General features: G+C 37.1%; 1 protein-coding gene across 2 annotated transcripts; it reads left to right on the top strand.

Annotated features, from left to right (window-relative positions):
• Nucleotides 1-15,241: 15,241 nt before the first annotated feature.
• Nucleotides 15,242-50,788, top strand: DCN (decorin). Of its 2 annotated transcripts, none has more exons than XM_069580672.1 (8): nt 15,242-15,743; nt 19,553-19,799; nt 31,659-31,771; nt 38,146-38,359; nt 39,150-39,263; nt 43,569-43,662; nt 47,496-47,634; nt 50,070-50,788. In XM_069580672.1, exons 2-8 carry the CDS (start codon nt 19,586-19,588, stop codon nt 50,262-50,264), a joined length of 1,083 nt encoding a protein of 360 aa, XP_069436773.1. In that variant the 5' UTR covers nt 15,242-15,743; nt 19,553-19,585; the 3' UTR covers nt 50,265-50,788. The 2 variants fall into 2 exon arrangements, with proteins under 2 accessions (XP_069436773.1, XP_069436774.1); XM_069580673.1 differs by lacking the exon at nt 15,242-15,743 and adding an exon at nt 17,746-18,799.
• Nucleotides 50,789-72,089: the final 21,301 nt, after the last annotated feature.

The following is a 72,089-nucleotide window of genomic DNA, read 5'->3' as shown; positions in this document are numbered from 1 at the left end:
AGGAAAGCCTCAAATATCTATATGCCCATTATCTGTTATGGATTAACTATTACTAATATCAAATTAAGTATAAAGTATTGAAATTTGGTTTCAAAAGCACTGGATAAGGTTACTAAATATTTTCCAAAAGAGTAAAGCCTTTCTCATTGATAGTAAGCAATGCGAATTTAAGGAGTTAACTATACTAGTGATTTACTTAAACATATTGTTAAGTTGTGTCTGACTCTTTGTGACCCCATGGACTGCAGCACACTAGGTTTCCCTGACCTTCACAATCTCCTGGAGTTTGCTCAAATTCATGACCATTGAGTCAGTGGTACCATCCAAACATCTCATCCTTTGTCACACCCTTCTCTTCCTGCCCTAAATCTTTCCCAGCATCAGAATATTTTCCAGTGAGTCACTCTTCCAATCAGGTGGCCAAAGTATTAGAGCTTCAGCTTTAGCATCAGTCCTTCCAGTGAATATTCAAGGTTGATTTCCTTTAGGATTGACTAGCTTGATCTCCGTGCTGTTTAAGTGTCCCTCAAGAGTCTTCTTCAGCATCACAGTTTGAAAGCATCAATTCTTTGGCCCTCAGCCTTCTTTACAGTCCAACTCTCACATCCATACATGGCTACTGGAAAAACCATAGTTTTGACTATATGAACCTTTGTTGGCAAAATGATGTCTCCGTTTTTTAATATGCTGTTTCTTTAAATATATTAAAAAAATAACTACCATGTGTTTTTTCAGACTTTATTATTATTTGGAATAATAGTCATTAAGTGAATAATTAATAATCAAGTAAAATTAATAATCATTGATTAAAACAGCAAAGATAGAAAGCTATGATGTCCGTAATCAACTTCCTAAATTTTGAAAATCACTGAGTTATAGGGGAAATGACAGTCTTGAAAGAAAGAGGCAGGGTGAAAAAAACTTTGGATAGAGAAATGGAAGTAAAGAAGAACATAAGAAAGTTTAAACAGAAGGGGTTTTGCAATTCTCTGTGTGGGTACCCGGATCATTTGTGGGGCTTTGGAGAGCAACTAGGGATGGTGAAGTCTGAATCCTGGAACATGGCAGGGAAAGCTGAGAGGACTGAAATCTCCAAAATTATCAATCTGAAAGGAACAACTTGAGCTTGATCCTGTGCCAACTATGGGTCTTTACCAGTGAAGACAGATTCTTCTAGATATTTAAGGATGTAGCATGGAAGAACTGAATGTTGTATGCCCTGAAGCTGGGGAACATCAGACCCTACAGGGCCAATACTCAACAACTATTTACTTAGGTCTGCCATGGGCCATGCCTGTGTAAACATGAGAAATATTGCAGTGAGACAAAGGGCAAATATCCCCTCTTTGGTGGAATTTTCATTCTGGCACCCACAGCTAGGATGCCTTGGTATAAATTAAATTCGGAAGGAACTGAGCTATGAGTTTTAAACTGTGAATGAGAGTAACTTCACATTTCCCAAGGTAGATTTTGTCTGGTACTGAGAATTTTTCCTAAAAATCTTTACACATGATTTCTGTTGTTTGGAATTAAATATTTAAGAGGTTTGTGTTTAATTGTAACATATAAAATGTTTTAAAAGCACTTTGCATAAATAGATGCTACTCTTTCAGGAAGATATTATCTTTAGTATTTTCATAAAAATAGCTAGTTTGTGCAGAAAGTATTTCTAGTAAGACCAAGATTAAAGGTTTTATTTGGCTATGCCATGTTAGTTTAAATGTATTTTATACTCACAAAACATACCCTTTTGTTCCTCATTTCACAGAACTGATGTGACAAGACACAGATATCTTCTAAAGCTCAGTTACCAGCACTGAGCAAAGAACTGAAAATAAATGCTTGCTAAGGAGTGTCAGTACCATCATTCCAAATGCATTAACTGGCCTGCAAATTACATTCTCAATGTTTATAAACAAAATTTGGTGATAAGAAAGCTTCCTTGGTGAACTTTTTCTACAGATAATTAATATACCTTAATTGTTATGTTCTTGTTCGGTGCTGATTTTAACTAAAGAAGGCATGTTAGATGCCTTCAAACTACATCAGCTCAGTTCAGTCGCTTGGTCGTGTCCGACTCTTTGCGACCCCATGAATCGCAGCACGCCAGGCCTCCCTGTCCATCAGCAACTCCTGGAGTTTACACAAACTCACGTCCATTGAGTCGGTGATGCCATCCAGCCATCTCATCTCCGTTGTCCACTTCTCCTCCTGCCCCCAATCCCTGCCAGCATCAGGGTCTTTTCCAGTCAATCAGTTCTTCACACAAGGTGGCCAAAGTATTGGAGTTTCAGGTTCAACATCAGTCCTTCCAGTGAATACCCAGGACTGATCTCCTTTAGGAATGACTGGTTGGATCTCCTTGCAGTCCAAGGGATTCTCAAGAGTCTTCTCCAACACCACAGTTCAAAAGCATCAATTCTTGGGCACTCAGCTTTCTTCACAGTCCAACTCTTACATCCATACATGACCACTGGAAAAACCATAGCCTTGACTAGATGGACCTTTGTTGGCAAAGGTCTCTGCTTTTGAATATGCTGTCTAGATTGGTCATAACTTTTCTTCTAAGGAGTAAGCATCTTTTAATTTCATGGCTGCAGTCACCATTTGCAGTGATTTTGGAGCCCAAGAAAATAAAGTCTGAAAATGTTTCAATTGTTTCCCTATCTATTTGCCATGAAGTGATGGGACCAGATGCCATGATCTTCGTTTTCTGAATGTTGAGCTTGAAGCCAACTTTTTCACTCTCTACTTTCACTTTCATCAAGAGGCTTTTTAGTTCCTCTTCACTTTCTGCCATAAGGGTGGTGTCATCTGCATATCTGAGGTTCTTGATATTTCTCCCAGCAATCTTGATTCCAGCTTGTGTTTCTTCCAGTCCAGCGTTTCTTATGATGTACTCTGCATATAAGTTAAATAAGCAGGGTGACAATATACAGCCTTAACCTACTCCTGTTCCTATTTGGAACCAGTCTGTTGTTCCATGTCCAGTTCTAACTGTTGCCTCCTGACCTGCATACAGGTTTCTCAAGAGGCAGGTCAGGTGGTCTGGTATTCCTATCTCTTTCAGAATTTTCCACAGTTTATTGTGATCCACACAGTCAAAGGCTTTAGCATAGTCAATAAAGCAGAAATCAATGTTTTTCTGGAACTCTCTTGCTTTTTCCATGATCCAGGGGATGTTGGCAATTTGACCTCTGGTTCCTCTGCCTTTTCTAAAACCAGCTTGAACATCTGGAAATTCACGGTTCATGTACTGCTGAAGCCTGGCTTGGAGAATTTTGAGCATTACTTTACTAGTGTGTGAGATGCGTACAATTGTGCAGTAGTGTGAACATTCTTAGGCATTGCCTTTCTCTGGGATTGGAATGCAAACTGACCTTTTCCAGTCCTGTGGCCACTGCTGAGTTTTCCAAATTTGTTGGCATATTGAGTGCAGCACTTTGACAGCATCATCTTTCAGGATTTGAAATAGTTCAACTGGAATTCCATCACCTCCACTAATTTTGTTTGTAGTGATGTTTTCTAAGGCCCACTTGACTTCACATTCCAGGGTGTCTGACTCTAGGTGAGTGATCACACCATCGTGATTATCTTGGTCATGAAGATCTTTTTTGTACAGTTCTTCTGTGTATTCTTGCCACTTCTTCTTAATATCTTCTGCTTCTGTTAGGTCCATACCATTTCTGTCCCTGATTGAGCCCATCTTTGCATGAAATTTTCCCTTGGTATCTCTAATTTTCTTGAAGAGATCTCTAGTCTTTCCCATTCTGTTGTTTTCCTCTATTTCTTTGCATTGATTGCTGAGGAAGGCTTTTTTTTATCTCTCCTTGATAGTCTTTGGAATTCTGCATTCAGATGCTTATATCTTTCCTTTTTTCCTTTGTTTTTCACTTCTCTTATTTTCACAGCTATTTGTAAGGCCTCCTCAGACAGCCATTTTGCTTTTTTGCATTTCTATTCCATGGGGATGGTCTTGCTCCCTATCTCCTGTACAATGTCAGAAACCTCCGTCCATAGTTCATCAGGCACTTTGCCTATATCAGGTCTAGTCCCTTAAATCTAATCTCACTTCCACTGTATAATCATAAGGGATTTGATTTAGGTCATACCTGAATGGTCTACTGGTTTTCCCTACTTTCTTCAATTTAAGTCTGAATTTGGCAATAAGGAGTTCATGATCTGAGCCACAGCTCAGCTTCCTGTCTTGTTTTTGCTGACTGTATAGAGCCTCTCCATCTATGGCTGCAAAGAATATAATCAATCTGATTTCAGTGTTGACCATCTGGTGATGTCCACATGTAGAGTCTTCTCTTGTGTTGTTGGAAGAAGGTGTTTGCTATGACCAGTGCATTCTCTTGGCAAAATTCTATTAACCTTTGCCCTGCTTCATTCCATACTCCAAGGCCAAATTTGCCTGTTACTCCAGGTGTTTCTTGACTTCCTACTTTTGTATTCCAGTCCCCTATAATGAAAAGGACATCTTTTTTGGGTGTTAGTTCTAAAAGGTCTTGTAGGTCTTCATAAAACCGTTCAGCTCTTCAGTATTACTGATTGGGGCATAGGCTTGGATTACCGTGATATTGAATGGTTTTCCTTGGAAACGAACAGAGGTCATTCTGTCATTTTTGAGATTGCATCCAAGTAATGCATTTTGGACTCTTGTTGACCATTTCTTCTAAGGGATTTCTGCCCACAGTAGTAGATATAATGGTCATCTGAGTTAAATTCACCCATTCCAGTTCATTTTAGTTCACTGATTCCTAGAATGTTGACATTCACTCTTGCCATCCCCTGTTTGACCACTTTCAATTTGCCTTGATTCATGGACCTGACATTCCAGGTTCCTATGCAATATTACTGTTTGAAGCATTGGATCTTGCTTCTATCACCAGTCACATCCACAACTGGGTATTGTTTTTGCTTTGGCTCCATCCCTTCATTCTTTCTGGAGTTATTTCTCCACTGATCTCCAGTAGCATATTGGGCACCTACTGACCTGGGGAGTTCCTCTTTCAGTATCCTATCATTTTGCCTTTTCATACTGTTCATGAGGTTCTCAAGGCAAGAATACTGAAGTGGTTTGCCATTCCCTTCTCCAGTGGACCACATTCTGTCAGACCTCTCCATCATGACCCTCTCATCTTGGGTGGCCCCACAAGGCATGGCTTAATTTCATTGAGTTAGACAAGGCTGTGGTCTGTGTGATCAGATGGCTAGTTTTCTGTGATTATGGTTTCAGTGTGTCTGCCCTCTGATGCCCTCTCACAACACCTACCATCTTGGGTTTCTCTTACTTTGGACGTGGGGTATCTCTTCACAGCCGCTCCACCAAAGCACAGCCGCTGCTCCTTACCCTGGACGAGTTGCCCCTCCTGACCTTGAGTGTGGGATAGCTCCTCTCAGCCACCATCCCTGACCTCTGACATGGTGTAGTTCCTCTCAGCCACTGCCCCTGACCTCGGATGTTGGGTAGCTCCTATTTGACATAAACATAGCAAGACCCCAGGCCCATTTATCAGGCTTAATGACTGAGGCCAGGGATTTCTTCCTGGAAGAAACCCATCCCTTGAAGCAACATAGTTCCGGCTGTTTCAGTGCCCCTGCTCGTTTCTTCCCATTCTACTCTCCCTCCATTTAAATACACTTTAAAAAAAAAGAAATAAAAAAGAAATAAAAAAGCTTAGTTTTTCCCCTAACTTACAAATTTGTTGTGATTTCACTTTATGTGAGGTATCTAGAACAGGCAGATTCATGGAGACGGTAAAACAGAGATTACTGGGGACAGAAGGGTGAAGGGAATGTGGAGTTATTATTAAATGGACACAGAGTTTCTATTTGAGAAGATGCAAAAGTTCTGGAAATGGAAAGAAGTGACGGTTGCACAACATTGTAGGTGTACTTAATGACATTAAATTGAACACTTAAAATGTAAACATGATAAAATTTATGTTAGGTATATTTTTACGACAGTAAAAACACACCGAAAAAAAAAAAAAAGTTCTTGACACCCCAGATCTGCCATGGCATTGTTAAGTACTTGTTAGTATAATGTTGATGCCATTAGGTTTCAATTGCCAGCTGGCAACCATCAACGTTTGCAACTACATAGAATAAAAACAAACACACAAAAAATCTTCCCAGTATTTACTGTTCTCTCTCAGCAGCTTTCACTATGGTTTTACTCTTCTCAGACAGGCACATAATGTTCTTATCATTTAGTAGGTAGGAAACCGTATAGAAACCAATTTGTATGAATTTTGGCCTATGGGAAGAATTAAGTACTCTGTTTCTATTTAAATTTTGTATTGTCTCAGACCCCTGACTAGTGCCAGAGAAGTTATTGAAACTGGCCTCCAGGAATGAAGCTGTTTCATAAGAAGCCAACCTTTTCATACAGACAGCTCCAAAGAGATTTAAACCTGAAGCACCAAATGTGATTATGCCTCCAATTTTCTGTTTTTTTCCCCATAGACTCATAATCATTTTAAAGTAAGCTCACACATTGGTGATTTATTGCTTTTATCAATAATATGCTCAGACACCATTCTCTAAACAATGGGCACATAAATTACTCTAAACAATAATATTTCTTCAAGAAGTTAAAGTGGGCTTATCCAAAATAAAAAAGAATTGGTTCAAAAAAAAAAAAAAAACCACTCACGAGACTTAAATTGGAGAGCATAGTTCACTTTGTTTTCATGTTAATATCTATCTGCATCAAAGAATTCATCTCATGAATTACTTAAAAATAACCTAAATAAGACAAATTACAAGGGATGAATTATTGCTATTGAAAGGATAACTTGAATCAAGTCAAATAATTCTTAAGAGGCTATAATTATCCCAGAAAAAGTTCCTAAGCAAAGCCATTATTTTACAGTACAGACATTAGAATCGAACTTTTCATTCATTTGCCTACTTAAATTCTAGAGGACTGTATCCTGTGGTGGAGCATTTATTTTTCCTAGGATACAAGGTAAACTCAAAGCAGAATATTTACAGACCAAATAGGTCTGTACACTGCACAGACCTGACCAGCATTTGAATGCTCCAAACTAAACAGGACAGAACTTTCAGGCAAGAGCATGAATAAAAGGCAAGACTAAGGAGAACATTTCTTAAATTCTCACTTTGTTCTGACATTTGCATTGCTCAACAAAAAGTCACAAAGCTTATCCTACAGGACAGGTCCTGTTCTAAACCCTTTGCAAATACAGACTCATTTTATCCTTCTGTGTAATAACGTGCGACCATTACCCTTGTGTGATAACCTGTGGTCCTTAGTGGGGAAATTGCATGAGGTCACACAGATAATCAATGAGATCACAGAGCCAAGGATCAAAACCTGAGCATTCTGGCCCCAGGGCCTGTGTGCTCAACTTGCGATTCAGGCATTACACATTATTGTTGTCTGTCTCATCTTCTACTTGGTTTACTTTTGTCTAGGCAGAATGTTTTTCTTTGCTTGAAAAGAAAGTACAGCATTGCCAAACATTGGTGTGTTTGCAGTAGCAGGTCTTATTTCCAGCAGCACTAGTTAACTAGTAAGTACACAGGCAGGAGCATGGCTAGCGGGTGGTCTTTCTTTTATCTCTTTCTTTGGGGGTGGTCTTTCTTTTATCTCTTTCTTTGGTAGTTCCCGCTCACTTTTGATAGGTACATCTCCAAAGGTGCTCTCAACTGTAAAATGTCACCTTTTTGCCATTACTCTGTGGGACTTTGTGCAACCCAAGGCCGTTTCCCATGTGAGAATTCACAGAGAAAGGTTAGATGTAAATGCTTTCTTTTTTTTTTTTTTCCATACTTCAGATCGCATGATTTCTCCGTAATTACACTAACGTCTCTATCAAGACTACTGATTATCTTAATGTCTTAAAAGTTGTACTCACATAAAATGCTTAATTTCTCATGACTTTTGCAGACATCAAGAGCTTTAGTTAATCATCTCTGCTGGTCTTTTCCATTTAAATAATGTTCTTCCTACAGATAAAGATGCAAGCAAGGAAGTTAACTATTTTCCTGGATTGCTTACATGACAAAGGCCACATACAGAGCTTCTACAAGCCCTTTTCCAGGCTTTTAAAACTGATTATGAAAATTAAAGGAGATCAGCTCTGGGTGTTCTTTGGAAAGAATGATGCTAAAGCTGAAACTCCAGTACTTTGGCCACCTCATGCGAAGAGTTGACTCATTGGAAAAGACTCTGATGCTGGGAGGGATTGAGGGCAGGAGGAAAAGGGGACGACAGAGGATGAGACAGCTGGATGGCATCACCGACTCGATGGACATGAGTTTGAGTGAACTCCGGGAGACGGTGATGGACAGGGAGGCCTGGCTACTGCAATTCATGGGATCGCAAAGAGTTGGACACGACTGAGCGACTGAACTGAACTGAACTGATGAAAATAAACTGTGATAGTTCTTAACTGATAAGGTTATTAAGAATCTCAATTGAGTTAATGAATTTTGAGAACATACCCAGTGCTTGGCACAAAACAGATGGTCTAAACATTTATCTTTAATGTATCATATCAGCTTTGTGACCAGTGGCCTAAGTTTTTGCCAGCTCATTTTCTTGTTGCTTTAGTGTTGAAAACTAAAGCAATAATCATCTAACTAGTTTCTTGATTCCAGTTTCATTGCACTGCATCCACTTGCTAGATTTGATTTGTTACAATAAAATTTTATCATCTTATATCTCATTCAAGTACCTTTGATGACATCCGGCAGCTAGCACAGGAAACTGGCACACAGTAATCATCAAATGAATATTTGCTGAACAAATGAATGAATAAATAAGTGCCCCAAGGGAGACTTTCAAGTCCTATCACAGTCAGACTCTGCACTCATTTCTTTCCTTATCTGCCTTTAGTTATTACCATAAACACGGAACATTCATTTACTGTGTGACATCCACATGTCAGATACCAGACTGGTTGTTGAATATTCAAGGATGAGAAAAGAGCTTAGAGCTTCTTTGAAAAGAGTCCTTTTAAGCCAAATTGACTGATTTATTGTCTCTTGCTTCCCCTTTGCCAAGGTTTTGATAGTGCTGTTCTGCCAGCCTAAAAAGCTGCCTCTCAACTTTCACACTCTTTTTATCCTTCAAGATTCAGCTCGAACTGTTCCTCATTCTGCATAAACACTTACCTAACCACCCATGTGTAAACTGATCTCTCCCCCATTCTTCTGACTTGCTAAGACAATTATTTTTAATTACATCATACTTTACTTTCGCCAGGAGTTATAATTATATAGTACATTATACTTTTTCTGATACTGCAATGCTAAAATGTTATTTTATATATATATATACACATACACATACACATAAATAACTCTAAAATGTTATTATATATATATGTGTTTATGTTTAGTCTCTCAGTCGTGTCTAACTCTGTGACCCTATGGAATGTAGCTCGCCAGGCTCCTCTGTCTACAGGATTCTCCAGGCAAAAATATTGGAGCGGGTTGCCATGCCCTCTCCCAGGGGATCTTCCCAACCCAGGGATTGAAAACATGTCTCTTGCATTGCAGGCAAGTTCTTTACCAGCTGAGATACAAGGGAAGCCCATATATGTGTATATATCACTCTAAAATGATATCATATATACACAAATTGGAATCAAGATTACCGGGAGAAATATCAATAACCTCAGATGTGCAGATGACACCACCCTTATAGCAGAAAGTGAAGAGGAGCTAAAAAGCCTCTTGATGAAAGTGAAAGAGGAGAGTGAAATAGTTGGCTTAAAGCCCAACATTCAGGAAACGAAGATCATGGCATCTGGTCCCATCACTTCATGGGAAATAGATGGGGAAACAGTGGAAACAGTGTCAGACTTTATTTTTTTGGGCTCCAAAATCACTGTGGATGGTGACTGCAGCCATGAAATTAAAAGATGCTTACTCCTTGGAAGAAAAGTTATGACCAACCTAGATAGTATATTCAAAAGCAGAGAAATTACTTTGCTGACTAAGGTCTGTCTAGTCAAGGCTATGGTTTTTCCTGTGGTCATGTATGGATGTGAGAGTTGGACTGTGAAGAAGGCAGAGTGCCGAAGAATTGATGCTTTTGAACTGTGGAGTTGGAGAAGACTCTTGAGAGTCCCTTTGACTGCAAGGAGATCCAACCAGTCCATTCTGAAGGAGATCAACCCTGGGATTTCTTTGGAAGGAATGATGCTAAAGCTGAAACTCCAGTACTTTGGCCACCTCATGTGAAGAGTTGACTCATTGGAAAAGACTCTGATGCTGGGAGAGATTGGGGGCAGGAGGAGAAGGGGACGACCAAGGATGAGATGGCTGGATGGCATCACGGACTCAATGGTCGTGAGTCTGAGTGAACTCCGGGAGATGGTGATGGACAGGGAGGCCTGGCGTGCTGTGATTCATGGGGTCGCGAAGAGTCAGACACTCTGAGTGACTGAACTGAACTGAACTGAACTGAACTGATATATAGGTATATATACATAATATAGTGTATACCCTACCTCCTTACTGCAGTGAAAGTCCTCTGAGGTCATGCCTTTCACTTTTTATTTTCTGTTTATTAATATCCTCTACAGGTCTTAGGATCAACATTTTCTCCTACAGCTGTTCCTCAGTCAATATTTGCTGATTCATTGATTATTTAGTAGGTTACTAGATATTCAGATATTTAATATGTTGGCTTGGTGTCCCAGTACAACTCATTGATCAATACTATGAAAAAAATAATAAATCTCTTGACTGCAATTGATGAAAGAGATGCTCCTGAACATTCAGGCATCAGAAAATAAAGCAACTGAATGCTTCCTTGTCATGAAAGAGAGGCACGTACCTCCATAGCTTTATTTTAATTCATCTCTTGCCCAGTCCTTGTCTCTATTGCCATTTTGCCTTCATTGTTCAGAGTAGAGATTCTTTACCTGGAATCTCTGGATCCTTATACAGTCCTACAAATGGATTTTGTCAAGTTTTGGAAGCTAGCAAAATCTCATGCATCCTAGGATAGAAGAAGAAAACTAGACAGTTTTTTTTCACAAGTAGAGGTTTAAACCCAAGTTTATCTAGCTGAAAAGTCCCTGTTTTTCCAGCTATATCATTTATTATATCATATTGTTTATAGGCTTTCTTGAGTTGCTAGGCAGATAACATCTGTGGGCTAGGACAGGGATGCGATCCAATCACAAAACTGGTATGTCCAAGGAAAGGTTTGTAACAACCATGCCCCCAGGAGTGGCCACAGCAGAAGCAATGATGAACACTTATATATTATTTGAGATATGTCAGATGCAGCTCTAAATGCTTGATGTATTAGCGCGTTTTTTGTTGTTAAACCTCACAACAAACCTATAAGGTAGGTAGTAATGAAGTGAAGTCGCTCAGTTGTATCCAACTCTTTGCGACCCCATGGACTGTAGCCTATCAGGCTCCTCTGTCCAGGGGATTTTCCAGGTAAGAGTGCTGGAGTGGATTGCCATTTCCTTCTCCAGGGGATCTTCCCAAACCAGGAATCAAACCCGGGTCTCCTGCATTGCAGGCAGACGCTTTACTGTCTGAGCCACCAGGCAAGGAAGGAAGGAGGCCCTTAAGTAGTACTAAGGTTAGGTATATTTTATAGATTAAAACTCTAAAACACAGAGAGGTAAAGTTACTCATATGCACAGCCCAGGGACACTAAACACAGTGTTGATAGGGTGGGGGAGTGGAGTAATATGGAGAAGAAAGAAGAAATGTTCCAGTCCATCCTGCATGCTAGGCTAGCCTGAATTCCACCTTAGCTTTCTTTCTTGGCTAAAGAAGAAAAACTGTCTAGGGTAGCTAACAAAGAGCCAGACACCCATTCCAGCTGCTGACCTTACTTTGAAGAGTCAGTCTAAGAATAAACCAGTCACAGTTTTGTGAAGATAATCACTTGCTTCCAGACCTCTTCGAAAATAAAGGGTGTCAGAAGAAGACCTTTCGAAGCTCTGGCATTCTTCACATCTTAGTATGCAGGTACAGTTTAGACCAATTGTGTTTGATGTCGGTGGGAAAGAGTGACTAGCTTGAAATGAACATTGACAACATGCAGAATATAGTTACCCAGTTAACTAGTGAGTTGTCAGTAGAAATCACTGTTTAAGTGGTTTTTACAGCAGATGTGGTATCTGCTCTGAATCTGAATATTTCAAATATCTATAACAGTAGCCAAGGTTTCAGTGAACCCTACCCCCAAACATTCCAAGCCAGGATAAGTTTCAGCCTTTTCCGCTCATGCATGGCTTCTTGCCTCAAAATTGTTTCATTTCCCATTTGATTGCAAGAGACCTAGATTTTGACAGTGGTCCCTATGGCATCTTTATGACTTGCTATGTGTGACTTTTTGTAACTTCATTTCTTCTATCTAAAAATAGGTATGACAACAGATGCAATTTAACATCTGATTAAAGGCACATATTTGAAATAAACTAACATTCAGTAAAGTCCTTAGGATTTTGGAGGTGAGGTTCTTACTAAAACTTAAAAGATAGAAATATTTGTTCCTCCGCAAAGATAAAGTTTCAAAAAAATTGTAAAACTGGTCACAGTTTTTAAACAAGTCTACAAAGACATGTTATTCAAAATTTTTTATTATTAATTTTCTATACCTTAAGAGTTTGAGCTTTCTTAAAATGAAGTATAGTTAACAGTAAAGCAGATTAGGTACTAGAATACTTGGATATTCACTCCTGTTGTGCTTCTTACTGGCTCTGTGAGCTTGGGCAGGTCATTGGACTTCAGTAAAATGATTTCCCTTGCCCAACTTAAAACGATTGCTATGATATATATCAGAAAACAATAAAAGCTAACATTTACAGGAAGCTTAATTTCCTGGGATAACAGCCATGCTCTGAATTACATGCCCTAAACCTTTACCTCATTCCATCTTTATTTCAACATTATGAATTAGGTAATACTTTTAACCTGTTTTACAGATATGGGAACTCAGAGAGGTTGAGTGTGCTGAGTTCATATAGCTTACTATAAGAGGGAAGAAACTGGATATGAAACTTAGCTAACAGAGTTCTGCTTTATAAAATTAAGATGGTCCGCATATCAAGATAACGTGTTTTCTCCTCCTGTTCTAATTGTTCTTCTTTTTCTTTAATACCCTGTTCCCCTTCTCTTTCTCCTTTCACCTCTCTCTCTGGTAACAACTGCTGCTGTTATTCATCATCTACCAGGTAGTACTATAGTAGATTGTTTTTTTGTTCTTTGCTTTAGTTTTCATTTATTTATTTATTTGGGGGCTGTGCTGGGTCTTCCTTGCTGTGCATGGGCATTCTCCAGTTGCGGCGAGTGGCCGGGGGCTACTCTTTGTCCTGGTGTGTGGGCTTCTCACTGTGATAGCTTCTCTTGTTGCCCAGAACAGGCTCCAGGGTACACAGGCTTCAGCAGTTACCGCGCAGGGGCTCAGAAGTTAAGGTTCAGGGATCCAGAGCACAGGCTCAGTAGTTTTAACGTGGACTTAGATGCTTCCGAGCATGTGGGATCACGCAATCCGTGTCTTCTACAGCGGCAAGAGGATTCTTTACCACTGAGCCACCAGGGAAGCCCAGATTGGGTTTTGATAAAGAGTGAACCAGACCTGGGCAAAACAATAATCATCCTCAGTCAATGATCTATCTTCATGTTATAGTCATTCATGAAGTGTTTCTTGAGAATTTACTTTGTGCTGGTAGTGGGGACACAAGCATGAAGAGGATGTGCTTTATTCCTTGAGATGAAAGATGTGCATAAATAACTCTACTATGAACAAATGATTGCATGTTATAAGAATGAGATAAATGTAAGAGAAGGTCAAGAGGAAAAAATTAATTGATTCCAGACTTCCCTGGTGGCTCAGATGGTTGAGCGTCTGTCTACAATGTGGGAGACCCAGGTTCGATCCCTGGATAGGGAAGATCCCCTGGAGAAGGAAATGGCAATCCACTCCAGTACTCTTGCCTGGAAAATCCCATGGGCAGAGGAGCCTGGTAGGCTACAGTCCATGGGGTCGCAAAGGGTCAGACATGACTGAGTGACTTCACTTTCAAGACGATCATAGGGCTTCCCTTGACATTAGGTTGGTAAAGAATCTACCTGCAGTGCAGCAGACCTGGGTTCGATTCCTGGGTCAGGAAGATCCCTTGGAGAAGAAAATGGCAACCCACTCCAGTCTTCTTGCCTGGAGAATCCCATGGACAGAGGAGCCTGGTGGGATATAGTCTATGGGGTTGCAAGAGTAGGATACCACCTTAGTGACTAAACCACCACCAAGGGGATCAGGGATTTTGCACCAACGTCCAGGGAAAATAATTGCCTTCTTTTAAATCATCAGACTAACCAGGCATGGGGTTATTAAATGCCAAGGAGAAGAGTGGGGTAAGGTGTTAACATTATGGAGACTGGGCTTGGAAAATAAGGCAAAATATCATGTGATAACAGCCTTACCCCCTCTTCTTTAGGTAACACACATAAAAATTTAATCCCTTCAAGTTTCATCAAGGCAAAGTATATTTACTGTAGAATTGTGTACTTAGATGGCTAGAGAAGGGAAGAAGGGAGGGTGGATAAAGGAAGGGTTATCCTCTCATGTTTCACAGATGTTGATTTCAAGTTTCCACCTGGTTAACAGCCTACGGGCCAGGGCATAAAGATACAAGTCAAAACATAGAGACACACAGAGAACTGACAGCATCCAGCAAGGGAATTACAAAAGCTCAAAAAAAGCTTTCACTGGCTGAATAAATATCTTTCCTTGTATTTGCACTTTCTTTTTTCTATTTTTCTTTTTTCTATTTACTGAATTTGGAAAGAGCCATAGACTTTATTGCCTTTTCAGAGTTCTGGATTACATAAAAATATAGCCTACGAAAATAACATTTTTCATATACAGGCTAAATTAAATTGTGATCATCTTTTAGTATCTATGTGCTTTATTTTAAAAAACACACATAACTGGTAGACAACAAGGAAGGTTTTAAACTATAAGTAAGGGAAGTAATAAATGGTGTGCTTTTCATATAAAATCATGGCTTTCCTCCAGGGAACTTTAGAAATATGTTCAAGATATATAGAAAACCTCCATATCATAGTACTTGAATTTTTGAATTTGCACAAATAGCCCAAGGCAAGTAAGAATCCGAATGAGTACTCATTTATTTTCATAGCCCACACTTAAAATAATTTCATTCCATTTGCCAGACTTACACATCCTGAAAGCAAAAAAAAAAACAACAACAAACAAACTGTCATTTTCAGAAGTATGATAAATGTGACTCATAAAGAAGACTAGAAAGAGTGGATAAAGGAGTAGGATTGGGGGTGGGGAAATAAACCCTTTAGTTACAATTTCAGGGAAATGAGTCGACACAATGAAACAAATTCCAAGTCAAGTTGCTCCACTACTATATTACAGAAGCAGTTTAGAATTTTAAGCAGATGCAAAAGGAATAAAGCATTTAAATAGGGAGAAAAAAAGGCCGATAAAGTTTCTGGCTACAATACAAGAGACATATCATTACCATATGATCTAATGTGGGTGTCAGCCGGATTGTGTTCATTGAGGGAAACCTTATTTTTTAACTGTGCTATGGAGTAGAAGCAGGAGGTTTTCAACCTAGTGACAGTCACAGAACAGCACCTTCCCCCTCCTCCTTTCCACACCTGCAAACTCTTTTGCTTGGGCTGAATATTTAGTGTAATTACATCTCAGCTTTGAGGGCTCCTGTGGCAAATCCCCGGATTAAAAGGTATGGTTTTCAATAATTGTCCTGAACTCTGCTACAGACTAATAAAACTTTGATCAAGTTAAGAAAAAAGGAATTATTTGGTAAGAGAAAACGAGAAAAAAAAATGTGTACTGAACTTTTAGTAATGTTTCTGCAGTGTTTTAAACAAATATTGCTTGAAAACAGAAACGAAGTATTTGGTAAAATGGTTGTGATGCATTGTTTTAGTTCTTTCTCTCTGTTTTTGCAAAGATGTTTCTTAGAGAAACTATAATCTAACACGGTGACTCTCTTTATTGATGTATTTTGTGTTTTTACTAATTGAATGTTTAGGAAATGTTTATAGAAAAGTATTCTAGACTGGCATGCTATTCATAGTTGGATTGTATATTTAAGAATTTATTCTCCTCCTGGATTCTTGTACATTTTAAGAACTTTTAAACTTCAGAGACGTGAACTTTGGTGATTAGTTATAGAAGTCTAGTGTATATTTCTACAACTTAGAAAATAATAGAAACTGTCACCAGGGAGGTGAAAACAAACACTGGCTCTATTTATGCTGATTATTAAGGACCTAACTAAGATGATCTCACAGTTAGCTACATATTTACTAAAATGTAAAGAAGAGACTGCAGAATTTTTGCTGCCAATGAAATTTTATCACAAGATACATTCACTATAGAATGAAAGTGTGGGTTATTTTTCTTTCTAATTTCAAAACAGGGTAATATGATGACCACTGATTAAGTGGGCTCCCAGTGATATAAATACCTGCGGCTTTTTCTTCAAATTCCTATTTTGACCAGAGAAAGAATCAGATGCCCCCTATAGTACCCCTTATTGATAGATGGATACTGTTTTATGGTTTACTTTTAACTTATTTCTATTATTATTGAGGTTTTTAATTCACCCAGTGCTGGGGGGTTTAATTTGCTCTGCATTTATAGCTTCACTTATCTCCTGAGGTTTAAATTTTGACTTTGAAATTCACACCAAAGGCAGAAATGACATCATACAAATGTTGATCTGAATGGTATAATTTAATGGGATGTCGTTTAAGAAACCTAAAATTATTATTTTTGATAGAACACATTAAATTATGGCAATGAACTTTACTAAAGTAGTGGCATTCTTAGCAATTAGTATTTAGGAAATAGGCATACATTTTGAGAATACTTAAAATGGTTGAAATGAAATTTTAACAGTATATCATCTCAATAACAGTCTCCTTGATGTCCACATGGGCTACTGCTATAGGTTTGTTTGTTTTCCTGATTTATTAAGAGAGGAAGGAAATGATAGAGACTATCACTATCAGTAGCCTAGATTAATTAAGATGCTGTGTTTTAAGTATTATGATACTAATCTAGAAGAAGTTATTTCATTGAGGAATTTGTGCAAAATACCTGGCCATATTATTTTTACCCAGGACATTCAGGGTTAAAATGGACACCCCACCCCCACCCCCCCACTCCCCCCCACACACAAGAAAATGATAAGTAATGGAAGCTAAAAACTGTCTGTCTGAGTTCAGATTCAACCAAAAAGAATATTGTGTAGAGAATTTGTACAATTTTAACAAGAGTAAACAAATGTAAATGATAATATTCCCCTGAGCAAATGTTTAATATTCTTTTTTTTGGATTAGTGAATCAGGCCTTTTTTTTTTTTTTCTGGAGAAAAGATCAGAAACAGACATCTGCATTAATTTCTCATTGCTCTTTATTAAATCTGCAATTAGTTTGCTTCATTTTTTCTCAAAAATTGCAAGACATGAAATATGCAAGGCTAGCAAACTTGTGGTAAACCGTAAACATTGCATTTTAATGTGAAACAGACAGAAAACCACTCCCTGAGATCCAGTCCAAGGGAACCCTGCCAAAACAATAGGGTCTCCTTTAAAAGGCAATGCAGTAACTGAGTGGGAATGGGTTTCCAGAGAGAATCTGATACTGAATTTAAAGGGGCAGTGTGAATAATAATCTTCGTGGTATTATTTTAAAGTCACTAGCCTGTATTGCATATGTGCTGCCTTTGATGTGCTTCAGTAATAAATATAAACTAAGAATAAAAGTGTAAGAAATTTTAAAACATTTGTTTCCCCTTTAGTGGATCTAGGCAAACATTTCCAGAATATATATTAAAATTAGCACATATGAAGACTTTATCTTTTCTGTATTGCTATCATTTGGATAGTGACTGGAAGTAACATAATTAAAGATGATGAGACTAAAGATAATATCTACAATGTGTTTAGGGAATATTTTGAGCAGTTTTAATGGAGTTTGAAAATATAACAACTCAAAATAGACTGTTATCTCCATGATCAACTACTTTTCATTATTCAGATTTATTAAGATTTTGTTATTCAGTTTCATTTAGTTCACTTCAGCCATCTAAACAACCAACTCAATAACAGAGATGTATATATATCTAGCAGGGCTTGTTAAATGAATGGAAAAAATGGTCTAGATGAGTTGAAATCATATTTTTGTTTATCAATTTGTTTACAAAATAATCCTATAAAATTAGATAACATATATCATATAAAATAAAATAAAATCAGATAGGATTTTCCATATGTGTTTCCTGGTTTACACAGTCCTTACAAAGGATACATTTGAGAAACCATCCAAAAGATTTATGTTAAAAACTGAATCATGCTTATATCAAGCTCAGGTTTTCGATTTGATATCTTTCTTATGCTAGAAATTTAATATTTAAACAAAGATAACCATATTTTTAAAAAATCAAATTTGGTTGCTAAGAACAAATTGAATAACTTGTATTATTAATAAATTGACGGTCAACTGAGTCATTTATGGGCAAAATATTGTGCAAGGCCCCGGTACAGAACAAAGGATAATAAGACACGCCCTGAAGGAGTACATCTTCGTGTGGGGGGGCAGACCAAGCACGCAAAACAAATTACAATATAATGTGATAAGTTCTTTAAAAGAGGTAAGCAACGTGCCTTGGGAGCACAGAAGAAGGAGGACGCAGCATCCTGCCTGGATGCGCGAGAATACACAAGGGAAGCCCATTATCTCATTTAGCCTTTACAACACTCTCACAAGGTAGGTATTTTAAATGGTGATTAGCTTTGAGCCTCAGGGTTGAAGTGGGGACTGGGAGTAGAGAGAAAATGGAGAGAAATATGGCTTATTATCAGTTGGTGTCAAATCGTGCATGGTCTTATTTGCAACAAAGGGGATGGAGACTTTATTGGCAAGCTGTGAGAAGTCAGCAAAGGATTTGCAGTAGAAAATTAATACAAAGAAATTGAATTTTTAGAAGATGACTTGGGCAGCAGAGTGGAAGATGGCCTGGAGTGGAAGAAATATTCAAGGCTGAGACTAATTGAAAGCTCTTGTTCAGGGAGTGATGAGAAGGGTCTGGACTGGGATAAATAAAGTGGGATGGAGAAGTCAGATTGGCTTCCAGAGATATTTCTGAGCAGGAATTGGAGAACTCTCATGTGTACAGACAAAACTTGTTTAACTGTGGCATGGCTTGTGTTGAGTGAGCATTGAAAATTCCAATGTGATTTATCATCGCAACAGTTTCGCAGGTTGACTATATAATCTGTGGTCTTAATTCAGACCCCAAATTCAACGAAGCGATTCAAATACTATTTAAATTTTTCTTCATAAGTAAACAGTGCAAGTTCATCTCTACTGAACCTTATTACCTTCCAATATATTTCTAATGTTCTGCTCCTAACAGTATATAAAATATTACTTTTTAGTGCTTTTTTTCTATGTGCACTCCACTGACATAACACATACATTAGGCAAGGCTATTCTTCTAAACCTTCCGCTATTTCCCAGGTTCCTCGGTTGTGAAAATAGACGAGAGAAATCATGAAGGCAACTATCATCTTCCTCTTGGTTGCACAAGTTTCCTGGGCTGGACCGTTTCAACAGAAAGGCTTATTTGACTTTATGCTGGAAGATGAGGCTTCTGGGATAGGCCCGGAAGAGCGCTTTCATGAGGTTCCTGAATTAGAGCCTATGGGCCCAGTCTGCCCCTTCCGTTGCCAGTGCCATCTGCGAGTTGTCCAGTGTTCTGATCTGGGTGAGTGGCATGCCGGCTCTCTACCTACCTTGTCTGCTTTATTCATGGGAATGGCTTCCCTGGGAGTGCAGCATTTTCAGTTTTAATTTCTGCAATTCCAAATGTGAGAGACAGTGCCACCTAATGAGGAGTTAGGGAAGCAGAGTAGGAGGGAAAGAAGTAACTTTGAAGTTAGGGGACTTGATTCTTTTTTTTAAGTCAGTGAAGCATCACTCTGCAGTCTTGGACAAATCACTAAAAAATTTTTTTTCTAAGCTTCATGGCTCCCCTTATGTAAAATAAAATTTTGAACAAATAATATATTGTGTTCTATGATTCCAAGGTGATAGATTATTTGAAGTCTGTGATTTGCTCCCATGAAATCTTAGATATTAAGAAAACCTGGGTGATCGCTCTACTCTTGGCTTAGCCCAGATAGCAGGGTTTGAACAAAACTGTAAGTATGCAGTGTTATCAAAAGTAAAACCAGTAAACTTTTAGAACAAAAATTTATCTTTCAAATACCAAAATACTCTCATAATCCCTGGGTCTTAGTTTTGTCTCTGCCTTTGGAATTTTGTAATCTAGCTGTTTATATTCTTTAGAAAGTTTCAAAGAAAATCTTTATAACTAAGTCATGGTATAAATATTCGATATGATCATGAAGCCTATATCTTTAGCCTAACACTGCAAATGCATTTTGATTTATTATCTTTCAAGAAAAATTTGGCCTGGGAATTCCAAGAACCATATACTCAGAAGATAAATCTCCAGAAAGCTTGGAGCCCCAGCAGATGAGCCAAAGGGGAATGAATTTAGCTTACATGGCAGCTGATTCACATTTCTCTTTTCTTTTCGTTCATTTTCTTACTGGAAAGAAAAAAAGAAGGAAAAAACCTCACAGAATGATTCTGCCATGGAGCATTTTCTTATAGAATAAACCCCGTAGCTTTGTAGAGTACTTATTTTAGAAATCCTATACTTATTCAGAATATGCTTTCTAGCGGTATTTTGCAGGAAAATTTGCCACTAACTCCTAGAGCTGGAATAAACACATACAGGAACCCAGGAAAAATGAAGCATGTTAAATAGTAACAGCTGCTGAAATGCAAACACTTTGAGCTAGATTCTTCGATGCTAACATGAACTGTATAGCCATTTAAACCCAAATAAAAAATGTAAAGGGAGATTGTTAAAAGGCTACAGGATAATACCATTAGATTAATTAATTATTCTTTCATTCAGCAGATATTTTGAGATCTTATAATGGGTCAGATCTGTTCTGGGCCCTGCGGAAAAAGCAATGAGGAAGACAGATATGGTCCCAGGACTTGTGGGTCTGTTATTCTACTGGTGATGATTTTCCTGTTTTTGAATTGTATATTCGAGACAAAGGGGATTAGATAGATTACTACCAAATTCTACAGAAACTTTTATAGCATCTAGAGATTATCTCCATAACTGGTTTAGAGAAGATATCTAAAGAAGAGAATAAGCATGTGATGGATATACTAGTAGTAAAATTTTTCAAATGTTGCAAAAATGGCTGGGTTCCTAAGAAGTGTGACAAAAATGGAATCTCACTTTGCCTGAGCACAAGTTTAAAAGGATCCATAATCCCCATGGACTGTAGCCTACTAGGCTCCTCTGTCCATGGGATTTTCCAAGCAATAGTACTGGAGTGGATTGCCATTTCCTTCTCCAGGGGATCTTCCCTACCCAGGGATCGAACCCAGGTCTCCCTCATTGTAGACAGATGCTTTACCATCTGAGCCACCAGGGAATTCCTACATATATTATCAACAATAGAGTTGATATTTTTAAGGAAGATGAGTCCAGTCACTTCACTCAAGTTATATTTTTTTCCATATAGTTTTACTTTGCTTTCTTGATAAATAACTCATAAAGCTTGACTCTGATGAAAGCATTGGGACAGTTTATTAATTGTCTATCATGAATATTTCCTAAGCCTATGGTTCAAAATTAAACAGAAAAATGTAACCTTGGGAAACATCAAGTCATTGATGTGGCTGTTTCGTGATACAGTTTCTTGGTTGTCCTTGAGATTGTTTTGTTTATTTTGTGTTGTTTTCAAATGAGAAAGTTTTCCAAGTTATCTTTTTCTCTAAGATCTCAGAGAGTACAGTATTCCTTTGGGCTTAATGATCTTTTTACAGAAGAAGTAGCTGAGATTGAAATAATGATTCATTTTGGGGAGCCGTGTTTGAAGAGGAGCCCTGAGTTCGAGTGAGCAATGAATGGTCTCATACAAGTTACTTTTATTATTTTTTTTTATTTCACAGATGAGTAGTTAAATACATATTCAAAAAATTGGTATTTCTAAAACAGAAAATACATTTTTTAAAAAAGAAAAGCAATCCACTTGCCTTTAAAGAAAACACTGTATTCACATTTTCAACAAAAACATAGCCTCTGCTCCCTTTATGATCATGGTAAGCTGTTCAGAGTCTTAACATTTTCATCTGCAAAGAAATCACAGTCCTAAAGATCCTATTATCTGTGTGAAGTACCTGGCCCATAGTAGAGGTTCAATAGGTTTTTGCTGTGTGATGATTATATGGAGTAAAAATGAAAGAAGCATAGGAAAAAGCAGAGAAGTGGACAATCTCATTAATAGTAAAAGCAAGCATGCTAAGTCACTTCAGTAGTGTTCAACTCTTTGCAACCCTATGGACTATAGACTGCCAGGCTCGTCTGTCCATGGGATTCTCCAGGCAAGAATACTTGGAGTGGGTCACCATGCCCTCCTCCAGGGGATCTTCCTGACCCAGGGATCTTGCATTGTCTGGTGGGTTCTTTACCACTAGCACCACCTGAGTGAGTGAGTGAAGTCGCTCAGTTGTGTCCGACTCTTTGTGACCCCGTGGACTATAGCCCACCAGGCTTCTCCATCCATGGGATTCTCTAGGCAAGATTACTGGAGTGGATTGCCATTTCCTTCTCCAGGGGATCTTCCCAACCCAGGGATTGAACCCAGGTCTCTTGCATTGCAGGCAGACGCTTTAACCTCTGAGCCACCAGGGAAGACAGCGGGAAGCCTAAAATAAAGGCATTGCAGTTTATTTTTTAAATTCTCTAGTGAGCTGAACATGAAGCTTGAATTATTATCATTTGTTGTTCTTCAGTTGGTAAGCAAAGAAAAAATGCAGTGCACTTTGGGATAAGAAATGTGAATGCTTATCATATAAACAATTAATGTTTTCTTAAGGATCATTTTTACCAGAGCTTTTAATGAACAGGGAGGAGCTTCAGTGTTGAAGGATAATAGTGCTTTGTCATCCTATTGTCCAAACAGTGTTTAATGTAAGCAAACATTTCTTATTAAAATGTCTGATTATTTTGCCGTAAGAAGTATTTCTGACAAAGTTAAACAACATGTCTTTAAACAGTTCTTTCAAAGCTGAGATGTAAAAACTGTGAAGTTAAAAATGAATTATCAGCCCATGGGAAGCTTGAAGTGTTCAAGAAGACTTGTTGACTATTTTAGTTCCTAGTTGCAACTTATCTGAATAGTATCATATGTTTTTCTAGGGCATGGGGACTTGAAAAAGTAAACATATATTTTAGCCTAAGAAAGTTATGAATTCTCCATTGATAAGTAACCAAATTATTTGGCTGAGCTTGTATTTAACTTGTAATTTGAACCATAATTTTATGAGACACATATATTCTTTTCATTATCTATCCTCTTAAGGCATAAAAATACACTCATAATTATAGCATTTATAAAAATATCAATATGAAAATAAATGTAGGGTTAGCAAATTCAGAAACCTATGGATTTCCTTAAAATAATAAACCCACAATGTAACTCATTCTTGTCAGATCTTTTGAAAAGATGCTTTATTTTACATACCTAGTACCTTAAGGGAAGACGGTTCCCTTATTTATGTACTCTTTGGCCCAGCCATTCATCTTTGGATCAAGTGTCACCAAGAAGTATTATTTGGTACTTTCATCTTATTTATTAAAGACAGATCAGCCCTAACTGGTGAAATAAGCATAAGTATTGCTTTTTGACTATTCTTCCAAATTAAAGCAATGTTTATTAAAATTTGTATTATAAACAACTTTCAAAAGATTTGAAATATCCTTGAAAACACTTGATCACAGAAAGATCTTGGGTTATGAAGTTCAACATCTCTGGACTCAAGTCCAGCTTTACCATTTATGGTGGTTCAGACAGAAATGAATCTGCCTGCAATATAGGAGACGTGTGTTTGATCCCTGGGTTGGGAAGATCCCCTGGAGAAGGAAATGGTAACCCACTCCAATATTCTTGCCTGGAGAATCCCATGGACAGAGGAGCCTGGTGAGCTACAGTCCATGGGGGTCGCAAAGAGTTGGACACGATTGAGTGACTAACATGGAGACTGAGACCTATAACTTTGAAACTTTCAAAGCCTGTCTCCTCACTGGATAAATGGAAATATCTCTTACTTCATTAGGTAAGAATAGAAAATATTTGTACAAACTGTTTTTCATAGTAAATGTTGTGTCCAGTTTACTACTTAAGTAAGCTAATAACATGAGGCTATTTCTCATCAGTTCAGTTCAGTCGCTCAGTTGTGTCCGACTCTTTGCTACCCATGAATCGCGGCATGCCAGGCCTCCATGTCCATCACCAACTCCCAGAGTTCACTCAAACTCTCATCCTTCGAGTTGGTGATACCATCCAGCCATCTCATCCTCTGTCGTCCCTTTCTCCTCCTGCCCCAGTCCCTCCCAGCATCAGAGTCTTTTCCAATAAGTCAGCTCTTCACATGAGGTGGCCAAAGTATTGGAGTTTCAGCTTTAGCATCATTCCTTCCAAAGAACACCCAGGACTGATCTCCTTTAGGATGGACTGGTTGTATCTCCTTGAGTCTTCTCCAACACCACAGTTCAAAAGCATCAATTCTTTGGTATTCAGCTTTCTTCACAGTCCAAGTCTCACATCCATACATGACCACTGGAAAAACCATAGCCTTGACTAGATGGACCTTTGTTGGCAAAGTAATGTCTCTGCTTTTGAGTATGCCCTCTATGTTGGTCATAAGTTTCCTTCCAAGGAATAAGCATCTTTTAATTTCATGGCTGCATTGTTTTTATTTTTACATGAAATTAAGAAACACTAAGTATATGGCTTGCCAAGCTGGATACACAGTAGCACCTTTTCTTCCCTCCTCTCCCAAAGAAAGCCATATCACATCCAAATATAAATAGGCAAAAATTAGAAAATTGTATAATTATCAAATTAATATAACTATAAAAATAGTAGTCTCCAAAGACTCTTCCTTTGAACTGAATTGGTTTTGTTTAGTAGAGAAAAATAAAGTGTTTGGTTATTTTATAATCATAAATGATTCACAACATATATAGTTAGCCCTCTAAAGAAGAGGCCAGAAGGTGGAACATTTTATTTTTCCAGGCAAAAGCATTATGAATAACTAATGTTCTTAAAATGTACCTCTTGATGCAAATAATATTTTACTTGTCTAAAATCTCAGGAAAATGTACAGCCCTTTAAATTGCATAGTATTCTTCTTTTTAAAATCATTTTGCTTCAGTTAGGAAAATTTTGTCAGAGGTCACCACTTGGGACTTAGATACCACAACATCTGAGGGGAAGCTGTTTTTTGAGAAGCAAATCTTATGTATGAGGTAAATGAACCATTAGACTTCTTCCATGAAATCATCTTGGAAGAATAAATTAGTCCTCTTTGTCAAGGGTCAGAGAGAATGCTGGAGGCTTAGCTGCTTTCATAGTTTATATCTAGCTTCACATCAGCAGGGATGTGGGATGACCCTCATTCAGAGTTTTAGATGCATCGAAAGGATATCTCTACACAGGAGGCTGTGCGTGGAGCATGCCCATTGGCTGCCTAAAGTAGTTTGGATAGGAGTAGAGTATGACAGATCTCAGATGCAGCAAGAGGAATGCTCAGGTATGATCCAGATAACCAAAGCCTCTGACTCAAGGGGTTAAAGAGAAGGAGGAGGAAGAGAGGAGTCAGAGAAGGCCAAACGAAGCATCTGTCTCCTTGATCTGACTGACAACTAACATATCCCTGGTTTCCTTCTTAGTCCCAGAGGGGAGAAGGAGGCAGCTGTGTGGGATCAAGGCATTTGGTTAGACTGCAGCTGTGATGCATTCTCCTCTGGAAGATCATTCCTGGCTCCAGAGGACAGGATGGGAATAGGTTAGCCAGAATATCAATTTCCTGGATGAAAGAGGAAATGCAGAAGACCATCTAATCTTAATTTTCTCCTTCAAAAGAGTAGTGAGAAAGTTATGTATTTCTTTGAAAATAGGCACAAAGGAGAATTAACTCAGTTTGCAATCCAGTCTTAATAAAAGGAAGAAGCCCTGTAGCAGCTATACTGTAACACTCAAGATTCAATTAACCCTTGACTTAGTCTGGAGATGGTTTTCAGGCAATTTCTTCAGCTTGTCTGCTTCCATGATTTCACTGTAATCTATGTTTGCCTTGATGATGACAATAATTCAATTAATTACATTTAATAGATGATAATTATTCATTACCTTTAATCATCTATTTAAATATCTACTTTCTGGGACTTCCCTGGTGGTCCAGTGGTTAAGACTGTACTTTCAAAGCAGGGGGCAAGAATCCAATCCCTGGTCTGGGAACTAAGATCTCACATGCTACACAGCATGGCACAAAAAATAAAAGAAAAATAAAACCAACCAAACAAAATGTAATTAGATTGTTATATAAAAATAAATCTCGGTTTTCCCAACCAGAAGTAAAGCATGGTGATAATTTATCTTTTGGCCCTCCACTCCAAAAAGTGTCTTATACTTGGTAGGTTCTCAAACATCAGTAAATGCTTGATATGATTAAAATAACATATACATGACTTAGTGCCTGAATGAGTGCTTAATTTTATTTTCTTGACTCTATCAAGCTGGAAACAGGATAGAATATGACTGACTAGAAATTAGGAGTCATGAAACTGTAGTGTATCCTTTCTTATTCTTGTTGAGGATGACTATTGAACCAGGAGTGGGCTTCCCAGGTGGCTCAGGGGGAAAGAATCTGCCCACAATGTGGGAGACCTGAGTTCAATCCCCGGGTCAGGAAGATCCCCTGGGAAAGGGACTGGCAACCCACTCCAGTGTTCTTGCCTGGAGAATTCCCTGGACAGAGGAGCCTGGCAAGCTACAGTGCAAGTAGTTGCAAAGAGTAGAACAGGACTGAGCGACTGACACACACACATAGAACCAGGAGAAGGTTTCCCAGGTGGCCCAGGGGCGGAGCCTGCCTGCCAGTGCAGGAGATGTGAGTTTCATCCCTGGGTCAGGAATATCCCCTAGAGAAGGAAATGGCGACCTATTCCAGTATTCTTACCTTGAAAAACCTCATGGACAGACGAGCCTGGCAGGATACAGTCCACGGGATCCCAAACAGTTGAACACAACTGAGCATACACACACACACACACACACACACACACAGAATCGGGAAGCTCAAACTTTCCTTAAGTTATTTGGAAAGAGAATTAAATTAAAGGGAAGTTTTCGTATTTCTGAATCCGCTGCCATCAGTGTTAAATTGCCATTTTTAAGAGAAGAAGGAAACATGCATGCCTTTAGCAGAAATGTTTTTTGATGGACCTGGGACTCCATTATATTATACTGGTCATGTGTCAAAACCAAGTGTATCACTATTGTCTTGATTATTACATGGGAGACAGAAATATTAAAAAAGTGTTGGAAGTCAATGAGAATAAATCTTGCAGTTTGGACCCCTGCCACAGGGCAGAAAACAACAAAAAAGGCATGGTATTTTAGGACATCCTGGCCTTTGTCCAACATGATGTTTACCAGATTGCTGAAATTTACTAGCACAACAATACCATTCATCACCGAGACAACTAGAAAAAAAAATACACTTCTTGAAAATATACTTCTTATTTGCATTTATTTCAGAAATGATTTCCTGGTAATGTCTTAAATAGAGTTTTATTTATTTTAATTAATAACCCAATTTTAAAGAAGATAAAGTTTCCTTTATTGAATTTGGAAGAGCAGCTAAATAATTCAGTCTAGCCTTGAAAACAATTGCATTTTAACAGAAGATTTAGAATTCTATTAAAGAATGCTCACTGAAAAATAATTGGATTTAGGAAACCACTTTGTTCCTGTTACTATTCTGAATAAATATTACCTCAAAACTTAGTGACTTAAAAATAATTTTATTTGCTCATAATTTAAGCTACAGAAAATGTGAGCAGGTCTTAGAAGGGTTGCTCTCCCTTGCGGTCTCAGGCATTTGCAGTCAGGTGGCCATGTTTTCCCAGATGGCGCTAGTGGTAAAGAACCCACCTGCCAGTGCACGAGATATAAGAGATGAGGTTCCATCCCTGGGGTGGGAAGATGCCCTGGAGGCGGCATGGCAACCCACTCCAGTATTCTTGCCTGGAGAACCCCATGGACAGAGGAGCCTGGCGGGCTACGGTCCATAGCGTCACACAGTCAGATGTGACTTAGCATGCATGCATGTCGGCTGAGGCCATAACCATGGTGAGGCTGACCCAGACTGGGTCAGCTCAAGACAGCTCACTCTAGTGACGGACAGTTGGTGCTGCTGTTGCCTGGGAGCTCAGCTCTTCTGTCATCCGGAGCGTCTTCCGGTGGCCTCACCAGCACAGTGGTCTCAATGTAGACAGACTCAACTTACATGACCCCACACTGTCCCCAGAGCAAGCATGCCGGAAGAATTGGGTAGAAACAGCCTTTTCTGACCTAGTTCCAAAAGCCACACCATGTCACCTTCACCTTTAGTTCTGAGAGACATCATAAGGCCATGCCAAATTTGAAGGGAGAAGAATTTGACTCCATCTTTCAATGGGGTTGGACAAGTGTGTATTGAATAAGAATATGTAGGATCCCGAGTTTTAGAACTAAGACCTGGAGCAGCCAAATAATTACCTTTTTTAAAAAGAAGGTCTATTTTAAATGGAGGCAGGAGCTAGCCTCACAAAGGTGTGTGTGCACATATATATGTGTATCTGATAATTTACATTAAAACTAACCAAATTTCCCTATAGGTTTCTGATTTTGACACAGACTAATAAGATCATCATAGAGTCTACCTGATCAGCATTTAGGAATCAAAGACTAGCTGATATTTAATGGTCCTTCCCTTTGTGACATTGTAAGAATACGTAGCTAGGATTATTCCCCCTTGATATTCTTCCTGTAATTTCTGAGTGAGCTTAGTTAGCACTCTGATGCCATGTCTAGCCCTTTTCAGGATGTTATTGAGTCTGATGTCAGAACAGTTCTTGTTAGGGATACGAATAGGGATGACAGGAAAAAAATAATATACTGTTGGAAACCAAGAAATAGTCTTTTCATCTGCATTTTGTCACTCCAGTTACATGAGCTTGTTCATGTCACCTAACTTTTTCTAAAATCATCTGAAAAAATGAAATTTTCATACTGCCTTACCTATTTCATTTGATTGCTGTGAGATTAATGAGGTAACATATTTTCATTTTTTATAAATTGTAAAGCTATGTAAATATAAAGTTTTAATAATAGAATATAAATTTGTTAAGTCTCTCAAGTGAATATGAATTTTCTAGCAATTCAGAGATTGTAGGGTTATGATTTTAATCATTAAGATGACTCTCTAACAACTAAGCTGCAAAAGCCACAAACCTGATTTTTTTTAATGGTAAATCATCAGGGGAACAATGTATATAATTCACCCCACGTAGTTCTTGTTATTATAAAATTCTAGAATGACAACATAATCAAAATGATCAGCCATCCAGATATATCATTTTTGGTCCACATCTGAAATGAACCTGCACTTTGGCACTGAACAACTGTTAAGGCAACTTTTACACTGAACACTAGAATTCACATTCAACTATGTATAAAAGTAAGCAAAAGTGGAAATTAAGACTTGGACAAAGAAGCCCATGAAATAATAATAAAATGTAGGCAGTAAGTTTTTTCCAAATGAAAGGAAACGTGTCTTTTCTTCGTTAAAGAACATTAATTATCAAAGATTTGGCAGAAGTCTGACACTCCTTAATTGCATGAAATTAGCAAACTGACATTTCTGAAAATGGCAATGATCATGAGTGTATAGTACAATTAAATATCCTCCTACAAGGTAGCTGTTCTGTGGTTTGCTGTTTGTCACTGAAAACACTTCATTTCTGTTATTCCTCTGTGAACTATTTCCGTAGTTAATTCTTAGAATATATTTATGCATGTGCAGAATCACCTGCATTTTGATATTCAAATTTATTACCATAGCTAACCACTGAATTGGAAACTATAGACTTCTTTCCACTATCATTAGATCAGTAATAATGTGAAAATTATTTGGAAAGAAATTAGAAGTTGGTGATTTCAGATACATTTTCTGTAAGTTCCAAGGAAATATGAAGATAGAAATATGGTTACCTTGATAATCTACCTTCATATGCTTATATATAATAAAAATCAAAAAGATATCTTCCCAACCTAGTTACTATATACCCTGTTATAATTTTCCTTTTAATTGAAAACTGTAGATTGAATTCTTTTTTCCATGAGAATTTGGTCGATTTCTATCTTGTGCCTGCCATATCCTCAGGCAGGGCCTACCTAATAAAGTAATGATGTCTAAAAATATTCAATAAGCCTTTATTGAATGAATGAAAGAATGATCTTCAGCACTTCAAGTATCAGGTATGATGAAGAGGTTAAAAACCATTTCTGATTTGTTATACAGTCTTAAAATATTAATATGAAAATGATCATATGAATTTGAGTTAATAAATTATCATCTTATATTAATATGGGACAAAGCCCGTGGAACAAAGTAAGGCAAAAGGCCTCAGTTCAGTTCAGTTCAGTCGCTCAGTCGTGTCCAACTCTTTGCGACCCCATGAATTACAACACGCCAGGCCTCCCGGTCCATCACCAACTCTCAGAGTTCATTCAAACTCACGTCTATCAAGTCGGTGATGCCATCCAGCCATCTCATCCTCTGTAGTTTAATATTATCTCCATTAACATCCATCATGATAATTTATTTTAAATGCTGTACCTTTTGTAGAAAAGCAATTTATCCTTATACATCTAGTGGAATGACTATGAAAATGTTTTTTTAATGCCATAGAACGTTTAGTTTTTCAATGTATTTACATTTATAAACTAAAACCTCAGTTATTTAGATCCAAATTTAAGTCTGAAAGTAATGCTTTGTGTAATACATTTTAGAGAAGTTACAATCACAAATTTTATTCATTTTATTCTGATTGATAGTCATAAAATTGATACTATTTTGTGAGTTAAAACTGAAAGAACCATTCTCCCAAAAGTTTGAATAAATTTTCAAGTTGTTGACACAACAGCATAGTTACATATTCACATAATTTAAATTTTATATGTAGATCTGTGACAGGGCTAAGTTTATCAAAAGAATATTTGATGATTTGGTTAAAGTTCTCTACTGAAAGCATGTTTATATAGAAAGGTATAGATTTACAAATCACTCCCACTTATCAAAGAAATGACTCTCTAAGAACAGTGAGGTGAAACAGACTGTGTACTGAGACATTTGAACCATACCTGGCAAAATATTAATTTTTATTTTATGCGAAAGAATAATTACATGGGTAAATAGTTTGCTCTGTTTATGATTTTTTCTAATAAATCCTTTGACTTTGTTAGAAAAGGCAAAGCAGATATTTTAAACAACAGTTGATATAATTCCTAGAAGAAGACAAATATGATAGTGGAAAACTATCACTGAAATACTAATGTCTTTGTAAACACATTCTTTGTGACTCTGTGGTCATATGTCCCTTTTTAATGACTGCATGTTGCTTTTCCTCTCCTGCTAGGTCTGGAAAAAGTGCCCAAAGACCTTCCTCCTGATACCGCGCTGCTGGACCTGCAAAACAACAAAATAACTGAGATCAAAGATGGAGACTTTAAAAACCTGAAGAACCTTCATGTAAGAATTGCTATTTTCTTGAGCTATAACAAGATCTGCAAAGTATTTTTGAAAACAAAACGTGCATAAGGTCAAGAGTGCTCCATGGTAATAAATAAGCACATAAGTGTTTATTAAATTCTCTTTTTAGGGAGTGATGGAGTAAAGCAGGATATTAACCCCTTAAAAATCAGAGCCAATTTTCTCACATATACCCCTATATAGGCTCCCAGGTGGCTCAGATGGTAAAGAATCTGCCTGCCAATGCAGGAGACTTGGGTTTAATCCCTGGGCCAGGAAGATCCCCTGGCCCACTCCAGTATTCTTGCCTGGGAAATCCCATGGACAGAGGAGCCTGGCAAGCTACGTTTCATGGGGTCACAAAGAGTGAAACATGACTGAGAGCAGCAACTCATATATAGCTTTAGTATTGGCTGTCCAAAAGATACATTATATCTTAATCTTCTCACATTTCATCGATAAAAATCTTTCTCTTTCCAATATCTTTCCAGAACGTATTTCAACAGGGGAACAAAATGGACTGATCTTAGTTTATTTCATTGTTCTGTTTCCTTTAGGAGGCTCAAGAGACATGGGTTTGATCCCTAGGTTGGGAAAATCCCCTGGAGGAGGGCATGGCAACCCACTCCAGTATTCTTGCCTGGAGAATCCCATGGACAAAGAAGCCTGGCAGGCTGACTCTGTCCATGGGGTCACAAAGAGTGGAATACAGCTGAGGGACTGAGCATGCACAAGCTGAATCCTTATCTGTATCTGTGTGTATTCTGATTTTTCACTTCCCTCTAATCTATTATACCGTAACACAGTCTACCAGTTAGGATTCCAGCAGAAAAGGGATGTTATAATCAAAACAGTATCTACTTATCAACCTTCAGACTGCCAAGATAAGAAAAGCAATAAACATTTACCCAGTAGGAGAAAATTTACCAGACTTTCAAAAGGAAGCAAAGAATTTTTCCTTGACATTTTAAGATTGCTTATGAAACAGTTAATAAAAATAATAGCACATAATAAAATATCATCAAATTACTGAAGTAATGTAAGCACATTATGATGTAAGTAGTGAATATTATGGGCACTAATGATGAGAAAAAAAGAGACATGTTCCTACATCAGGTTACCCAGATAGTGTTTTGAGATAATAAGAGACAAAAGGGTCATAGAGGATTAGCAGAATTCTGAAAGGAGAAGAGAGTTTTCTGTGCAAGAGGAAGGAAAGGCAGAAGAAAATGAGTGAGAGACAAGAATAGAAGATGGCTAAAGTGAAAGATACAGGCTCCAAAATAGTGGAAGCTAAGGCCTGAGGTGGAGATGAACCCTGGACAAGTGGGATCCTTCTCCACTGCCAGGACACAGGACATGGGACCCTACTCATCTTCCTCTGTTTTTTCATGTTCTGATTTCATTGGGAGTGAGCTGATGGAGTAACAACAAAGTTTGTTAGTGATTCTTTAAACTAACTATTGAATAAGTTAAAAGAGGCAATAATAAAAAAGTGAATATATTAGCTTCAGTAAACAAAAATATCAAATGCTTCACTTTATTTGCATAAATTTACCCTCAAGCTACTTTGTGAGAAAGGAAAAGTCTCTTGACCTCAACTTCCTGTTTGTTTAAATATTATCTCAAAAGTTTGTTTAAACTCCTCATACCTTAAATAAGAGATACCTAGCTTCTGTGACCTTCTCACTAAATCTGATGTCTGTAATAATGTGTCCTTTCTTTGCTTGATCCCCTCCTAAGTATGTTTTTAGGCAACTTATCATCTTGGCAATCCCTTTCTTTCTAATTTAAAGTATATACTGGAAGAAGAGAGAGAGTTTATTAGAGCTTCTAAACATTTAGAGGATGTTAAACAGCTATTTTTCTCTTACTCTTTCATTCATGATCATTTCTATCCTTGTTATTATGCAAATAAACATCATAATTTTAGCAAAGAAAGCCACCCTTGAATGAGAAGGGAGAGAAATAAAAATTTACTAAGGATTGAAATGGAAAGGATTTAGGAGAAAAACGTAGCTTTTTTCCCTCAGTCAGTTCAGTTGCTCAGTCGTGTCTGATTTTGAATTTTTTCAGTTTACAGCTTCACCTCCCTATGAGTGGTACGTACTGCTTGAGAGTAGCTGTATTCTTATAAATAGCATAAAAATAAATAATTATTCTATAAATAATGGAAAGTTAAACATTTTAATCCAACATTCTGTGTGTTTCCTTTGAGTTAAAGTTTAGTTGCATTCGCACTCAGTTGCGTCTGACTCTTTGCAGTCGCGTGGGCTGTAGCCCACCAGCCTCCTCTGGCCATGGGATTCTCCAGGCAAGAATAGTAGAGGGGTTGCCGTTTCCTCCTTCAGGGGATCTTCCCAACCCAGGGACTGAATCCATGTCTCCTGCGTCTTCTGTGCTGGCAGGTGGATTCTTTACCATTGGGTCACCTGGGAAATAAATCTAGTAAAAAACTTGTTTTAAGTTAAAATGAACAAACATCATCAAGGGTTGAATAATAGCAAACATTTGTTTTTTTTTTTTTTTGGATTTAATAGATACTTTTTTTTTTTAATTGATTGAAAGAGTCTTTAAATTCTATAGTGCTTTAATTTTCAAAAAGCAAAGCACTTGTTTAATCATTACTATGGGACTTGTCTGATGGGTAAGCTGGTAAAGAATCCACCTGCAATGCGGGAGTCCTGAGTTCAGTCCTTGGGTTGGGAAGATCCCCTGGAGAAGGGGATCCGGTGGCTACCCACTCCAGTACTCTGGCCTGGAGAATTCTATGGACTGTATAGTCCATGGGGTCCACAAAGAGTCAGACACAATTGAGCGACTTTCATCCACATACTAAGCACTGTTTCTAATATCTTATATTCATTAACTTATTTAATTCTTATAATTATTCTTATGAAGTAGATACTCTAGACAACACCTTAATACAGATGAGGGCATACAGACATGTGAAGTTATGCTACTTGCTTATTGTCACACAGCAAATGATAGCCAGAGCTTGAGATCTAAGCTCAGGAGCAGTCTGGCTTAAGTCTGTGTATTTATAGTTGCCTGTAAATATGATAATAACAATAAAATTCCTTAAAAAATCCTCTGGTATAGTATGAGCCCTACATTAGTGGCTTTGGGGAAAGTTGAACATACTATTAAGTTGGGTTTCAACATTTTTTCTTTCAATTTTATTGAACTATAATTAATATACAGCACTATATATCTTCACCAGGGATACCATGGTGACTCAGCCAGTAAAGAATCTGCCTGCAATGCAGGAGACTTCAGTTCGATCCCTGGGTTGGGAGGATCCCCTGGAGAAGGAAATAGCAACCCATTTCACTATTCTTGCCTAAGAAATCCATGGACAGAGGAACCTGGTGGGCTGCAGTCCATAGGGTCACAAAGAGTCAACTGAGCGACTAACGCTTAAATTTTCATACAATTTTAAGGAGTACAGCGTAATAACTTGGCATACATATATTGTGATTACCATAGTGTGTTTAATTAATATCTATCATCTCATACAGATATTAAAAAAGAAGAAGAACAAATGTTTTCTTTGTGATGAGAACTTTTAGGATTTAGTCTCTCAGCAATGTTCAGTGTTCACTATAGTCGTCATTTTGTACATTACATTCCCAGTACTTACTGGTCTTAAGACTGGAAGTATGGACCTTTTGACTACTTTCTTTGATGAAGGTGGAGAAAATGCTTTTACTCCTTCTTCCACCCTATTTCTATTGCCACTTTTTCATCTATTCACTTTTTCATCATCTCTCCCCTACCTACCAGGCTACATCACTTTTTCTTTAGCTACAAAGTAGTAGGTAGTTCTGATTTTTAAAGCCTGTGCTTCAGTTTTAAGTTAAACGGCACTCAGGACATTTTCTGATCCTCAAGCAACAGTGTCCCTCCTAATTCGGCTTCTCTCGGCCCGTTATCTAAACAATGATAGTCCATTTCTGCTTGTCTCTCTTCTTTTCATCAGCTGATCTCCTGAACAATATATGTGGTTTACCTTTGACTCTTCCTCTGGTTTATTTGGGCTTTGTCATTACTCAATGTAATTAGTCCACTTTTTTCCATATCAACATTTGCCATATAATTTTATAAACTATGCTTTCTTAAATACCTATCCCTGTGTATAGAACTAATGTTATCCATTCTCAGCAGTACTATGTATACATGAGTAACTTTTTTCACACGTGGATCTGTTTTATATGAAACTCTAATTTATACAGGTCGTGGGAAAGAATCTGCCTACAATGCAAGAAAAGTGAAAGTGAAAGTGAAAGTGAAGTCACTTTGTCGTGTCTGACTCTTTGCGACCCCATGGACTGGAGCCGACAATGCAAGAAACCTGGGTTCATTCCTGGGTCAGGAAGCTTCCCTGGGTAAGGGAATGGCAGCCCACTCCAGTCTTGCTTGAAAAATCCCATGAACAGAAGAGCCTGGAGGGCTATATAGTCCATGGGGTCACAAAGAGTCAGACACAACTGAGCAACTAACACTTCACTTTATATCATGATGATCAAAATTTGTAGTTTATTTATTTTTCAGTGGCGATTCTTTTTGCTGGACTAGACCTTTTATACAGACAATGCTATTTGAAAGTTGCTTTGCAAGAAAGCAGTTTATATACATGATTGATTTTTTTAGTCCTTACAACAAGCCCCTGTAGGTGTTGTTATTATTCCTGCTTTACTGAAGAAAAAACTGGGGACAAATGTCACACCACCTCCAAAATATAGCAGCAATTATTACTATAGCATACTCACCAGTAGAGACATTGTCTAGTTATTATCTAGTAAAAGAAGTAATATTTTATTACCTGAAATGGCAGGTAATACATCAGCAGGTTGACTCTTCATAATAGGTTTAACATTCAACATAAAATAAGACAGATTTTTCAAACCAGGTTTAATGCATTTAATTATATCAGCCTTTCAGAATTTCCTTCCATGGATGGCAATTAAGGACATCCTGTGTTTACATTTAAGCATCCACCATTTTGACGGTTTTTTAATGATGCAAGTCCTCTCTTCTCTCCTCTAGCTCTGGCTTTTACTGATTTTTCTGGACATTTTGCTTATTAATATCAATTTCCTAAGACTTCAACCTTCATGTTTTTTTTTTTTAACTTTCTGTAATAGTTACTGAAATTTCCTAGGATTTCATTTTAATCAAACAATTCACCTGTGAGGATTAGTTAAAAAGATTAACTTATTATTTGTAATAAGTTTTAATTAATCAAATAATGTGAACTACATGAGAATGTACATGGGTTATTAAACTAGCTATTACCTTCTAAAAATAGTCTTGTATTTTTGAGATGGAAAGTTCCCACTGTTCTGTTCCTTTTGTTCTTTTCTTGCCCCTTTGCATTTTCACATGTGCCTAAAAACAAACAATTGAAAATAGAAGTTTCTTAGATCTTGATAAAATTATCCTAAATTCCTCATGATAAGCCAACAAGTTGACATAATGCAGTGTGGTTCTGTATATACATAGATCATTGGACGATAACTGAGGTAGTCCAAAAGTAGGTGTAGCAGTATTTATAGTATAACAATAATGGCTTACAAATAATTTCTTATATTAGGAGAACTTAGAAACACACATTTTAAAATTACAAAAAATTAACATGTTTGACTACATAAAACCATTATATGCAAAATGAGCAGAAACAGAAGAAAAATATAATGTATCCATAAATCATTTATTAAAATACATTAAACATTAAGAAAAATGAGAAGTTTTGTGACCAAGCAATCCTTTTCCTCCAAAAAATAAAGCTAATGGTAGCAAAATAAAAGGAAATTTCTTTAACCTCTCAAAAGACAAGGAAATACAAAGTAAAGCAATGAACTACAACATAATGTGTTGATTTGCAAACTTTTGGAAAATGATTATATTAAATTCCGTGAGGCTGTGAGATAATTTTACTCTCTTGCATTGTTGGTGATGGTATAAATTAGTGCCACCATTTTGTAGTGGATTCCATGACAACAGCCAGTGAAGATAGACTAAGAGGTTGAAAAGCTGACTGGAGAATGGAGGTCTGTGGCACTAGATTCTTTCCAGGTCACTCTAGTAATTTCAATATTTTGGAGCATTTATTGTTTAAAAATTAAATAACTATATCTCTCTATGTATAATCCACTTTTTATCAAATTTCTCTCCCCTTTTCTCCTGAAGTTCAGGTTCTCATGTGCTTTTCAAGTAATCAGATTAGTTTAATTTTTTTCCAATTTCTTCTAATTTTGCAGATTTCTCTGCTAGTCCCATAAATGGAATGAGATTACACACTTGCTTGACATACATATTTTATGAGTGGAAGGTTCTGGAATTAAGATGTTGCTTTTGTTCACTATCTACAGACACTGATTCTCATCAACAACAAAATTAGCAAAATTAGCCCTGGGGCATTTGCTCCTCTGGTGAAATTGGAACGACTTTATCTTTCCAAGAATCAACTGAAGGAATTGCCAGAGAAAATGCCCAAAACTCTTCAGGAGCTGCGTGTCCATGAGAACGAGATCACCAAAGTGCGAAAGTCTGTGTTCAATGGATTGAACCAGATGATCGTCGTAGGTACAGATATTCTTATAGCTCTTAAACCAGGATTCAAGGTTCACCTTAAGAGATTACAAGTAAGCTTTAGCTACAGGAAGGTAAATTAGCTAGAATTTACAGCTCTTAAAGCATGTAGAAATAACAGTAGCTGGGCCAGGAGAAATGGGTATTGAATCTGTGCCTTACAAAAATTTTATTCTTGAACTTGAGGATCTGAAAATGTAGGAAGAAGTCTCTAGGGCTGATGCTTCACTACCTACTGCAGGCCCAAGATGCAGGATGTAATTAAGCTGTGCTTAATTAGAGATATTTGGAGAATACCTTTACATTGTGGGAATTTATTCTAGTCCGAACATCTATAAATCATTGCTTTAAATAATGTCTTCTAATGTTTTTCTCTATATGAGATAAAATATTTGTCATATTATAATTGGCTTACAAAAAGCTAGATTCATATTATTTAACAATATTTTAATATATCTAAATAATTGCCCCATAACAAGTGTGATTTATAAACACTAACTTTTGTTGATTTCTAGGCAAACCTGTGTTTGGACCTTAAATAATTTTTCATATTATTACTTTTTCCTAAATCAATTTTGTTGTTGTTATTGTTTTTGGTTATATTAATAACAGAAACTTTTACCACATTTTGCCATCCCTTTGAGACACAAGCCCTTTAATTTCTCTTTTGTATTTTCAGTCAAGTTGTTATTGATTCAAATTTTTTCTTGTTGAGCAGACACTACTCTGGCTTGCAATTTCCTCAGGTTGTCCTCTAAAAGTTTTGCACTTACTGCATTTATAGAACTTGGCACCAACCCACTGAAGAGCTCAGGCATTGAAAATGGAGCCTTTCAGGGAATGAAGAAGCTCTCCTACATCCGCATTGCTGACACTAATATAACTACCATCCCTCAAGGTGATGAAAATTCTTTTTTTAATATATATTTTGTTCATTTGCTATTTTTAAATTAATTTATTTATTTTAATTGGAAGCTAATTACTTTACAATATTTTAGCGGTTTTTGCCACACATTGACTTGAATCAGCCACGGGTCTTCAAAGCAATTTGAATATCCAAATCCAAAGGCTTTGACACTAAAAAAAGTACGTCTTTGAAAATTTGGATGGTGACTCAAATGGCCAACATTATTTCTAGTAAATTCTCTATCCCTTAAAGTGTTCCAGCAAAACTAGCTGGCCACTGGGCCATCCAGGCTAACTGTAAAGATGGCTAGACTCTTTCAGCTATAAAGATACTTATATCTAATGTAAGATGCAAATTAACAGACAATGATTTTATATTATAGAATTGTGATATCATAAAGAAAAAAATTATAGTTGTTTAAAAAATAGACTGCTTTTGTAGTACTTTGTCTTAAAAAATGATACCATGGAAGAATGTCTGAAATTGAGCCAATTTTTACTGAGTCTCTAATCCCTTAGAGAATTCCATTGCATTTTAGGACATTCTAGTCTCTACTCTCTGAATAACAGGATCTGTAATGGTCACGCTGTAAGACTGGTGGTTATATGTTGTAAAGAGTGTGGATTTTGGAGTCTGCTTGAGTTCAGACTGTCACTAATTGGCTATGATCTTGGACAAGTTATTCAACACCTATGACACATTTGTAAAATCATAAAGTGGTAATAATATTAGTATCCACTTCATTGGATTGTTTTAAAATTAAATAAATGGAAAAATATCTGGCCTGTAAATAAGTAGTGGGTTATTGTTACCTTCTATTATTCATTAAAAATATTTTAAATACTCATTTAGCTTAGGCAAAGTATAAGCATGGAGAAAGGGCAGTGAATAGGATGTAGACATGCCTTCAAGAAGCTTATTGCCTAGAGCAAAGCCGGCAAGTAAACAGCAATCATCACAGTCACAGGGATAAGCTCACCGTTCTAAGGTTTAGTCAGGAGAGGCTTTTAAGCCAACAAATCAACAAAAATAAGTTTCTCTAATTTTCACATTTTTCTGGTCCCAGGTATTCATTTCAGTCACACAAAACCTCCTCCGTACTCTCAAATTTTCTCCTCAATCTGGCCTTTCCTTAGTTTAGATGTCTTGTTCTTGAATTGATACAAAATATAGGTTCTTGCCCAAAGAAAACAGTTATCCTTTATTGTGCTTCTACTGAAATTTCAGGTCTAGAGAGTACTTAGTCCATAGGATGGTTCTTACTACCCCTTGCCCTCTCTATAGTATTTTTGCTACAAAGCGTTTTTGATACCCATTGATAGCAACTACTGGTATAGATGATAGATAGATGATAGATCAATAGACAGATGATAGACTGATAGATAGATGAAGGGAAATTGATTTATAGTTCACAAAGTACTTTCATATTGGGTCTCTGACTTGTTACATGGTAATAGGTAATTTTTACATCACCAGTGCAGGGATTTTATATTTGTAAATATATTTTAATTTACATTTACAATAGTACATTATATATATATATATATATATATATATATATATATATATATATATATATATATATAAAGCCTTAGAGCTATAGGAGGTAAAGTAAAGTAGCTGGAATTTAAAGTCCAGGTATTTTTTATTACTTCATGCTACCAGATGACTTGCATTAAAGCACACTGTTTGATTTTGCTGTCCTTCTAATTACATCTCCTAAATATATCTCAATAACACATTTCATCACTTAGTGATCAGTTTTCCTTGATTTCTTATATCTATTTATTACTATGCTAGGGCTCTTTTCTCATCTTTTCTACTTGCTTTTATTTACTAAACTCTTAATAGTATTAAAATCATAATAACTCAGTTTTATTAAGCACTTATGCCAAATGCTTTTCATTAATTCTATAATATTATGCCAAATGCTTTTCTTGGCCTCTGTTATATGAATCTCAAAATGACCCTTTTAAGTAGTATTATCACACCTGTCTTATAATTGAGGAAAATAAATCTGAAAGGCATAAAGTAAATTGTGACCAAAGCCTCCAAGCTAGGCAGTGGCACAGCTGGGTTGTGTTTGACCATTTCATTCTTCCTGTGCATATCTATACCTGTGTCATGTAAGAGTCTACCTTTCCTAGACTGATGCCCCTATGCCTGAACATAGCCTCTTTCCAGGAGTCTTAATTTCCACATGTTATCTTCGCTCAGAGTGACATCAAAAGGCAGTGGAGTAGAGTAGAGAGATTTTAAGTTCACACTGTGAAGTCAGACCTTCCTGGGTGAGAGGACTGACTCATTCATTTAGTTATCCTGTGACTTTTGGCTTATTATTCCACACTTCCAAAACCTCAGTTTTGCTACCTATAAAATGGTGGTATTAGTGACACCTCTCTTGTAGGATATTTGTGAGGATTAATAGATATAAATAAGACTTGTACATACGCAGTATCTGGCCCAAAGTAAGCTCTCAGTGTATTTTATCTTAAAAATGGAAAAGGAAAAGAAAAAACAGTAACAGGTGTAGAATCTTTGGCTAAATGCTACTGTGGCAGAGGCTAATGATGTTTTTTATAAATTTTGATCTCTCTACCCTCCTATTGCAAACTTCTCTTTCACAGTGAAACTTACCATAACTTTCCTTTTGGGAAACTGATGTCCCCAAAGGGAATACACTTAGAAATGAGGTAAGAATGAGGGATTTGGTGATGATTGTTGTTCCAGAGACACTACATTTTTAAAAACAGCTTTTCATAGTGACAGGGAAGAAAGGATGTACCTTCACTGCTTTGCTATACACTCACTTGCTTTATCTATGGGAGTATTTTAAAAATCCACATTTGTATATTCTGAGACTAAAGTGATTGAAATCCCTTAGTCCTTATTGACTGTGATTTCCTGACATTTATTTGCAAGAATCATGCCATTGTTATTTCATTTTCTTCAGTGAAGAGCATGTTATTCTCTTTGGCCATTTGGGAACATACCACAGTCCCCACTTAGTAGCTAGATAACCTACAAAATGGGTAACTGTGAATCTCTGCTTCTTCATCAGTGAAACAGAATTAATGAAAAATAATTTATATATTGAAAAAACTTACATGAACTAGGTTAGGAAAATGCTAACCTCAGTGTTCAGCACATAACAGACAGTAAAGCAGAAGTTCCTTTCTTTGGTATCTCCCACATAAATCATACTACTGTTGAGAAATTAATAGTCATTTTCGAATAAAATATGGAATAAACTTTTACATTAAATGGAATGTTTTGACTGAGTTCAGTGAGATGTAGTGAAAATTTCAAGCCAAACATAACCTGTGATTTTCCAATTCCATTCATTATAGACAAAGAACCAACCCTATCTGCTAAGCAGATGTTAGTTCTCCATGTAACCAATTTGCTATTTTCTTTGTAGTTGTTGCTGTTCTTGTAAATGGAACAATATGTAGTTTTTAAAAAACTGTATAAAAACATAATAGATCCTCAGATGGCAAGAGGAAATGAAAATATAGTATTGAAACTTTTATACTTACATTACTACATTTTTAGAGGTCATAGCCATTCACGAGGTACTATCCAGAGGTTTAGTTGATGCGTTGGATTTAAAATTATTTCCCCAGGTGCCCTACATATGGCAGGTTGCTTGATTATAGGAGTCTGTATTCCTCTTGTATAAAGAAATAGTCTTAATTTAAAAGGATCAAGTAAGCTGTTTCTACACATCATGTTACAGAAACATTTGATGTTTTTATGGGAAAATTTATTAAAAGTAAAGCCAGCACAGTATATAAGTGTTAGTTATTAATGAATCTCATTAAGGAAATACATGATTAAGGTTGTTTACAGGTTGAACTTATCCATAATTACTTATTTATACTTCAAATGCCAAAAGCTTCATTTTAGTCATTACCCTTTGTCAATGGCAGTGTGAACCCATTAACAAAGGTGTGAGAAACTAATGAGATTCAAAGTTTGACTTCACGTCTACAACTGTATTGACAGTGTCTAGGACACAAATCTACTTCATGATAATCTACTACATAGCAAACACAGTGTGTTAAAATCAGTTTAGGAGAAAAGTAGAAATGGCTTGTACTACTTCCGAAAACATGTATTATTGCAAAAGGGATGAAGGAAAAAGATGAAAAGTAAAACTGATGAATAAGATGCAGAGCAAGTCCTTTGGAACTGAATGTCATTTGGAAAATTGATGACATGTGTCTGCATTGTCTTCATTGTCTCTAATTATATTTCTCTGCTAATTTAACCTCCTGTATTTCCATATTGCAGGTCTTCCTCCTTCCCTTACTGAATTACATCTCGATGGCAACAAAATCACCAAAGTTGATGCAGCTAGCCTGAAAGGACTGAATAATTTGGCTAAGTAATAACGTTATTTCATAATATTCTATCAGTGAAATGGATCAGTATATTAGTGCCTATACGCTCGGAATTAGAAACATGATGATTTTTTTGCCTGTACCACAATTTTTGATTTTGTTACTAATAACCACAAACTTCAGCTTTGTTGAATTATTAAAAAAAAAACTAATGAAATAGTGTACTTATCATAAGTCCGCTAACATCAGCCTTATATTTTATGAATACCATACTGTTTTTAGATTAAGATATATCATATGTACCAAGTATTTGATTAAATCTGTATTCTCATTCAATATATGTTCTAATTTGATTGTATCAAACTGAAGTCTAAGAAATTATAGCATAGTATTCAGAATTTGAAAACATATTAAAATGAAAGCTACCAGGGCATGAAAATATTGGGCATCTTACTGCATGTATTAGAATACATATCATGTGATTTTCTAACTCCTGTTCTCTGAAGAATTTAAAATGTCTCTCTGGACAAATGTACTCTCAAATTTTTTTTCTGAGCCTTCTAAACTTTTTTTTCCTTATAGATGAATATTAATGCCCATTCTGCTTTCTAACCTAATTTCAGTTTTGTTTTGTTTTTTTATATTTGTAATCTGGCGAAGCAGTAAAAAGAGAGTATTGGCAGACCCTTTCAACTGTCTTCACGAACAATCTGCTCCTGATTCACATGTACTTGAATGTCCTTGCTGAGAAGCATAGTGTTATGCCAAATTGGCTCACTCCTTTTTTTGCACATAAATTTCATCATGGATAAATAAATACAAAGTGTATCATTTATCTTTGAGAAATACGTAAAAGCAGATGTCTATGTAATGCAGATTTCCCCTGTGTCTGTGGGTATCCCCCAGTGACCCAGGGGAGCGTGAGGGATGAAGGTGGTATATGCATGTGACTGTAGCTGCAATATATAACCCTGGTGCCTCAAATGATAAGAAACCCATTGTCTAAAGCAATTTTAATTAGTCTCTAATGGAGAAAATAATATTCAAAATAGTGTTACCTACCTTTCTATGTTGATTAAGCCTCTCTAGCTAGAGAGAAATATAGGAAGATAAGTTGCATTTCTCACTGTGTAGAAGTGTCTTTGAAAGAAAGTAAAGTTGCTCAGATCTGTCCGACTCTTTGCAACCCCATGGACTGTAGCCTACCAGGCTCCTCAGTCCATGGGATTTTCCAGGCAAGAATACTGGAGTGGGGTGCCATTTCCTTCTCCAGGGGATCTTCGTGACACCTCTCCAGGGATTGAACCCAGGTCTCCCACACTGTGGGCAGACGCTTTACCGTCTGCGCTACCAGGGAAGCCTTGGATTATTATTAGTAGTATTAGGAGGAGTATAAGTAGTAGGGATTGGCAATAGTATAAGATTCTAAATGTGGTAAATCATTCATAATATTGTGCCATTTTAGAAAAGTAAATTTATTTTGTACTGAAAGTGGTATGGAGACTTTACGATTCCACACTTTAAAATTAACATCACATATTTTTTATCAAACAGAAGCATAAAGAGCTAATAAACTTTGAAAAGGTCAATAGGAATGAAGATTTTTGTTTAAAAAGATTTTTAATTCCAGTCATTAAATAAGAGAAAATTGCCTCACTGGCCAGGCAAAAACTTTCTCAATTCTTGAATTGATTAAATATATTTCTGTCTGGAATCAAGTTCAGAAAAATCTATCTCATAAATTATCAAATCCTTATGTTGTTTGCTCCTCCCTGATTCTGGAACATGAGAGGTACATTGGTGCTAAAAATAAAAACTGTGAAAAGGAGAAAAAAGCAGCCACTAGTCTCAGAATATTATTGCAGGGCAAATATTCCAATTAGTTATTAGGAACAAGTAAGGCCAAAATCCTGTATGTCCCTCTGCAAGAATATAAAGTGGTTTTTCAGGCAAACTGCCCTTTTCTTATTAAGCATATATAACCATATTCTCTCCTAATTTTCTTTGATGGAAAGAATCATGGTTTTTGAGCCACGTCTCCTCTGTCCTCACAAGCCTAGAACAAAAGTCTTTAACATAATAGGTTCTAAAAAACATTTGATGAGTGAATATAAATTGACCATTGAAAATGTAGTTTCCTTCGATTAAGTTATTAGGAGTATTATATTTTAAGAAACGTGTTAGTCCAAATGGGTATGGGACTTGGAGTGCTATAAGAACTAAGAGTCAAGGTTCTGAAATAGAAAAGGAAAGACCAGAAACAGATGAAAGTGTAAGACTGAGGGAAAGACAAAATATTATGGGACAAGGTGCCAGGCTGATAATCAACAAGTAAGGCAAGCCACCTGTGTTATCAATAGCCTAAAGTCAGCACACTTTAATCTCAGTTATTTCAAATACCAAGTCATGATGAAAATTGGAAGACTTTGGTTACCTAAAGTGAAAGTCGCTCAGTTGTGTCCGACTCTTTGCAGATCCCATGGACTATACAGTCCATGGAATTCTCCAGGCCAGAATAGTGGAGGTGGATAACAGTTCCCTTCTCCAGGGGATCTTCCCAATCCAGGGATAGAACCCAGGTCTCCTGCACTGCAGGCAGATTCTTTACCAGCTCAGCCATCAGGGAAGCCCTATATCAACATCTAAATCCCAAAAGGGCTCAAAAATCTCAACTCACTGAAGGCAAGCAGGAATCATTCTTCAAAAAGGGCCAAGTCTTTTTCACTAAATTTGAAGGACTTAAAGGGATTCTTCTGCTTCCTCTCCCTTTGAGCTTTCTGGTTCTCTTCCACTACTTGGTTGCCTCATCTCTCTCTGCCCTTTTGGATTGACAGCACCTTGGTGCTGACAGATACTAATTCTGAGAATGTTGGGTCCTGTGGTTCTGTCTTCAAGTCAGCTTCTTCTGAGTTTTGAATCTGGTTGACTGTGAGGGAGGGCTTCCGTGGTGGCTCAGTGGTAAAGAATCTGCCTGCAAGGCAGGAGCCACGGGTTTGAACCCTGAGTCTTGAAGATCCCCTGGAGAAGGGCATGACAACCCACTCCAGTAGTTTCGCCTGGAGAGTCCCATAGACAGAAGAGCCTGGTGGGCTCCAGTCTATAGGGTCGCAGAGAGTCGAATATGACTGAAGTGACCTAGCACGCACTGTGAGGGAACATCAAAGCTGCAGACTCACACTTGCTAAACATTTAACGAAAAAAATACAACCCAGAACCTTGAGTGGCATTGTATGAGAAATGGAAGAAGGGGCAAGATCAGGGTCAGAGGTCAGGGCTCTAGGCTCATAGCTCAGAGATCAGTGTCAGAAGCCAGGAATATTGATACCAGGCATATTCTGACAGTAACAGATTGTCATTGATAGACTCTTTTAACCATATTTTCTGTTGAGCTTTCTGGCAGGTAGATTTGTTGACATTACAAACTTTCACTTTTTATTTACAACAAATAAATTTGTCTAATACAAATACAATTGCTTGCTTTACAAAGTGACCCAGATAGTAATAGTGTCCCTTTCATTTTGCCTCAGTTGAGTAAACTGCATTCATTATACAATCAACTCTTGATCACATCAAGCTCTGGGTTAGTACCAGATATACAAGACAGTCACTCTTCTCAAAGCAAGACACACAAGTACACAGCCCCTTGAGTGTTACAAGAGGGTGACAACCGGGTGCTCTATGAGCATTCACTAGGGGCAGACTGTATCTGAGATGAAACCTTAAGAACAAATCGGCTCTATCCAAGCTCAGATAGTTTGGGGAAAATCACATTAGGCAGAGGTAATAGTACAAAAACAAAACAACAAAAAAAATGCCTTTCCTATTGTAAGAAGGCATCCATGTGCAGTGATCCATTCATTTCTGTTTTCTGTTGCAGGTTGGGACTGAGTTTCAACAGCATCTCTGCTGTTGACAATGGCTCTTTGGCCAACACTCCTCATTTGAGGGAACTTCATTTGAACAACAACAAGCTTGTCAAAGTGCCCGGTGGGCTGGCCGACCATAAGTACATCCAGGTAATATAAAACCACTAACTATTGTGAGGAATATCTAGGGAGCAAATCATCCCTACTGGGATGCCTGGAGGCAGGAAATTCTGCTTAGAAATGTTTTTGCAGAGAGATATTTTTAATGTTTCTACATGAATTTTCATTCTGGTTCTGTGAGATATATAGGTTTAAATTAATATTAATTTTTTTTAATTAGGACTACTACCTTGAACTTACTATATTACTTGCTTCCAGAATGTAATTTATTTTTTATGAAGCAGGGTAGTTTCAAGTCACAGATCAGTGTTACAAATACATAGTGTTTAGATATCATCTGTAATCTATGCATATGAAATAAAATAGTTTTAACTTTGAGTTTCAACAAACATCTTGTAGGTCAAAAGACAATGTCTACCTAGCTGTGTGACTGAATTAACTTCATATAAATTATCAGTTATCATATATTCTTAAAGATAAGAAGATATGGTTCAGTGGTTCACTATGCTAACAGAGCTTTACAGTTCATAAATCTGTAAATGTAAGTCATGCTTATTACTTTAAGTAGTCATAGTGATTTCATATATAACAATATAAGATTTCCATTGTTATCTTGAGGAAATTAAACAAACATGTTGTTTAAATTGTGTATTTTTAAAAGATTATATATATGAAAAGCTCAATATATAGTGTGTCTTACTGTGGTCACAGAGATAAAATTATCAAACATGCCATTTTGAAATCTTCCTTGAATATCAGCAAATTTCATGGACATTTACACAGGGCCCCGCATTCAGAAGGACCTTGCTCTTAGTTTCCCATTTCCAATTGGCATCCATGTAGTCATATTACCTACATTTCTCGAGGCTCTTAGCGGTTTCACCTACTCTACTTTTTTTTTCTATATCCATATAGTCCAAATATTTTTAAATTATGTAATTATCCAACTATCACCACAATATAGTTTTAGAATATTTTGATTACCTCCCAAATAGGCCTCTTTCATATTTATTTCTAGTTGTTCTCAATCTCGTCCTCAGGCACAGGGAATCATTAATCTGGTTTCTCTATATATGTTTCTTTTCTAGACATTTCTAAATGTAATCATACAAGGTGTGGCTTTTGTGGTTGGCTTCTTTCACTTATCAGAGTAATTTTAAGTCATCCATATCACAGCATGTGTCAATAATTCAATCATTTTTATTGATGAATTGCACATCATTATATGGATATACCACATTTTATTTTGCTAGTACTATACCTTTTGATAACTGTAACTTCTGTTATGTTTAGATTATGTTTAGATTATGTTTAGAAATGAGAAAGGAAGTTCCTCTAACCTTGTTCTTATTTTTTCAAAATTTTGGCTGTTCTTGTTTCTTTGCATTCCATTCAAATTTTAGGGCTGGCTTGTTCATTTCTTCTCAAATTGATTGCTAGGGCTTCAATAGGAATTGTGTTGAATCTACAGATCATTCAGGAAAGAATTTTCCTTGCAATAACTTTGAGTCTTCAAATGCACAAACATGGAATATCTCTCTATTTTGTCTTGAACTTGTAACATAGAATACATTTTTGTTAAAAATTTCTAGGTCTGCTTATTCCAAATACGGTGACATTCAAGTATTTCTTAGAGTTTGTGATTTTTAATTCTGATTCTAATACTCTATACCCTCTCATACTTTACTATATTACTTCCTTATTTTAGGTAATTCTTTAAATAGTCTATAATTTTATCTTTGCCCTGAAGATATTTCATGTGGACACAATTTATGAAATAACCATGAAATCATTCATTTATTCATTCAACACATATTTATTGAACATCTACTCTCTTCTAGCATGAGCTCATAGTAGAAGGATGGCCAGATCAAGTAGGATGTGTCATTGGGAGAACTTTAGATTTTACTCTGCATGAGATGGGAAGCTGCTGGGGTACTGAGGCAGGATGACATAACTTGCTTACTTTTTAAAAGAATAGTTGGAAGGAAGGAAAGTAAGAAAGTAGAGAAGAGAAAGAAAGAACAGACTTCAAGAAGGCAAAAGAGGAAACAGGAAGATCAGAGCAGCTTCAATAATTTAAAAGGAGATAATGGTGGCTTTGCATGAGGTTGTAGGAGTAGATATGGGGAGAAGAACTGGATTACATGCTTTTTTTTTTAAGGTTACACTAGCAGGATTTGTTGATGGTAGGGCAAAAAGTGTAAGACAGGGAGAGTCAAGGATAATGACAATGTTTTTAGCCTGAGTCATCTGGAAAGACTGAAATGCCATATACTGAGATGAGGAAGACTAAGGAAGGGAAAAACAAGATTAAAAGGGAGAGAGAAATCAAACATTTGGTTTGATTAGTATTAAGATATTTAAACTGAGGGATGAGCATGCTAAAAAAGAAGTAAGTGTTTACCTGTACGGTCTCCGTATATTTAGAGAAAAATAACCATGTGGCATTATTTGGGTTGCAGGTTGTCTACCTTCACAACAACAATATCTCTGCAATCGGCTCTAACGACTTCTGCCCACCTGGATACAACACCAAAAAGGCTTCTTATTCAGGAGTGAGCCTTTTCAGCAACCCAGTCCAGTATTGGGAGATCCAGCCATCCACCTTCCGATGTGTCTACGTGCGCGCTGCTGTTCAGCTTGGAAACTACAAGTAGCTCCCAAGAAAACCCTCATTTTTATAACCTGGCAAAATCCCATTAATGTCATTGCTCGGAAAAAATACAAAAAAAAAAAAGAAAGAAAATTAGATACTGGAAATCTATCTGCAATGTGGATGTTTTTCCCACATGACTTATTATGCATAAAGCCAAATATGCAGTTTAAATAATTGCCTACAATAAAAAAATATTTTGCCTGCCATTTTCAGAATCCTTTTTTGAAGCTTATTATTGATGTTAACTGAGCTGTTGCAGATATTATTCTTTTACTAAATGTAAAATTTGGAGTAAACAATTTTAGTAGAGCATTTAATTTCCAGACAGAATCAAATAAAGATGGTATCAATCTTCTGTAACTCACGGCGGGGGATTAGCTCCGTTGACATAGTCTAGCAATGTATTCATCCCCATTAGTATTGATAAAGCTTCATTTGAGTGTGTGAATTCAATCCAGGCTATGTAAAATTTTTGCTAATGTCATTGTTTTGAAAAAAATAAATTCACAAGTACATTAAAAATTACTATTGTATAAAGGCGTAATTTTAAATCTTCCCTAAACTCAATCTGCTGAAGAGAATAGACATTGCTTTCTTGATAAAAACAGCACATCTTTTCAAGTTCTCAGATCTGTATTCTACCCCTGTCCTTTGATGTTTGTGTATTATAACTTACTTAATCTATATTCAGTGTTAAGCTGATAAGGCACAAAACTGACTTTTTCTTATTGGTCTAAAAAAAGAATATTTTCAGTTACTGAATACTAAATCAGTTTTAAAACTTTATGTATAATCAATCTGTTCACATAAACATCTCTGTCCTTACTAGATGTATTAGAAATATTTCGTGCACTTAGCTAATCTTCGGTTTTATAAATTCTTTTGTGTAGAATTTAAAAATAGCTATCAAAGCAGATCATTCAACAAGCCTGGGGAATGGGCTGCTTTACCAAGAGTAAATATTTATCAAAAAGTACGTGTATGATATCAGTGTCTAATAAGCAAACACATGAGAACAATTTATGTCTTGTATAACCTTGTATGTTTTCTGATTGTAAATACTGCGACCCAAACTGGTTTAAACTATGAAGGGGAATACGAAACAGTCTTGTTAGTAGATGAGCCTTTATCAGAGTTTCTCATCAATTCTTTCAGCTTTGCCTTCCTGCATTACGTTTTCAGGCTGGCCTCTCTTATGGCTGTGAAATATGAACTTCCTCCATCATTGACCCCCAGACAAGAGCATATTAACACAAAATTCCAGGAAAAGTCATGAGATTGTCCCTCACTATTACATACAAACTTCACAACCCTGTAGAGTAAATACTATCATTGTCCCCATTTTGTAGAAAAGTCAACTAAAATTAGGAGAAATTTAGTAACTTTCCCATAGTCAAATACCTGGGAAATACCTGGCAACAGAGCTTTCTCTTTTAATCTTTGTACAAGTCAGGGTCTGGTAGAAAACAGAATTCACCCCAGAGAATTTAAATGAAAGCAATTTGATGACAGGGCTGTTCCAGAGTGTGCTCAGAGTTAGCCACAGGAAACAAGGGATGGTGAGGCACCTAGGAATGGACAGTGGAGGAAAGGCCTTCCCACCCATGTGGCTGATGGACAGGAGAAGAACTGAATTCCTGGAGCTAAGTGAGAGGATGCGTCCAGGGAGCCATCCTGGTGGGATGCAGTACCCACCAGAGGTGAAGAACTGAAGTAGGGTAACTACCTTTCCTTCCCACTTCAGGTCCTCCCACTGATCAAACCTAAAGGGAAGACAACCCTTAAAGAAAACCAGAGAGATTAAGCCTCCTCCTGGGCCCAGTGGGGAGGAGAGGGGAATGGATCTCTTCAGGACACTCAGAGAATAACTAGCCCAAACACTGTAGTTGTATCTGTAGGGTCATTGAACACGTTCCACCAGCCTCAGCTAAGCATGAGCTTCCCTGGTGGTGAAGAATTCGCCTGCCAGGGCAGGAACATCAGAGATGTAGGTTTGATCTCTGGGTCAGGAAGATCCCCTGGAGGTGGATACAGCAAACTACTCCAGTGTTCCTGCCTAGAGAATTGCATGGACAGAGGAGCCTGGTGGGCTACAGTTCTTGGGTTGTAAAGAGTGGGACACGACTGAAGCGACTTAGCATTACATTTGCATTGTAGGTCATCCCAGGCAGTTTTTCTGAACCCAATTATTTGAGACTTTTCTGCATTGAGCAGAGGTGCTAATGCAGAAGTGTTAATAAATACAAAAAAATATTTGACAAAACTTTGTCAAATGATTAGCTAAATCTGATTTTCTGTTGTGAAACACTAGACTGCTTTTATAATGGCTTTGACTAAAGCAGTTTACTTATTGAAAGAAATGTGGTTAGTGTCAAAAATCGAAGTGTAAACAGAAAATGCACACTGTCAACATTAATGGGCAGTCAATTATGTATTGTACATAAATATAGCAGAAAACGAAAATAATATTTGCATAATCATGAGGGTTATAAGAATCAAAGCTTGAGCTCTAAGCTGTTTTGGTTAAAATCATATTCTCCTCATACCAGTTATTGCCTGGGATATACAAAGCTCTGTTGGACCAGTTTAATTATGTGGCAGATTCCCATGAAGTGATTATGCTAGTGATTTTTATTCATAATCTGTTATCAGTCCATTACTGGAAGGAGCTATTTACTGCTTTATCATACTCTATTCATTCTTTTGTTCATTCATTTATTCAATCAACTAGCACTGAATGTATTGCAGACATCTTGGCAGAAAGATAAGGACAACAATAACAGTAGCAGAAATAGGCATGTATGTCTGGAGTTTATTCAGTGCATACAACAAATTGCCAGCCTTTGTATTTGGCTCTTTGGGGACCATGTCTACTTATCACAAAAATTCCATAAGTCTGTGTTATTCCATTTCACAGATGATGAAATTGAGATATTGGAAATGCAGAGTCAGAATCATTGTCCTGATCAGGTTAGAATCAGCTTTTGCTTTTGCAAAAATTTATATAGTTCATAGCATGTCAAAACCAAAGGTGACAGTCTTAAAATCTAAGAAGGGAATCTATTCATGGTTCTCAGAAGTTCCTCTGTGTTAATGGGTTAGAGTATTGAGGTGAAGTTTCCATATAAATAATCACTGTAATTTATTGAATATTATAATTTAACTGTATATAAATCATCCTATTTGGAGTTTCCTTGGCGGCTCAGACAGTAAAGAATCTGCATGCAAAGCAGAAGACCCAGGTTTGATCCCTGGGTCAAGAAGATCCCCTGGAAAAGGGAACAGCTACTCATGCCAGTACCCTTGCCTGGGAAATCCCATTGGCAGAGGAGCCTGGTAGATCACAGTTCATAGGGTTGCAAAGAGTTGGACACAACTGAGCGACTAACACACACACACACACAAAGCATCTTATTTAATATTTACAACAGCTCTGTGAACTATCTCTGGTTATTTAATATCCCCTTTACAGATGAGCAAATGGAGCCCCAAAGAAGTCAAGTAATTTTCCCATGGATGCACAGCTTGTAAGTAAGAAAGGCAAATTATCCATCACTTCAATATATTGTCTTCTGATACTTTAAAATAGATCATACCCAACAATGAGGAATCACTGAACATCTCCCATAGAATGTAGGGATATAAAATAATGGACACTCTTCCTAGTTCAAATTTGTGTCTTCACTTTTCAAAAAGGATACATTTGTTCATAAAAAATCGAAAATATTCTTCAACAACACTGTTCAAATTTGAAACTGTTCTATATCAATACTGTTCAGGCCTGTATCCACTAACCAAACATGACTGTGGAGCATGAGAAATGCAAAAGGATTGAAGAACTTACTCTTAAATTTTATGTAATTTTAATGAATTTTAAGTTAATAGCCATATGTTGATATCATAACGGAGATCATATTCTTAATAATCACAATGATTTTAAATATGATTTTCATGGTACAGAGTGAATTTCTATTCTTGGAAAAATATTTACTAGGTCCATGTCAGACACTGGAGATACAAGTAATAAGACACCATCTTTGACTTTAAGGTGATTGGAGTTTAACAAAGGACACAATCTTTTAACCAAACAACAGAAATTCAGAGGGATAAATTTTATCATAGGAATGTATGCAAATTACAGCAATGGCTCACAAGAGGGATGGTCACCTCTTCTAAGAGCAGGAGACTAAGAACAGAGGAGCCTGAAGAACTTCACAGGTAGGGACTGAAATGGGTTTTGATGGTTGTGTGAGCCTTCCACAGGGAGATTCGGGGGCTATTCAAGGCAGAGAGTAAGTTCAACCACTCAGAGGTATACCTAGCACATTGTCTGATCCTCTGGCATAAAGGAAGGCTTTCTGCTACTTCTTTACCTTCTTCTGAAGCAGAGGCAGTGGTTTATAGTTACTTATGGTATACACAGAGCTGAGGATAACGTTAGGGAAAGAGGCTTTTTTTTTTTTTTTTCTTTCCACAGTCTCATCGGTACACAAAATATCAGTTTTCCCAGAATGTTCAATAGGAAGGAAGAAATGTCTTTCTTCTTCTTCTTTTCTCTCATATTTCTCAAGAGGTCCTACTCTCATGACTACAGTGAAAAGTTCATTTCTACTGGAAGGAATTTGGTGTTCAAGGTCCTCTCTGGACATTTTTTTTCAGAGCTGGAATGCTATACTGTCCTCTCAAGTACGCCTCCTTCATGCTGTGACCTTCCTCCTAGAGAAGAAATGTTTGCAGCTACCCTGCTGCTTAACCGACAGCTGGGGGAGGGATGGATAGAAAGAGAACCAGGGACTTTTCTCTGCAAGGCAGATACTCAAACTTACCTTTTCCAGTGGTAAAGCTATTTTTATTTTTTTTCCGGTTCATGGGAAAGAGGCCTGACCCTTCAGAATCCCACTGTTTGGTATCAACACAACTTCTTTTTGAATATCTTTTCTTTGAAATAAGGAAAAATGTAGTTCATTTCCTTGATTTCAACATTTTCTGTTCACAGGACTTAGGAGAGTTATTTAACCTTCTTATTGAGGCAATATAACTCTAATCTCTGTCTCTGTCTCCAACATGGCCTCTTTCTCTTGTGTGTCTGTTTTTACAGTATTAGGTTAAGTCCCATTCCAACTCAGTATGGCCTTATCTTCATTGCATCTGCAAAGACTGTTTCCAAGAAGATTACAGTCACAGGTACTAGGGGTTAGATCTTGAAACTGTCTTTGAGGGGATGTAATTAAACCATTAACACTCGCTTTCTTTTTATCTTTATAAATTTTTTTATTTATTTTTCTTTCTATTAAGACTTTTGTTTGACTGTGTGTGGTTTACCTAAGAGGTTGAAAAGTATGAACTTGCTCCTGACCCTTTGTGGCTGGGTAAACCACACATTCTGCTAGCTTAGGCTGCACACCTTTTTATCCTAAGGGCTGTCATCTCATCATATTCAAGTGCCCCCAAATTTCCAGAACACAGTATTTATGTTCTTTTAATGCACTCCTCATCAATGACCTTGACCTGGCAATGAAAGAACCTATGTCTTTCTCATCACATAAATTAGGAGTAACCTGGATGTCCACTTTTTTTCCTGGGTCACTCATTTTACTGAGTCATGCCTGCACCTTCCTTCTCTTTTGTCCTCCTCCTTCTCCGTAATACAATTCCTCATTCCACGTTTTCTTCTGGCTGCAGCTGCAGGATCTCATTGCCTTGTCTTCCAGGCAAAGAAACGCCTGATCCCTTAAGTAAACTAAAAACTAAAAACACTTATACAACACTTTCTCACTCATCCAGAGTTCCAGTGAGGGCTGTTCCAAGATTGCTCCTCAATGTACACTGTTCACTCTTGACAAGACTTAATCACCCTGCAGACTCTCCTCCTGCAACACACATGTTACAGGTTGTTGAGCTGATATTTCATTGCTGATTTTGCTGCTCATTTTTTAATTCCTATACTCATTGCTAAAAGAATTTCTTTTAGGGGATCTGTTCATGTATTCCAATGCACCATCTATCACAGTTATTTCGAGTCACAGGTCTCTGACAGACTGTCAGTTTCATACTACAAGGTGTAACAGTGGGAAAAAAAAGAAAAATCAAGAGAGGGAAAACACTAAACTTATTAAAAATCAAACATAAACATTCAGGAATGTAAAACAACCTTCCAATAGAGTTAAATTTGAAGAGAAAGTCCATACGTCTGCCACTCCCGCCTCCACAATACAAGATAACCAGAACAGGACTGAATGAGTTGCTTACCAAGTACACGACTCTCAACTATTGATTTAACCATTGACGAACAGACAACTTGCTCCCCAGACACCTTATTCCAATAGGCACTATGAGGGCTAAGTTCATACTCCCAGGCCTTCACAGACAAGCGTAGGAACAGAAATCAATTTTTAAATATACACAGACATCAAATAATCCAACCCTTCTATCCAGGTCTGATATATCTGCCAACACATATCACCTTATTTATTCAACACATATTTATTAAAGACCTACTGTGTGTTTCACATTGCCCTAGTAGTTGACATAGAGCAATGAACGATGTCTCACTCAAAGACAGCAGACGTCACAGTGGGAGGAGACTTTCTGCACATGAAAAATAAAACAGAGGAAAGTCAAGGACCAGGGAATAGGCAGTATGAGAAGGGAAATTGCCATCTTATATAGCATGGTCAGAAGAAGACCTTAAGATAAAGTGACATTTGAGCAGAGCTATGACAAATGGAAGGAAGCAAAGCGAAAAAAAAAAAAAGGAGCCAGAAGTTAGGAAGATGTGTGGTACATTCTAGTAATACCAGAGAGATCAAATGTGAGCAGGTGAAATGAATAAAGAGAGGCAAGATACGGCATGAGGTCAGAGAGGCAACGGGAACCTAAATCTTACAGGACTGTAAGACTATCTTTTCCTCTGAGCAAGACAGGAGGCTGTTGAAAGGTTTTCAGTAGAGAACTGACTTGATTCAACTGTCTATGAAAGGGTATCTCAAGTTGCATGGGCTGTAGAGCAACAGGGATGGACCTAGGAGGGCTATTTGTCAAGAAAGAAGTGATGATGGTTTTGACCTGCTCAGTATCAGACAAGGAAGTGAGAATGGGGTCAAGATATGGAAATGTTTTGAAGCTACAGAGGACTGGATGGCTGAGAGATCAAATGGGGTGTGAGAGAGAAAGAAGAGAGACAGAGATGAGTCCAAGAATTTTGGCCTGAGCCATGGGGAGGATGAAGTCACCCTTGCCTGGGATGGAAAACACTGAGGAGGCTGGGGTGGATGAAATGAAAAGTCTGGTTTGGGACTTGTTCTTTTAAGATGGCTATTCAGTTTTGACGAGGAGGTATAAAAGAAGCTTTTGATCTAGGCATCTGGAGCTCCAGGGAGAGGGTTGGGTTGTAGACATAAATTTGGGAGACGTCAGAATATAGATTACTCTCCTTTATCAGCACAGAAATGACTTGACTTTACCCAAACAAAGCAGTCATACTGTACATCTTAGCAACACATTTTATACGGCCAGTTCTGGCCTCTTGCAATGTTCTTGTAGTTTCTAAGATAAATAAACATATTATATGTTTCCCTCTGGATGCCTTTGCTAAGATCCTGTCAGCATTTCCAAAACAGTCCTTGCTTGAACAACACCATGAAGGAAAAACCTCTTGAGGAGAAAGCATTTTATTTTTTTGAAAAAATTCCTGTGTTCTCTCTTCTGTGTTTAAAATTGTATAAAATCACAGTCTAGTTTCTGTTTCCCTCAAGAGTTCACATTAACACAAATACAGCTTGGTGCCTGCCTTGAATGTGGATTAATAACTTGCTGGTGGTTTGACAGTTATGAGTAAACAGTCCTGTGCCATAAAGAAAGTATATTTTTGAAACTACAGGCGGTCTCAGTGGGCGTCAGGCCTTGTACCAGCACATCTAACTAGAAAACCACAAAAACACAAACCAGTTCCACAACTGGTCATTATTTCATGAAATCCCAGCATAGACGATTCTTTTATAACTTATATTGATCACCGGTTTATGAAGAACACATGAAGTCACTTGTTCTGGCACTGATACGTGAAAAATATAAAACATATCTTGTGAAACAAGTTACTTTTTCTCATCTTTCCGCAACACCAGTTATGTGTGTGTGTGAGTGTGTCTGTCTGTGGAGGGATGGTATCTTCTTTCAATCTTAACATGCTTATTAGAGAGAACGTGGCTTCCCTGCTGACTCAGTGGTAAAGAATCTACCAGCAATCCAGAAGACTGCCTGTAATACAGGAGATGTGGTTGGATCCCTGGGTCAGGAAGAATCGCTGGAGAAGGGAATGGCAACCTACTCTAGTATTCTTGTCTGGAGAATCCCATGGACAGAGGAGCCTGACAAGCTATAGTCCATGGGGTGGCAAGAGTCAGACATGACTTAGTGACTAAATCACCACCAAGAGAGGAAGGAAAATTTTGATTAATTTGCTCATTCATTAATGTATTCACTTAATTCACACATTTATTGAAAACTTAGAATATGACTGGAACTATGCTAGGTCTGGAGAAAATAAAAACAAAAAATGTTTATTTTATTTCCTGCAGTCAAAAACAATGGGATGTGAAAGTGAGATATTATTATTTCAATAAACTTTAAAAGTGAATAAAAGGATAATATCTGAGAAGATTCTGAGAGGAAATGAAAGTCGAAAGTATTGTGTCTCTGTTCATGATTAAAAATTATAATGTTAAACAAATTTCCTGTGGCTGCCTTTGACTTTGGGGAAAAAACATCTGGAACGCTGTGAGAAACACCAGGCCACCTACAACTCACAAAGCTTTTTCTGAGGTCTAGGAAATGATAAACAAAGCTTATGAGACCAGATGTTCATGAATGTTGTTATTTTGATTAAGATCCTTCTCATACCAGCTGGACTGATACATGGATTTTTTTCCCCAGTCTGGTATTTCTTCTCGAGCTTCAGAAACTCTCATTGATAAAGATACTAGCAATCTGTTTACCTAAGATGAAGAAAAATAGTTCATAGATTCTGAAACGGAAAGTTAGTACAGAAAACAACTACTCATTACTGAGCTGTACAACACAGCTGGGATGTCAAAGTTGCTGTCACATCCATAAGGCCTACATTTTCTCAGATATCTAGGGTCCCCCCTTGGACTCCTTTCTGAGAAAGAATGCCTTTGACCCTAGTGGGCAAAAATTAAAAATCAGCTAATAATATAAACACAGCCTTTTTGTAGGTTGCTAGAACTCTTTGACTTTGGTCCTTTTTGACTCTACAGATAGTACACTGATTAGAAGTTGTTTCAGCTTATTTTTTCACCTGGGCAAACATGTATTTTTGCCCTGTTTTATTGATATATTGGAGAAGGAAATGGCAACCCACTCCAGTACTCTTGCCTTGAAAATCCCATGGACGGAGGATATAATTGACGTTATATTTAAAGTGTGCAGTTGACCCTTGAACAACATTAGTTTGAACCATGCAGGTCCACTTACACACAGATTTTTTCAATAAAGACATATAGCATGATCCACAGTTGATTGAATCCATGGGTACAGAATAGCAGATGTAGAGGACTGACTGGGACTTGAGTCTCCACAGGTTTTAGTTTCTGTGGGAGGTCCTGGAATTCATCCCTCATGAAAACCAAGGACAACTGTACAACATAATGATTTGGTGTTTACTATATATATATATATATAGTAAACTATATATACAGTCCACCCCCGTGGACTGTAGCCCTCCAGGCTCCTCTGCCCATGGGATTCTCCAGGCAAGAATACTGGAGTGGGTTGCCATTTCCTTCTCCAGGGGATCTTCCCGACCCAGGGATCGAACCCAGGTCTCCCACATTGCAGGTAGACGCTTTAACCTCTGAGCCACCAGGGAAGCCCGTATATATATATGGGCTGATTCTAAAGTGTACATGAAAATACAAACAACCAAGTAGATATAAAGCTTTTTTTTTTTTTCAAGGAAAGTGTCAGACATTTATACTGATTTATTTTTTTCAAGTTCTATTGATGCTGTGGTGTGGCATTAGTGAAGGGAGAGACATAAAGATCAATTGAACAAAAGAGACCAGCCCAGAAATGAGCCCATGCATATACAGCCAAATGATTTTCACCAACAGTGACAAGGCAATTCAAAGGAGACAGAGGCTTTAACAAACGGTCACGGAACAACTGGATACTGGCATGATGCAACGCAAATTCATATATATATATATGGGCTTCCCTGGTGTTTCAGATGGTAAAGAATCCTGCAATGACGGAGACCTGGGTTTGATCCTGGCAACCCACTCCAGTATTCTTGCCTTGAGAAGCCCCATGGACAGAGAAGCCTGGTTACAGTCCATGGGGTCATAAAGAGTCCGACATGACTGAGCAGCTAAGTATATATAGTGAAACAATAACCACAATAGGTTTAGTTAACATCCATCTATTTATATCCATTCTCTGGGTTTTCTCTCAGTAGCAATAGTAACAATAGCGATAGGAATGCTTCTCTGCACAGATATGACAGTGTTTGGTTGACACTGATATAATCTCATTGCTGTTTTACAACCAGCAATGGAATTGGTTTACATTCTGCTACACAAAAGAGACAAGGAATAAGTGATTTTAAAAGGCTTTGATAGAGAAATAAAATTAAACATAGGTCTAAACATAGGATTATCCATTGGCAGGGGACAAGGGGTTACACTGATAACAGAACCCAGGAAGATCTTTTCTCCCATTCCATCATCTTATTGGTATCTCCTTTACCCCTTCACTGGCTTACTTCTTCATTCTCCCATTTATCTATTGCCTTCCTTTTATGGACTGAATGTTTGTGACATTCCAAAATTCATGTGTTGAAACCCTATCTAAAGTGATCGTATTAAAAGCTGGGATATTTTTCTCTAAGAACAGGAAATATCAAGAATGAAAGTTTTTTACTCTATTAAACACTGTACAGAAAGTCCTAGATAATGTGGTAGACAAAATAAATAAAAAACATGAAGATTAGAAGAAAGCTGTAAATCCATTTTTATTTGAGGATAAAGTGAATATATCCATAGAAAATACTAAGATGACTATTAAAATTAATAAATGAATTTAGCAAGATCACAGAATACAAGGTTAATATACAGAAATCAAGTCTGTGTTTATTAGCACCAAAAATCTGGAAAAAAAACTTTTATTCTGTTTACCTTAGAATTATAAAATGTATGTTTGAAAACTTATGAATAAATTTAACAGGGGACATATAAAAGACCATATACACAGAAAACTATAAAATGTCCCTTATAGAAATCAGAGAAGACACTAACGATGAAGATATATACAGTGTCCATAATTTGACAGTTCAATATTGTAAGATAGTTGACCTATTGATTCATCACTTCCCTGATAGCTCAGACAGTAGAGAATCTGTTTACAGTTCAGGTGACCTGGGTTTGCTTCCTGGGTCAGAAGGACCCCTTGGAGAAGGGAATGACAACCCACTCCAGTATTCTTGCCTGGAGAATCCCATGGACAGAGGAGCCTGGCAAGCTACAGCCCATGGGGTCACAAAGAGTTAGTCATGACTGAGTGACTAACACAATCAATAGATTCATCAGAATTCCAATCATAATTCTAAAAAGACTTAATATAGAAATTGACAAGCTGATTCTAAAGTGTACATGAAAATACAAACAACCAAGTAGATATAAAGCTTTTTTTTTTCTTTTCAAGGAAAGTATCAAACACTTATACTCATTTTTTTTTTCAAGTCTATTGATGCTGTGGTGTGACATTAGTGAAGGGATAGATATAAAGATCAATTGAACAAAAGAGATCAGCCCAGAAATGAGCCCATGCATATACAGCCAAATGATTTTCACCAACAGTGACAAGGCAATTCAAAGGAGACAGAGGCTTTAACAAACGGTCCTGGAACAGCTGGATACTGGTATGAAACACAACGAATACTGACCACTACCTAACACTGTGCGTGCTAAGTCACTTCAGTTGTGTCTGATTCTTTGTAACGCTATGGACTGTGGCCTGACAGTCCCCTCTGTCTATGGGAATCTCCAGACAAGAATATTGAAGTGGGGTATCATGCTCTCCTCCAGGGGATCCTCCCCACCCAGGGACTGAATCCGTGTCTCTTATGTCACCTGCATCGGCAGGCACGTTCTTTACCACTGGGAATACCTGGGAAGCCCACCTGCCACTCTACATAAAACTTAACTCAAAAGGGATCATAAATGTAAAAACTAAAACTACAAAATTCTAGAAGAAATCATAGGATAAAGTCTTTGTGACTTGAGGTAAGCAAAGATTTCCTAGATAAGATACAAAAAACATGAACCATAATAGAAAAAGTTGACAAGCTGAACCTTATCAAAACTAAAATTTTTCCTCTTCAGAAGACATTATAAGAAAAATAAAGAAAGCTACAGAGATAGCTTGAGATAAAACATTTACAATATATATATTTAACAAAGTGCTTTTACCCAGAGTGTGTATATACGTGTGTGTAGGTATGTGTATGGGCTTCCCTGGCGACTCAGTGGTACAGAATCTGCCTATTCAGATTCTTTGCTCATTGTTTTAAACTGGACTGTAGTTTTTGTTTTTAATATGAGTCGTATGAGTTATATATCTTGGATACTAACCCCTTATCAGACATATTATGTACAAATATTTTCTCCCAGTCAGTAGGTATCTTTTAATTTTGTTGATGGTTTCCTTCACTGTGCAAAAGTTGTTACGTGTGATTAGGTTTCTTTTTCTTTTTTTTTTTTTTTACTCTTATTTCCCTTGCCTAAGGGAGATATATCCAAAAAAATATTGCTAAGACCGTTGTCAAAGAGCCAACAGTAGTATTTATCTAGAGTCAATTTCTGAAAGAGGAAGAGCTTTTATAGTCTCTAAACTTTTGCCTTAGTTAATATTTTTTCTTGCATGAACTTGTGGGTTGGAGTTTCAATAAGCTACATGCAAAAATGGTATTCCATGTGCAGCAATGTAAGTTTGGAAATGGAGAGGCAATTCATTTTTATAACATCTTATACAGGCTTTTTGTTTTTGTTTCCTGGTAGAGACACACAAATGATGCACTTTTGAATTTCTAAGTAATTTTTTAAACTTTCCTCTTTTTATTGTACCTGGAAAGATACGATGACCAAATGATGGAACCAGAAATGTCTTCCTTAGCTCAGCAAGTTCATATTCTAAAAATCATTATGAAAGATCAGAATGTTGCATGTCACTTAGTTTCCCTGCTCAATATATAAAAGGATTATTTTTTAAAAAGCCAAAAGAAAGAAAAAGACAAGAGGAAGAATATGAAGTGTTTGTTGATGGGCAAAATGCAAGTCTGAATGGAGAATACTCAAGGATGAAAAAGCATTGTAAAAATAGCTAGAACTTTAGGAAAATATTCTGCAACATACACTGAAAAGGAGAACTGAACTGGCATGGGGGATTACTGCTTTGAAAATCATTTATCAAGAAAATAGAAACTGAAAACTTCTAAATAGATATTGAAAAAGCATGTATGAAACTGGAGATATTATTGCTGTTCAGTCGCTAAGTCACGTCTGACTCTTTGAAACCCCATGGACTGCAGCACTCTAGGCTTCCCTGTCCTTCACTATCTCCTGGACTTCGCTCAAACTCATATCCATTGAGTTGGTGATACCATCCAATCATCTTATCCTCTGCCATCCCCTTCTTACTCTTGCCCTCAAACATTCCCAGCGTCAGCGTCTTTTCCAGTGAGTTGGCGCTTCACATTAGGGGGCTAAAGTATTGGAACTTCAGCTTCAGCATCAGTCCTTCCATGAATATTCAGGGTTGATTTCCTTCAGGATTGACTGGTTTGATCTCCTTGCCAGTCCAAGGGACTCTCATGAGTCTTCTCAGTTGAAAGCAGCAATTCTTCAGTGCTAAGACAAAGAGAAAGAGAGAACTGGGTGGTGGACAGAGCATAAAAAATGAAAATACAGTATGAGAAAAATAAGATTTTTTAGAAACAGTAAAGATGTAAATCAATACTGCAGAAATAAAGGAAAAAGACAAAGATGTGAATAGACCAATAGGACGACAAATAAAAACCGAAAGAGGAAACTATCCCATAGGTAAGTGCTGTTCTTTAAAAATGAACTAAGTCAAACAGTCCAAAATAAATAAAGGCAGAATAGGAGAAACATCTTCTGAGTTGAAGACTGGAATCTGAAGCTTACCAGGGCATGAAATATGAATGGAAAAAAATATTAAATTTTTTAAGACTTTTTAAGAAACCTGGTAATGTACTTGTATATCAAAAATGAACTTAATACCAACCACAAAAATATCACACAGGTATAATGTGGGACAAACAACAAATAAGAGTCTTTCCATAGGTGGAAAACTATTACATGTGCCTTGGATTTCTCTACAGCACCAGACTCCAGAAGAACATGGAGTAAAATTTTTAGTATTTTGAAAATTTTCTGACTATGCCTATGTACTCTTTTGTGTTATTTCCCTGAGGCTTGGCAATTGATAAATATTGTTAACTGCATTCAGAAGGAATAGATAAAAATACGAGTAGAGAAAGCCTTCTAAAATCACTAGGGAACACAGTAGTGTACTGTAATAAACCCACAGAATTTTAAACAAGGAGTATCAGTTTTGCTTACTAAGTAGGAATTAGTGTACCTGTTTTTCAACTAATCATTATTAATATTCTTAACTTCTTGTTGTCCAAAAGAATGAAATATGATTTTCATTCCTTCCACATTATTGAGATAATTAAACATTTCTTGTCAATATGATAGAGAGTCATTGATTAGTTCACCCAAAGTCTGGGAAGCTTTTATGATAATCCATCAATAGTAGTGAAGTTGCTCAGTCATGTCCGACTCTTTGGGACCCCGTGGACTGTAGCCTACCAGGCTCGTCTGTCCATGGGATTTTCCAGGCAAGAATCCAGGAGTAGGTTGCCATTTTCTTCTCCAGGGGATCTTCCTGACCCAGGGACTGAACCCAGGTCTCCCACATTGCAGGCAGATGCTTTTACTGTCTGAGCCACCAGGGAAGTCACAAACATAACATCCGAAGTACCTCTCAGTAAGCCCCCTTTTCGTCAACTCTGCTATCAACCAGTTCAATACCATCATCCCTCATCTGAGATGTGGCATATTCTGAGTGATCTTCATGCTTCTACTTGCCCCCCCATCCCACTTCTACACGATCTATAAGGCTTTACATGAAAACTTTCTTGTCCAAACTTCTTCACTTAACTCTCACTAGTAACACGCCAAGCTGGTCCTACCTCAGGGCATTTATATATGCTCTTTCCTCTGCCTAGGACACTTTTATCCGTGCTCAAATGCTGTTTTCATGCCCATCATCTATAAAACAGGATATATTTTCATCAATTTCCATCTGTCTACCTTATTTTATTTTTCGTAGTACTTACACTATCTTCTGACATTGTCCTGTTTCCTCGTTCACTATCTTTTTCCCCCAAACAAGCTCCTTGAGGGCAGGGACCTTGTCCATCTTGTTCGTTGCTGTATGCCAAGAACAAGGGCTAATTGTAAACACACAGTTGGACATTCCCTATATCTTGAGCAAATGAATGAAAAATTAATTTAATGAATGAATGCTAGAGCAAAGACCATTTGGTTTAATGATATACTCTCACTCACAACTAGCTACTCAGAAAGTTTGAAATTATTATTCAAAACTGTGCAAACTCGTTGTTTTTATTCACCTTCTTTTCCTTAATTTGGTCTTCAGAGTGGAACAGTTAATAGAGATATTTTTTAACCATCTTCCAGAAGAATCTGAGGGAGTAGCCAGGATTCTAGAAGGCAGGGTAAGGAATAGGTTCAAGGTGACACAAGATTAGCATTTAATAAAGCTTTCATCGCTTCTTGTATCTGCTGTATGAAACAAGTGTGTCCTGGTGGGATTTGTGATACTGATAATTCATTTTTTTTTTAACAAGATTACTTCCATTTAGCCATAAGTTTCCAAAGAATAATTGACTGAAGAGAGGGGGCAGGGGAGAGAGGGAGAGAGGAAGGAGGAGGAGGAGGAGGAGAGGAAAAATAAGTAGCAGTAGAAGGACGGGGAAGAGGAAGAGAAGAAAGGAAAGGAAAGGAGGGAGGAAGGAGAAGAGACAAAGAAGAAAGAAAAGAAGTCTCCATTTCAACAGCTGGATTAAATTAGAAAACCAAATGAAATTCTCTGGGTTGGGTTCTGAAACTAGAAAGCTGCAGTTGTGGTGAAACACCACATTATTTTCAGCAAGCAAAATGAGGGGAAATCACATCTGTTGTCCTGGGGTCTATAAATGTTGGTGGGTTAGACAGACAGACACCTTAGGGAACAGTGCTCAGGAATTCTGATCATTACTGATGAAATGGAAAATTAGAGTTAATGAAGTTTAAAAACAGTCACCTAAAAGATTCCATTTTGCAAACTGAGCCAGGATTTGTTTGAGGTTGGCTTCTGTTTACATGAGGCATAATGTCTGAAAAGCTTCCTTTGGTCATCAGATGGTACATCTATTTAAAACAGCATTTTTTTGAGGTGAGGAAATGCTGAGCACCCAGAGTACTTTCTTCAAAATAAACATGGGCCTGAAAATAAGGGAAGATATTCTTGACAAAATGTATCATAATATTTATCATATTATTTGAAAATGGGATATGAAGAAATTCATAGCATTAAAAATTTTAATTATCTTTTCTCAAATTTGAAATACAAAGTATAAATTCATTTTTAGAAACTACTATGATTGTCAAAGTATGAAAATTAAATGAAACGTTTGAAAGTTTTGGGCTCCCCATGTGGTGCTAATGGTAAAGAATCCGCTCGCCAATGCAGGAGGCGCAGGTTTGATCCCTTGGTCAGGAAGATCCCCTGGAGAAGGAAAAGGCAACCCACTCCAGTATTCTTGCTTGGAAAATTCCACAGGCAGAGGAGCCTGGCGGGCTGCAATCTATGGGGCTGCAAAGAGTTGGACACAACTGAGCGACTGAGAACACACACAAGGTTTTATCCAAAATGCCCACATAACTTTAACAGGCACACTTTGCATTTTGTTTCTGGTTGGAATAAAAATACATAAATAAGATAGAGAATTAGATCAAAAGTACAAAAAGAACCCATAGAATAATGGATTCTGTATTTGTATTTAGGAATTTGCCATTATTAAGAATTTTCTTAGATGATTATTTTGATATTAGGTTATGTAAAATTATGTGACTAGAGATAAAGAAATCTTTAGTTCAAGGAGATAATTGTGTCAGTGACTTCACTTTAACACGTCGTTGTTAGGTATGTATTCTGACGCAAGAGCATACAGTTATATCATTGCAAAGAGAGATTATGAATTTTTATATTGCACTTTTACTGAATAAAAATGTTTCTTCTTTTTTCTTTGTTTTTTAAAAAATTATTTATTAATTTTTAATCTTTTAAATTAACACTGAAAACATTTTGTATTGGGGTATGGGTATAATTTTAGCAATATGTTATATTCCATTATATGAACTTATCTACCATAGTCACTTAAACATGTTTTTTTTCCTTTAAATTAGAATTTCTTCTAACTTTCTTTTATTTTTTTATGGAAGAACTTTTCAATTTTTAGTTTTGCTCACAAAATTTTAAAAATATTCTTCCTTTGAATTGGCTCACACGCTCTTCCAACTTTCTATTACCATAAAATAATATATAATGTTTAAAAATTATATATTATATAAAAATTTATTGTCCTGATTATAAATCACTTATTTTGATATCTAGACATGGAGATCACTGGATCAAAGGCTTTGAACATTCCACTACATTTTGCCAAAGAAAAGATTTTTCTTAAATGGTATTTCATAGGTCTAAAATGGTAACTTCTTTTTCCTGCTTACTATTACTTTTGTTGTTTTTTCTTTTTTTTAAGCTTGTTACACTTTACTGACTTCATTATAATGATAAAGATTATAAAATTCAAAGAAGTTAAAAAAAAAAAAACTGCTAGAAAAGAGGAAAAACCCAGCAAATTAATGAAGGAAATAATCCTGCCACCAGTTTTCAAGTCCTATATTCTTTATCATTTACATGCAAATTTATGGTAATATCATGTTTTAAACTGGCAATAAGAAACTTAAATCTGTGAGATTCGTAGTAAGAATATTTTTGAAACACAAATTGGTTGAGAAGTAGAAGTTTAATACTGCTGTGAGGCAAAAGAACCCAACTTAAATGCTTTCATGACAGAGCCTAAGAAGTATGGGGAAATTCGGATTATCACAGAGCCTTTTGGAAAACCTCACATAACCCCAGGACTAATTACCTCCATTATGGTTTAATTTTTAAAAGATATTCATCAGACTCAGAATCAAATTCAGAATCCTTTGGCATATATAATATTTTAGCTGTGAGTGGGTTAAACCATGATGTTCATGTACTTGTTCATTCATTCAACAAATATTAAACTCCTACTCTGTGCAGAACATTGTGATAGACGCTGGAGGTATTACAGTGAAAATAACAGCATAAAAAGCAAGTAGGATCACACTCCATTGAGGAATACACACACACACACACACACACACACACACACACACAGAGTAAGCAGCTGCTGCTGCTGCTGCTAAGTCGCTTCATATGTGTCTGACTCTGTGTGACCCCATAGAAGGCAGCCCACCAGGCTCCCCCGTCCCTGGGATTCTCCAGGCAAGAACACTGGAGTGGGTTGCCACTTCCTTCTCCTAGAGTAAGCAGAGAAATAAATAAAAGGCAAATTGTAATAGGTGCTATTGAAATGGAGCAGCACCCTATAGTCAGTCCCTCCATGTCCTCCACCTGCCTTTTGTCTGTAGAAAAACTTTAATAAGTCTAATCAGAGAAGTGACAAAATGCAGAAGCAAAGGAAAGCAGTCAAATAAGACCAAATAACAATAGCTTGGTCATTAAGCAGTCAAGAACCCTTAGCGCCTCCTCAAGGGCTATCGATAATATTCTGAGTTATATCCCTTGAGCTGTTTCACAAGTTCTGAAACCCCATCAGGTAGAAGAAGTTAACTACGTGATGACCAGACTGTAGCCATAACAAGTTGCCACAGTTCCGAGAGCTGGCCTCTAAGAAAGCGGAACAAATCAACCCTGAAACTGAAGATTAACTGCACTTAACAGTCAAGATGACGCTGATCTGATCTCTACGTGACCAATTTCAAGATGACTGTCAGAGCTGACTGTGCTGTTTCTACATGTAGACCCTCCCTCTGCCTATAAACCCTCCTGCCCACTGATTGTTAGGGGGTGGGGTTAGTGGGGTGGGGAGAGTTGGCCTTTGGATGGGAGTCTGCCCCTGCCCCATCATTGCTGGCCTCTGAAGTAATCAACCTTTTCTTTCCACTAACCTTGCCTGTTTATTGGCTTTAGAGCAGCAAGCAGCCAGACCCCACTTCTGATAACATTATGACAAAAGCTAAAGAGTAACTGAGACAGACAGCCTGCAGAGAGTAGAGCCACAGGGCTTCCATGTACTGTGAGGCAAAAGGGCCCAACTTAAATGCTTTCATTACACAGCCTAAGAAGTGTGGGGAAGTTTGGATTAACACAGAGTCTTTTGGAAAACTTTACATAATCCCAGGACTAACTACCTACATTATGGTTTAATTCCTAAAAGATATTCACCAGACTCTGAATCAAATTCAGACTTCTTCAGCATACATAATATTTTAGTTGTGAGTGGATCAAACCATTATCTTCATCTACTTGTTCACTCAGTCAACAAATATTTAAACTCCTACTCTGTGCAGAACATTGTGACAGACGCTGGAGGTATTACAGTGAAAACAACAGCATAAAAAGCACATACGTTGGAAGACTTGAGCTGGGCGTGGTGGCAAGGGTTGGTGAGAGAATGAGTATCCAACGGGAAATGGAGAACATGAGAGTATCTCCTCTCTCAGGGATAAGAAGTTAAGGAATTTGGACCCTCATGTATATGAGGTCTGATTTTCTTCATCTTTAACATAGACTTAGTAATTTGTATGTCACTGAGTTTTAATAAGGATCCGTTCAAATAACATACAGAAAGGGCTCTCTAAATTGTAAATCACTAAGACATTAGTGGTCTTGATTAGCTTTGTCGAGAACGGTAAACTGGTGAATTTCTCTAGATATCACTACCACAAAAGACTCTTAAGAAATAAGGCATTAAAATACACTGCTTAGATGAATGGATAAGAAAGCTGTGGTATGTATACACAATAGAATATTACTCAACCATTAAAAAGAATACATTTGAATCAGTTCTAATGAGGTGGATGAAACTGGAGCCTATTATACAGAGTGAAGTAAGCCAGAAAGAAAAACACCAATACAATATACTAACGCATATATATGGAATTTAGAAAGATGGCAACAATAACCCTGTATGTGAGACAGCAAAAGAGACACAGAGGTATAGAACAGTCTTTTGGACTCTGTGGGAGAGGGAGAGGGTGGGATGATTTGGGGGAATGGCATGAAAACATGTATAATATCATATAAGAAATGAATCGCCAGTCCAGGTTCGATATAGGATCCTTGGGGCTGGTGCACTGAGATGACCCAGAGGGATGGTACGGGGAGGGAGGTGGGAGGAGGGTTCAGGATGGGGAACACGTGTATACCCGTGGCAGATTCATGTTGATGTGTGGCAGAACCAATACAATATTGTAAAGTAATTAGCCTCCAATTAAAATAAATAAAATTAAATTTTAAAAAATAAGCTGCTTAAGGAGCTCTGCATATACAGTAAGATGTGTTTACAGAGACTTGGTGCTTTAGAGTGACCATCTGCAAACATGTAATAATGTCTTTAACATATTTCACCACTTCAATTGGTAAGACTCCTGCATTAGAGGAAGAGGGAAACCTTGGAATTTCATTTAAGAAGAAAGTGACATTTGGAATTGAGGAAGGGAGACAGAGGGCTCAAATTTTACCATGGGTTTACTATATCTGAAAAATACTCACTTTATCTTTTTTACTTTTTCTAAGGAATGCCCCCCAAATGTATACTACAACAGTATTCCTTAAGTAAGAGCCATAAATAAGAGCTAAAAAATTGAAGTAGTGAATCTAAAAGTAGTGATATACCCCTTCTTTTGTTCGCTTTTCTGTTCTATTTAGTTTTCTTCTGTGTGGAAAACATATGTACTAAATGTATATATAAAACATATATATACATAATGTGTGTGTGTATATATATTCACTTAATGTATATATATATATATACATTAAATGTGTATATATGTATATATTAAATGTATATACATGTTTTATATGCATTTACATTACATTTTATATTTATATATATAATTACATAATTATAAAATAGGTAGCTATGTATTAATACATTCACATTATATGTATTCACATTATAGATAAAATAATAATAGATATTGCATTTATCACAAAGTAATCATAAGAGCAGTACAGGGAAATATAATTGGAAAGCAAGCAGGAAAAGGGGGAGGAAGGGAGTCGGTGTTAAGAAGGATCTTAATAATATTTATGGACAAAATGATTAGCATTTGAGATTTAGAAATGTGGGATTTGTATTTTCAGTGCTTGTGAGCCATGATCCAGTACAACCACCTACCTGTTTTTCTCTTAGATACTCATCCTATTCTTTTTTCTCAAAGCAGCAAAGTGAGATATGACTCATTTAGGGATTCCACTCTGAGTCATGACCACAGCGATCAGAGAAATAAACGCAGACTTGGGAGCACTCGCTCCCTCCTTCCTGGGACTGGTGGCCAAGTCTAGTGTACAGCATCACTTCTGGGAAGAACAACCCACA

This window comes from Ovis canadensis, chromosome 3 (genome assembly GCF_042477335.2).
Source record: "Ovis canadensis isolate MfBH-ARS-UI-01 breed Bighorn chromosome 3, ARS-UI_OviCan_v2, whole genome shotgun sequence".
Taxonomy (NCBI): Eukaryota; Metazoa; Chordata; class Mammalia; order Artiodactyla; family Bovidae; genus Ovis; species Ovis canadensis.
This window is presented reverse-complemented; position numbering and strand designations above follow the sequence as displayed.

Excerpts from the sequence above, each read along its gene's own strand:
- DCN (XM_069580672.1), top strand. The coding sequence starts at position 19,586 with ATGAAGGCAACTATCATCTTCCTCTTGGTTGCACAAGTTTCCTGGGCT. Across the intron at positions 43,663-47,495 it reads GGACTGAATAATTTGGCTAA|GTTGGGACTGAGTTTCAACA; the intron begins GTAATAACGTTA and ends TTTCTGTTGCAG. Across the intron at positions 47,635-50,069 it reads CCGACCATAAGTACATCCAG|GTTGTCTACCTTCACAACAA; the intron begins GTAATATAAAAC and ends TTTGGGTTGCAG.